This window comes from Phyllobates terribilis, unplaced genomic scaffold (assembly GCF_046119375.1).
Source record: "Phyllobates terribilis strain yellow unplaced genomic scaffold, ASM4611937v1 Scaffold_259__1_contigs__length_2703414, whole genome shotgun sequence".
Taxonomy (NCBI): Eukaryota; Metazoa; Chordata; class Amphibia; order Anura; family Dendrobatidae; genus Phyllobates; species Phyllobates terribilis.
Genome location: NW_027363019.1, coordinates 2,040,035 through 2,112,123, shown reverse-complemented (window position 1 = coordinate 2,112,123; position 72,089 = coordinate 2,040,035). Strand labels below are relative to the sequence as shown.

The following is a 72,089-nucleotide window of genomic DNA, read 5'->3' as shown; positions in this document are numbered from 1 at the left end:
TCCTCTTCTCTCTATACACTGCCCCTATTGGACAAACAATCAGCAGATTTGGGTTTCAGTATCATCTCTATGTTGACGACAAATTATACACTTCTTCCCCTGACATCTCCCCTACCCTAATAGAAAATACCAAGGATTGTCTGTCTGCTGTCTCTAACATCATGTCCTCCCTCTATCTTAAACTGAATCTCTCTAAAATTGAACTTCTTATGTTTCTCCCCTCTACTAACCCAACTCTACCTGACATTGAAATTACTTTGGATGGTTCAACCATAACTCCCAGCAGCACGGCCGCTGCCTTGGGGTCATATTTGACACTAACCTTTCCTTTATTCCCTATATCCGATCACTCACTCGCTCTTGTCTCCTGCATCTTAAAAACATCTCCAGAATCCGACCTTTTCTCACCTTTGAAACTGCTAAAACTCTTACTGTCGCTCTTATTCACTCCCGTCTGGACTACTGCAACTCTCTTCTGATCGGTCTCCCTCTTACCAAACTTTCTCCTCTCCAATCCGTAGTGAATGCGGCAGCCAGGGTCATATTTCTGTCCAGCCGCTTCACCGATGCCTCCATCTTGTGCCAGTCATTACACTGGTTGCCCGTCCGCTACAGGGTCCAATATAAACTCATCACTCCCACCCACAAAGCTCTCCACAGTTCTGCGCCGCCTTATATCTCCTCTCTCATCTCTGTAAATTGCCCTACAAGTGCCCTCCGTTTTACAAATTACCCAAGACTAACATCCCCCATAATCCGAACCTCGCACCTCCGTCTCCAAGACTTCTCTCGTGCTGCACCAGTTCTCTGGAATGCTCTACCCCAGACGATCCGACTGATGCCTAGCCCCCATGTCTTCAAGCGCGCTTTAAAAACCCATCTCTTTAAACAAGCCGACCACCTCAACTACTCAGTAAACCAACTTTCCCCTGTTCCCTCCTTCTAAATATTATTCAGAATCTGTTCCCTACTATTCATCTGTCTCCACACCCTCCATGCACAAGATCACTGCACTCGATACTTGATTATTGCACTTATACATACGGGCTGATGACCGGATCATGCAGCTTTATATGAAAATCCCTATTTATTATAATTGTCAGACCTGAAATAACAAGCACTTTTCACCTACTGTGTCCCCCCATTCCCTTGTAGAATGTAAGCGTGCGAGCGGCCGAACCCTCCCTCCTAATGTAACTGTTTAAACTGTCTTACCTTGTATTGAATTTATTGTCTGTACATGTCCCCGCTTAATTGTAAAGTGCTGCGGAATATGTTGGCGCTATATAAATAAAACTTATTATGTTTTTTTTGCATTTCCTATATACGCCTATATATATATTTGTGGCAATGTGTATTGGTGTAAAATTACATATTTTATTTGATAGTTAATATACTTTGTTATGGACGTTTTTTCATTTTTGTGTATATACACTGCTCAAAAAAATAAAGGGAACACTGAAATAACCCATCCTAGATCTGAATGAATGAAATCTTCTCATTGAATACTTTGTTCTGTACAAAGTGGAAAACACACTACAGGCTGATCCAACTTTGATGTAATGTCCTTAAAACAAGTCAAAATGAGGTTCAGGATTGTGTGTGGCCTCCACGTGCCTGTATGACCTCCCTACAACGCCTGGGCATGCTCCTGATGAGGGTCAGTATTGTGTGTGGCCTCCACGTGCCTGTATGACCTCCCTACAATGCCTGGGCATGCTCCTGATGAGGCTGAGTATTGTGTGTGGCCTCCACGTGCCTGTATGACCTCCCTACAATGCCTGGGCATGCTCCTGATGAGGCTGAGTATTGTGTGTGGCCTCCACGTGCCTGTATGACCTCCCTACAACGCCTGGGCATGCTCCTGATGAGGCTGAGTATTGTGTGTGGCCTCCACGTGCCTGTATGACTTCCCTACAATGCCTGGGCATGCTCCTGATGAGGCTGAGTATTGTGTGTGGCCTCCACGTGCCTGTATGACCTCCCTACAATGCCTGGGCATGCTCCTGATGAGGTTACGGATGGTCTCCTGTGGGATCTCCTCCCAGACCTGGACTAAAGCATCCACCAACTCCTGGACAGTCTGTGGTGCAACGTGACGTTGGTGGATGGAGCGAGACATGATGTCCCAGATGTGCTCAATCGGATTCAGGTCTGGGGAACGGGCGGCCAGTCCATAGCTTCAATGCCTTCATCTTGCAGGAACTGCTGACACACTCCAGCCACATGAGGTCTGGCATTGTCCTGCATTAGGAGGAACCCAAGACCAACCGCACCAGCATATGGTCTCACAAGGGGTCTGAGGATCTCATCTCGGTACCTAATGGCAGTCAGGCTACCTCTGGCGAGCACATGGAGGGCTGTGAGGCCCTCCAAAGAAATGCCACCCCACACCATTACTGACCCACTGCCAAACCGGTCATGCTGAAGGATGTTGCTGGCAGCAGATCGCTCTCCACGGCGTCTCCAGACTGTCACATGTGCTCAGTGTGAACCTGCTTTCATCTGTGAAGAGCACAGGGCGCCAGTGGCGACTTTGCCAATCCTGGTGTTCTGTGGCAAATGCCAAGCGTCCTGCACGGTGTTGGGCTGTGAGCACAACCCCCATCTGTGGACATCAGGCCCCCATATCATCCTCATGGAGTCGATTTATAACCGTTTGTGCAGACACATGCATATTTGTGGCCTGCTGGAGGTCATTTTGCAGGGCTCTGGCAGTGCTCCTCTTGTTCCTCCTTTCACAAAGGCGGAGGTAGCGGTCCTGCTGCTGGGTTGTTGCCCTCCTATAGCCCCCTCCACGTCTGCTGGTGTACTGGCCTGTCTCCTGGTAGCACCTCCAGTCTCTGGACACTACGCTGACAGACACAGCAAACCTTCTTGCCACAGCTCACATTGATGTGCCATCCTGGATGAGCTGCACTACCTGAGCAACTTCTGTGGGTTGTAGAGTCTGTCTCATGCTACCACGAGTGTGAAAGCACAACCAATATTCAAGAGTGACCAAATCATCAGCCAGAAAGCATTGGTACTGAGATGTGGTCTGTGGTCCCCACCTGCAGAACCACTCCTTTATTGAGGGTGTCTGGATAATTGCCAATAATATCCATCTATTGTCTATTCCATTTGCACAACAGCATGTGAAATTGATTGTCAATCAGTGTTGCTTCCTAAGTGGACAGTTTGATTTCACAGAAGTTTGATTCACTTGGAGTTATATTCTGTTGTGTAAGTGTTCCCTTTATTTTTTTGAGCAGTGTATATTTTATATAATGAGACTAATATGATTATATGAATGTTTGTGGTTTTCTTCATTTTTTATTTCATTGTGATGTCATTTCCTTGTTTTTTTTCTATATAAATGTTGTATTTCTATGTGATTGCCCACAATTGACAAAAGCTCTGGAGGAGCTGAAACGTTTTGCAGATCTGTGGATGTGGAATAAATGATTGACTACAGGTGAGTGCCGGGATCTCTTTTCTTTATCTCTCCATTACTAACCTGAGGGCTTGAAGACAGCTGTGTTTTATGACAAATCACAGCTGTCATCAACCCTAACCACCATTACACCGATTGCCACCGCACCAGGGCAATCGTGAAGAGCCATGGGTGTTGTCCACATAGAAAGCCTCTCCTAAATCCCATGTACACAAAAGCCGCCCTACAATCTGCCAGGACACATGTGGAAACATATGAAGATTCCTGGGACTTTATACTCTGGAGTGATGAGACCAAGATAAAGGTTTTTTTTTTGAACTGATGGCTTCAAAACTGTATGACATTGAAGAGATGAGGAATACAATGAGAACGCATGGGGTCTACAGTGAGACCTGGTGGTGGCAGAGTCCTTATGTGCGGCTGCATGAGGGGCTACATTTCATTGATGGTATCTTGAATTCACAGATGTTCTGCTCTATAGTGACAGAAAAGATGCTGCCATCACTCTGTTCCCTTGGTAGGCCACCATTGCATTTCTAAAGAACAGGATGAAAGTGATTCTGTGGCCAAGTGTCTCCTGATCTGAACCCAACCAAACACCTATGGGGAATTCTGAAGAGACAAGTTGTCATGGCTCCATCCAGCATCCAGGCTCCAAGTGAGCTCGTTATTGAAAAAGAGAAAAAAGATAGTTGTAGTGGTTGTAGCCAAAAAAAAAAGGATGGAAGAAGGAAGAAAATACAGACAATAAGGGAAAGATGCCATGCTATGTGTATTACAAAGATACTGCTCTCCAGCCACCGCCCGATAATGGCAGACGGGAGGGAGATGGACCTGTACAAATTCCAGTCAGCAGATTATTGTGTTGCATGTCACGCGCCCCGTCCAGGAGGCCCACCCCTTGCTACTACCCAAACCACTCCTAGTGCCCCATCCTCATCTGTTATACCTATGTCCGCCCAAAGTTCCAACCCTTCCTGCAGCAGCCATGTTGCTACACCCATTGCATCACCTCCAGCCTCTGACCACATGTCCCTTTGGTGGCGGCCATCTTGGCACACCGGGAATACAGGCAGCACTACACCCGGAATGTGTATGATGAAGATCATCATGTCAGTATGTTATACATGCGGTGGGACCAAAATATGATCCCCTGGATGTACCCAGGTCACAACACCTGCTCACAGAAACAATTCAAAACACCATAGCATACGCATCACAGCTTCATGCGGTCCCAACCCTAGCCCTGCCATTTATTTCCACCGGTATCTTTGCCTAATCAGTTTGCAAAGAACATGTCTAGCTGTCTGCTGCCATGGCAGCTGGACAACTCTGAGGTAGTACTGTTACAATACGTGCATGATCTTCTTTTGTGTGCCCCCACGGAGCAAGTGTCCATCAGGGCCAGTGTTAGCCTCCTCAAGCATCTGGCAAAACTGAATTGTCGAGTCTCAGCCTCGAAACTTCAGTTTTGCCTCGGTCAAGTGGTCTTCTTAGGCCACTGCCTTACTCAGGGTGCCAGCCATCTCGCAGAAGAAAGAAAGACAGCCATCTACCTGCTACCATTCCCAAAAGATCCCATAGAGCTGCAACAGTTCCTTGGACTATGTACATATTGCAGACAATGGATCCCAGACGCCTCACGTCTGATGCAGCCCCTATATGACGATTAAAAGAAGACACTCTGGCAGGTTTCATACTGGATATGCTGTCACAACTGAAGATACATTGGTAGAAGCTGTAGCCTTACCTCCCAGTATGTCAGCACAGGAAGCAGAGCTCAAAGCTCTGACTGCAGGTTCTCCTGTGAAAAATGCTGAAAGCGTCAGACAATTGATGGAAGCGGTGCAACTACCAAGACAGTTGGCTGTCGTAAAGGTAAAAGCTCATACCCGACCAGATGCCCCTAAAGCCAGAGGTAATGCACTTGCTGATCTCCATGCTAAGCGAGCAGCTCTTCTTCCGACATCCATGTCCATGGCTGTTACGCGGCAACAGGCCAAACAGCTAAATTCCGTGCCAACCCAGGATCAACCTGCAGAAGAGCATCAACCGGTCCCTCCAATCACAAAGCTACACTCCACACAGCAGAAAGTCTCTAAAGAAGAACGCCAGTCATGGAAGGAGGCGGGTGCTAAATTGATAGATGGGCTATGGAAGAAGGAACAACTGTATTGATTGCCTCGACTCCTATATCCAGCCACTGCAGCCTGGGCCCATGGACCGGTACATCGAGGGAAGAATCAAGCTTTGCTACTGGTACAGAAACTCTATTGGGCTCCAGGAATTTTCACCGTGTTGAGTGCACAGAACAAAGGTTGCACAATATGCCAAACCTGCAACCCAGGCTGATTACAGAAGGTACCGACAAAACACCTTGCCAAACCAGAGTATCCGTTCCAACGATTGCAAGTTGATCACATCACTCTCCCTAAAGCTGGACAATATGAATACTGCTTAGTAGTAGTGGATATGTTTTCCAGTTGGCCAGAAGCATTCGCCGTTCCAAACATAACTGCCAAGACTACCGCCAAGAAGCTGGTCTCTGAAGTTGTTTGCCGGTATGGAGTCCCAGAAGTTATTGAAAGTGATCAAGGACCAGCCTTTTCCTCATGCATGTATCAAGAAATACTTGCCATGATCGGATCAACAGTGGCGCTGCATACTCCTTATCATCCACAGTCAAGCAGCAAGGTGGAGAGATTAAATGGCACACTGAAAAGGCAGTTGACCAAAATGATGCAGGAGACTACGGCCCAGTGGCCTGAGCTCCTTCCCATTGCACTATATCACATACGCACCACCCCCATAGGGAAACAGAAACTGTCACCATATGAGATACTATTTGGGTCACAACCAGCTATAGCTCTATTTACCCCACAACAATTATCAGAAGAAACAGATCATGTTATGCAATATGTAATTCAGCTTGCCAAAGCACTAACACCCATGCGTTAGTATCATCTTCTATTACAGATCCAGCTGATGCAGAAGGTTGTCATACCCCCAAGCCTGGAGATTACGTGTATGTGAAGAAGCATGTTCGGAAACACGGACTAGAACCATTATATGATGGACCATACCAAGTGCTCCTGACAACCCCAACAGCAGTAAAACTTGAAGGGAAGTCAACATGGATCCATGCTTCACACTGCAAACGTCAACCATCCTGAGATGTTTTATGATAATATGTATGGTTATGACGCGCCCCCTGAGCCGTGGGGTACCCGGAGCCGAGCCGGTAGATGCTGGGGGTTGTAGTCACTGTGGCGGTGACCCGGTCCGTAACCCAGGGCGGTCAATCCAAGGGTAATTAAGATATATAGGTTGTATAATGTCCGACTACGCCACCTGTGGAGTGCAGCTAATGGAGGCCGCCGCTGCGGAACAATCCTCTGAAGCTGGTGGTTTGGCAGCAAAGGTGATATAACTCCCCACAGGAAGAGTTAGCTTCAGGGCAGCGTGTGGATGATGGTGGTTGTGCAGGGTGTCGCGGTGCATAAATAACCACAAAGTCCGTATAGTGCAGTCCCAGGGTCATTACTGGTGGCAATTAGACAGGCCTGGACTGGAGTACTGGCTAGAGATAAGAGTCTGGTCAGCCTGGGAGCAAGCATAGAGCTCTCCTGGCCAGGTGGAGTTGTAGGCCTGCCGTTCTAATATACTCCGTGGCTTTACTGGTTGTAGCTGTGTTGTAGCCCACGTCCCTGAGTGTAACGTGCTGTGCTCACCCATATGGCTAGCAGCTTGGGCCTTGCGGATGCTTCGCTCCTCCGTGGCGGTACTGGTCCTTCGGTGCTGCTGAGCCTCCGAGCGTCTGATGGGGCCAGGAGACCTGCAATCTCCTGCCCTGCGGTATCTGCTGCTGCGCCTGAAGTGCCCTACAGCCTCGGACTCCGGTGTCCGGTTCTCTGTGTATTCCAGCTAGGACGAGCTATCTCCAGCTCCAGTCCCTAGCTCCTCTCTCCTCAATGTCCTAAACTCAACTCCTCACACTAGACTCAATTAACCCCACCTCCAGATCCAGTTATCAAGGGGAGTCTCCTCCCCTTGCTGGTCTGGAGCCAGGAAGTGTTGCATATGTAGTGTTCCTGACCAGGAAACCCCTGTTTGCTTCCAGACATGGTATTACCTCTTTTGAGGGAGGCAATACCACTGTGGCAACCAGACCCTTGGGGTGCCACAGTTGGACTAGGCAATACCTGGAATAGCCTACAACAGAGTACTGACCCTTTTAATAACAAGTTCATTACTCACCACCAGATTTTGGTACAAGAATTGAGACAATTAGAGAACAACCAGATCAGTGACTGTTGGATATGTACTCACTTACCAGTTTCAGCCGCTAGTATGCCCTTTCTGGCGGTCCCAGTCACTCTGGAAGAAATACTAAACTGGCCCAATTGTAGCGACGCCCTTGCTAATAACGCTACTATGTTTAGTAGATTATGGAGCACCACTGTAGGTATACCAGTAGTTGGGTGGGTGGATCTCCCCTGGTGGCAAGGAAATCTTACTGCCGCCAGCAAATACCTACAATTCCTTGCCCTTAATGGAAACAAATGGGTGCCCAGAAACAAGTCTTCCTTGACTAATTTAGGCTTCATACCAACTGAAGGTCTGCAAATCAGTTTTAATGCTACCTCTAGTACGGCAGATGCTTTTAAACCGTCATTGTTGGAAAGATACATTCATAATCACTCATGGGTACATGCAAATCTGTTTATAAAAGGTACCAATGACACATGTTATAAAATATCTGGTAATATCCCTTGTAATGAATCCTCTGAATATAAGCCTAGTGATCCAACAGGTGGCAATCCGGATGTTGGATATTGTAGCCCCCTGGGACAAATGCCTTCATGGTGTATGTTATCAAATAACACAGTTTTTAACGATTTGGTACATAAATTAGTATTACAGCACTCTGCTTTATGGGATCTACCGTCAGCCACATATTGGGTCTGTGGGAATAATGCATATAAATGGCTCCCAGTCGAGTAGTGGGGACTTGTACGTTGGCCCGGCTAACTCCAGCCACTTATCTTTTTCCCCATAGTAAAGTAGATATGAGAGCCATCCCTCTTCATACCATCTATAAACGTGCCAAAGACAACACCCCACGCCCATCAGGAAGACCTCATTTAATTCAAATGAGTATACCCAATAAGATAGCCAGTACCGTCTTCCTCTACCCTATGGTAACACAAATGTGGGACAAGTTAGTGGAAGTCACTGATTACTTAGATGACCAGATTTGGAATATTTTGGAAGTAATTAATACTACTGTTGCGGTGCAGAATCAGCTTATCATAGTGGCCAATCAACATACTTTAGTGCTGGACTATTTGACAGCAGCTCAAGGAGGGATGTGTCAGGTTATAGGCCCAGCCTGTTGTCACTGTATTGATCCCGACTCTACCATACGGTTAAAGACTAAAATGGAAGACATTAGGAAACTCAGGGAAGAGTATAACAAACATAAAGAATTGACCAAAGACAATTGGTGGTCTGATACATTTTCCTTTTTGAATCCTGCTAATTGGTTTAAAGGGATTGGTGGATGGATTGCTGGAATATTACAAGGAGTGTTGCATATTGCTGCTTGCATCTCGTTAATATATGTCTTACTAAAACTAGTCTTTTATTGCATCCCATTTTTCATGAGGAAAACCTGCCAGCCATCAGAGAGCAAGGAGGACGCTGTTAACCGACATCCAGTGCTACTGTACACGGACCTCCCAGATGTAACCAGCATTGAGGACCTGGATGACAAGGGAATGATGACCTTTACCCGCATGCCCCGACCAACCTCACGTCTGAAGATCAGAGCTTTATGATTATATCAACCAACAAGGGGGGATGGACATGCCGCGACAACCTCGATTGGTAACAAGGGCACTAATTGAGTGAAGACCAATGTCCCTCAGGCTCAAAGCATGACCCTGGGATAGCACCTCTATTGTTGATAATAACATCATTTTTAGGGGGGAAATGTAAAGGACATATTGATATTCATGCTATAATTCCCCTATGGGGAATTCTGTAGAGACAAGTTGTCACCACTCCATCCAGCATCCAGGCTCTGAGAGATCTCATTTTTGAAAAAGAGAAAAAAGATAGTTGTAGTATTGTGGTTGTCAGGCAAAATGTATTTTTGTCCTAGTTTTAAAAATGAGAGATGTCTTAAATCTTCACCCCCTGCTCATTTGGAAGAGGCTACATAGAAGTCTCTTACTTTCCCCCTAACAAGGAATTTTTATTACCGCCATGAAACGTCAGCAAGAATACTGGTATACCCTGGATTTTCCCTCCAATCCTATTGTTTAACTGTGCAAACTTTTAATGTCGATTTTAATAATGCACATGACTGTCACAAACACAGGGACCACATTTTTGAGATGTTCACCTTTTCCCAATTGTGATGGTGTGGTTTTCGTGGCTGGGAGACCACTAGGAACCGGGGAAATAGGTTCTGAGCTTCTGAGCGTCATAGAGATATCATATTTGATATCCATCTTCATGAATAGTGGTGACGGCAAACATGATGTCTCCATCTTGGATGTGGGACCCCCCATACCAAGATATGAAATCTAAAGGATTTTTATGTCTTATGCAGCTGGGTGGGTTCACAAAACCGAGCCCCCGTGTGAGGTAAACAACATGGGTGTCTCCTAATGTTTTGGCCCCTTACTAAAAACCAGAACGGCCATTTTAATTCATTCTTGCCCGGGACGTCAGACGCATGCAATCCTCGCTGCGTGGAAGAATCACATCTAATTTCCGGGGAGCCGTCCCCCCCACAGCATCTGAGACCATCACCCCGTGGCGCAGGTTTTGCTATTCTTTATCCTTTTTATTTTAATAACTGTTTATGCATATATGTACATTGTCTCTTTTATAATATCTTGTATATCTTTTGTAAACACTGCCCACTTTCGGGAGTAAATCATTATTATTTACCAGCTTCGTTCTTCTTGTCCTATGTCGAGTAAACACGTTCCTCACCCGCTAATTCACGTTACCTAACGGGTACCCGATCCACCTGTTAAGCGATCGGTGGTGGCAGTATACCAGTATTTATGTGATATTGTGGTTTGAGGGTGGCTGGTCGGAGGTATATATACGTTCCTGGAAGGAACTGGTGGTATATATACATCCTGTCACATCAAGTGCCACAATAGTCTACATAAATTAGAGCAGCTGCGCCCGTGCTTATCCTCGGTCAACACCGTGTTTGACCAGCAGGATAAGGGGGCGCCAGAGGGCTGCAAGGTCTGACTAAGTGTTTTTTATGACAGTGGTAAAGGACATATTGATATTCATGCTATAGCAACTACATTTTGTCTGTTTGTTTCAAAATCATGTTATTATCACTCCTTGCATAACATACTTCTTTCCTTCTTTTCTCATGCTTTACATGGAACTTTCTCACACTAACTTTTTCTCACAAGAACATTTTGTCAGACACCCCGCTCCTGTTATCTAACTAGTCTAGGCCAGGATTGACCTTGTAAATTTCCATCGTGCTTCGAACTAACGATGATAATATGACCATATATGTGTTTCCGGAATAATTGCACTAACATTGGCTCAAGCCTGTAGTACTGTAGTATGGCTGTAGGTGATTGGCTATTGATATACTCAAAACAATATAAAATGCTAAGCAAAATAAACGGGATCAGAGATTCGTTGAATCCTCCCATACAGAGCACTGTCTCCGTCTGGTTCCCTGTTGGATTGCGCAATCAACATAATAATTTGACACTCACTTGGTCAACCGTGAAGGGCCATTGCCCTCCCTCAACATTGTCACTAACTTGTTCATTCCAGGCCTAGAAAACTTGGTGCCGTCCTTTAAAATTATGGAGGCCATACAAAATAATAGATGTAGTAGCTTTTGATGTGGGGTGTACTCATTTTTGCATCAACTAATTTGAGTAAAACTGAAGATTTTGTAATGAGAGTTATATTAATAACCTTACTTTCATGTTTTGATTACAAAAGAAATGTTCTATGAAACTTAGTGTTGGCAAACTTTTATGAATTGATCTTGTGTTCAGTGAGCTATTAAATAAAATCTTACTCATCAAAGGGGGTGTACTCATTTATTCTGAACAATGTTTATTAAACTTTATAAAACACAGTGAACATAATTACACTTTCTTTCCCGTAAGACTTCTCTCATGTTTTACAAGGTGTGATTTATATATAAAAGATTTCCCACATTCTCAACATGAATACGGCTTCTCTCCTGTGTGAATTCTTTGATGTTTGACAAGATCCAATTTATATATAAAACATTTCCCACATTCTGAACAAGAAAATGTTTTTTCTCCTGTATGAATTCTCTCATGTGCAGCAAGTTGATATTTATGTATAAAAGATTTCCCACATTCTGAACATGAATACGGCTTTTCTCCTGTATGAATTCTCTTATGAGCAGAAAGATTTGATTTACGCATAAAAAATTTCCCACATTCTGAACATGAATACGGCTGCTCTCCTGTGTGAATTTTCTCGTGTGTCACAAGTTTTGATTTCTCTGTAAAGCATTTCCCACATTCTGAACATGAATATGGCTGCTCTCCTGTGTGAATTTTCTGATGTCTAATAAGACTTCCTTTACCTGTGAAGGACTTTCCACATTCTGAACATGAATACGGCTTTTCTCCTGTGTGATTTCTCTGATGTATAACAAGATGTGATTTATCTAGAAAGCACTTTCTACATTGTAAACATGAAAAAGGTTTTTCTCCTGTGTGAATTCTTTGATGTGCAACAAGGTCTGATTTACTTCTACAACATTTCCCACATTCTGAACATGAAAATGGTTTCTCTCCTGTATGAATTCTCTGATGGTAAATAAGACTAAAGTTATTGGTGAACGACTTTCCACATTCTGAACATGAATACGGCTTTTCTCCTGTGTGAATTCTCTGATGTCTAACAAGTTGTGATTTATCTGGAAAGCACCTTCTACATAGTAAACATGAAAACGTTTTTTCCCCGGTGTGAATTCTTTGATGTTTAATCAGCTCTGATTTACTTCCAAAACATTTCCCACATTCCGAACATGAATATGGCTTCTCTCCTGTATGAATTCTCTGATGTGTAATAAGATCCCTTTTATGTTTGAAGGACTTCCCACATTCCGAACATGAAAATGGTTTTTCTCCCGTGTGAATTCTCTCATGTATAACAAATTGTGATTTATAGGTAAAGAATTTCCCACATTCTGAACAGGAGTATGGCTTTTTTCCTTTGTGCTTTCTTTGTGTTACAAAATCTGAGCTTTTTGTAAATTTCTTGTCACACTGAAATCTTGAATCCACTTTGTCCCCTGGACTTTTGGTAATAATGAGAGATTGCTCAGGAGATGATTCCTCATGATTAGGAGGATTATAAGAAAGTGAAGTGCTGTGAAGTCCAGGAGGTGCAGGAAGGGTGATGAGGTTTCCTCCATTAGAGTGCTTCATGAGATCTTTTTTACAATTTAGTGATGAACCGTTATTCTCACAAGGATTTCCTATCAGGATGAAAGATAAATTAGATGAGATTTTTTTTCTTCAACACAAAAGAGATTTCTGAATGTAGTTTCTGGATCTCACAATGAAGACCCTCGTCAGTGAAAGTACCGGGAATAAGGAGGACAACTACATGCCATAACATTAACACAATGACGGGTAAAGTAAATGACACTTATAATCTGGTGACATTGGCACAAGTCAGGGGTGGCAGAGATTAGACAGCAAATAGTTCTTTAAGTGGTAATTACTGATGACAGGTTCCCTTAATGTACCACCAGTGCCATTTCACTCTCTCAAGCTTCGTATCTTGGCCTTAGTATAGAAAAGTGTCCACGCAATTAAAGAAGTTGTCCACTACTATTAAAAATGCCGCCAATGTAATTAACCCGTTGAGAGAAGATTTTTTCTAATTACCTAGCTTTGTCTTTAATGGCTGTGAGCGGCGCTATCGCTGGCCACTCACCGGCATCACGCGACCCCCGGCTGCAGCCGGCTCTTGCTTCCCCTGATGTCACGTCAAGTGAAGCGTGACTCGTTGATGCGATCCCCGCGGTGGACGCCGGGCTGTGGGTGGGGTTACCCCGCCCGTCACACCCAGCGTCCACCGCGCACTTTCCCAATGAATGCAAGGTAATTGTGATTCACAAAATGTTATACAATTGAACGGTGAAGAAAAAAAAATTACATTTTTACCACTATAATGTTATTTTATCCCCAGATTTTACATTTTCACAAAGGAAAATGGGTAAAAATGACCACATAATTTGTTATATAATTTCAGCTGAACGGGGCAATACCCCATATGTGGCTGTACAGTACTGCTTAGCCACATGGTGAGACTCGGGGGGAGGAGCAATATTTGACTCTTGGAGAACAAACTTTAGTAGAACAGTTTGCAGACTCCATATACAGAGCCCCAAAGTGGCAGAAGAGCAGAATCCCCCCTCAAGTGACACCAGTTTGGAAATTACACCCCTATGGAAATGTATCTACAGGTGTAGTGATGAATTTGACTCCATGGGTGATTTCCAGAAACGAGCAGTAATGGATGTTGCGAAGTGAAAATGCAAATATTTCATTATAGTGGTCAGTACATTGTAGTGTCCGGTACATTGCAGTGCCCTTACGTTGCAGCACTCAGTACATGATTCCCAGCTAGTGCTTTCTGGAGAAATAAATTGTCTCTCCGCGCTACAGTAATGCCAAACATGTGGATGCTAACTGCACACTGTGGGGCTCAGGAGGAGGGAGCATTTGGATTTGGGAGCGCAGATGTCACTGGATTTCTTTAAGTGGGAGCCAAGTCACTTTTCCAGAGCCTTTGTGCTACCAGTGATATGGACACCCCCTATATTACTGTTTACAGATGATGAACCTGAGTGGGGTCTTGTTTTTTGTGGGTTGAGTAGAAGCTCTTAATGGTGGCATTTTGGGGTACAGAACATTTTGGATCATATTTATCCTGTGCTGTACGCTGAACACTTACAGTGGGTACGGGAAGTATTCAGACCCCTTTAAAACTTTTCACTCTTTGTTTCATTGCAGCCATTTGTTAAATTCTAAAAAGTTCATTTATTTTTCTCATTAAAGTACACTCTGCACCCCATCTTGACTGGAAAAAAGCAAAAATGCAGACAATTTTGCAAATGTATTAAAAAAGAAAAACCTAAATATCACATGGGCATAAGTATTCAGACCCTTCACTCAGACACTCATATTTAAGTCACATGCTGTCCATTTCCTTGTGATCCTCCTTGAGATGGTTCTACTCCTTCATTGGAGTCCAGCTGTGTTTAATTAAACTGACAGGACTTGATTTGGAAAGGCACACACCTGTCTATATAAGACCTCACAGCTCACAGTGCATGTCAGACCAAATGAGAATCATGAGCTCAAAGGAACTGCCCAAGGAGCTCAGAGACAGAATTGTGGCAAGGCACAGATCTGGCCAAGGTTACAAAAGAATTTCTGCACTATTGAATTGGAAGGTTCCTAAGAGCACAGTGGCCTCCATAATCTTTAAATGGAAGAAGTTTGGGACCACCAAAAGTCTTCCTAGACCTGGCCATCCAGCAAACTGAGCAATCGTGGGAGAAGAGCCTTGGTGAGAGAGGTAAAGAAGAACCCCAAGATCACTGTGGCTGAGCTCCAGCGATGCAGTAGGGAGATGGGAGAAAATTCCACAAAGTCAACTATCACTGCAGCCCTCCACCAGTCGGGCCTTTATGGCAGAGTGGCCCGACGGAAGCCTCTCCTCAGTGCAAGACATATGAAAGCCCGCATAGAGTTTGCTCACAACACATGAAGAACTCACAGACTATAAGAAATAAGATTCTCTGGTCTGATGAGACGAAGATAGAACTTTTTGGTGATAATTCTAAGCGGTATGTGTGGAGAAAACCAGGCACTGTTTATCACCTGCCTAATACAATCCCTACAGTGAAACATGATGGTGGCAGCATCATGCTATGGGGGTGTTTTTCAGCTGCAGGGACAGGATGACTGGTTGCAATTGAAGTAAACATGAATGCAGCCAAGTACAGAGATATCCTGGATGAAAACCTCTTCCAGAGTGCTCTGGACCTCAGACTTGGCCGAAGGTTCACCTTCCAACAAGACAATGACCCTAAGCACACAGCTAAAATGACAAAGGAGTGGCTTCAGAACAACTCTGTGACCATTCTTGACTGGCCCAGCCAGAGCCCTGACTTAAACCCAATTGAGCATCTCTGGAGAGTCTTGAAAATGTCTGTCCACCAACGTTCACCATCCAACCTGACGGAACTGGAGAGGATCTGCAAGGAAGAATGGCAGAGGATCCCTAAATCCAGGTGTGAACAACTTGTTGCATCATTCCCAAGAAGACTCATGGCTGTACTAGCTCAAAAGGTGATTCTACTCAATACTAAGCAAAGGGTCTGAATACTTATGACCATGTGATATTTCAGTTTTTCTTTTTTAATAGGTTTGCAAAAATGTCTACATTTCTGTTTTTTTCAGTCAAGATGGGGTGCAGAGTGGACTTTAATGAGAAAAAAAATGAACTTTTTAGAACTTACCGAATAGCTGCAATAAAACAAAGAGTGAAAAAATTAACGGGGTCTGAATACTTTCCGTACCCACTGTACATCGGGGTTTCCATCTAAATCTACAAAATACATGATTCAGATGACACCCCCGAGGGATCCATTCAGAATAATGAGGCAGCAGAGTTACACCGGACTCCGTCTACCCTCTGGTCGACTGCGCTTTTATGCACGCTGAAAAAGATGGACATCACTGGATCATAGGCCAGACGGCGTCCACAGCGCCTCATTATACGGAATCTTCCCCCGGGGTTCTGTCCGAATCGCAAGCTCAGTCATTTATATGGCAGCATGAGACTTGTGTAAGAATAATATGAAAATAAAAGATGGAAGTGATATTAAAAAACACAATTAGGAAAATTAAAAATGTGCTTATTAAATCATTAAGAAGAGGTGTGAAGGCGGCCCAGTTATTCATCGGTGCACAACCGGACTCTGTACAAGAGCAGCCGCGCCATCACCGGACGCTTCTGCTGTGATGTGGACGGCGGATAAAGCTTCACTGCACCGGGGACTTCATACAATATCACACACCGGTCATCGTCAGGCGCCGCTAATCATAGTCACATGCCAATCATCATCATCATACGCCAGTCATCATCATCACACACCGCTAATCATAGTCACATGCCAATCATCATCGTCATACGCCAGTCATCATCATCACACGCCGCTAATCATAGTCACATGCCAATCATCATCGTCATACGCCGCTAATCATAGTCACATGCCAATCATCATCATCATACGCCAGTCATCATCATCACACATCACTAATCATAGTCACATGCCAATCATCATCGTCATACGCCGCTAATCATAGTCACATGCCAATCATCATCGTCATACGCCAGTCATCATCATCACACACCGCTAATCATAGTCACATGCCAATCATCATCATCATACGCCAGTCATCATCATCACACGTCACTAATCATAGTCACATGCCAATCATCATCGTCATACGCCAGTCATCATCGTCACACGCCGCTAATCATAGTCACATGCCAATCATCATCATCATAAGCCAGTCATCATCATCACACGCCGCTAATCATAGTCACATGCCAATCATCATCATCATAAGCCAGTCATCATCATCACACGCCGCTAATCATAGTCACATGCCAATCATCATCGTCATACGCCAGTCATCATCGTCACACGCCACTAATCATAGTCACATGCCAATCATCATCGTCATACGCCAGTCATCATCATCACACGCCGCTAATCATAGTCACATGCCAATCATCATCGTCATACGCCAGTCATCATCATCACACGCCGCTAATCATAGTCACATGCCAATCATCATCATCATAAGCCAGTCATCATCATCACACGCCGCTAATCATAGTCACATGCCAATCATCATCGTCATACGCCAGTCATCATCGTCACACGCCACTAATCATAGTCACATGCCAATCATCATCGTCATACGCCAGTCATCATCATCACACGCCGCTAATCATAGTCACATGCCAATCATCATCGTCATACGCCAGTCATCATCATCATCACACGCCGGTCATCATCATCATCACACGCCGCTCATTATTACACACCTGTGGAAACATCTACAGGAATCTCCTCCTTCCCGTCACTCACACACGGCTGATCCCCCCTCGTCATCGCTTCTTCTTCTGTCTCGTCCTTCACTTTATTCTTAGTCGGATCTTCCTCCTGATATATCAGATGTAACAATCAGCACAATACAAGAAACCATCAAAATCTGTGACATCTATGACCTCGATCAGAAATGTCCCCCCATATACAGATCCGGTACAGGGCTCAGCACCGTCTACCTGATGATCCTCCGGGATGTTGTGATTCTCCTCTGGACAGTCCTGGGGATACAGAGGACGGAGACATCTCTCTGGTGGATTTCTTTCCATGAGTCCATCTGTAGGAAACACACAGTGACAGAATACAGTGACATGTAAAAGTTTGGGCACCAATGGTCAAAATTACTGTTATTGTGAACAGTTAAGTTGAAGATGAAATAATCTCTAAACGGCCTAAAGTTAAAGATGACATTTCCTTTGTATTTTAGGCAAAACAATAAATTATATATATTTTCATCTTTTACATTTAAAAAAAAATTCAATAAGGGAAAATGGGCAAATGCAAAAGTTTTGGCACCCGGCAAGGTTAGTAGCTAGTAGCGCCCCCTTTTGAAAGTATCACAGCTTGTAAATGCTTTTTGTCAATAGTCTTTAAATTTTTGTTTGAGGGATTTTCATTCATTCTTCTTTGGAGAATTCTTCCCGTTCTGTGAGATTCTTGGGTCGTCTTGCATCCTCTGCTATTTTGAGGTCTAGCCACAGATTTTCAATGATGTTCAAATCAGAGGACTATGAGGGTCATTGTAAAACCTTCAGCTTGCGCCTTTTGACGTGTGTTTAGTATCATTTATCATTTGCCATCCTCTTTTCACCTCCAGCTTTTTTGCAGATGGTGTTATGTTTGCATCAAGAATTTGCTGAAATTTCATGGAATCCATTCTTCCCTCTACCCGTTCCCTGTGCCATTGGCTGCAACACAACCCCAAAGCATGATTGATCCACCACCATGCTTAATGGTTGGCGAGATGTTCTTTTCCTAAAATTCTGTGTCCTTTTTTCTCCACTCAACTTTGATCATTGCTCTATTTTAACCTCATCGGTCCCCAAGACTTGTTTCCAAAACGCATCAGACCTTCTTAGATGTACAGTTATATGAAAAAGTTTGGGCACCCCTATTAATCTTAAGCTTAATGTTTTATAAAAATTGGTGTTTTTGCAACAGCTATTTCAGTTTGATATATGTAATAACTGTTGGACACAGTAATGTTTCTGCCTTGAAATGAGGTTTATTGTACTAACAGAAAATGTGCAATCTGCATTCAAACAAAATTTGACAGGTGCATAAGTATGGGCACCCTTATCATTTTCTTGTTTTAAATACTCCTACCTACTTTTTACTGACTTACTAAAGCACTTTTTTTGGTTTTGTAACCTCATTGAGCTTTGAACTTCATAGCCAGGTGTAGTGGCGACTTGCAAGTTGTTCTCCTGTTTGAATCTCCTCTGAAGAGTGGCATCATGGGCTCCTCAAAACAACTGTCAAATGATCTGAAAACAAAGATTATTCAACATAGTTGTTCAGGGGAAGGATACAAAAAGCTGTCTCAGAGATTTAACCTGTCAGTTTCCACTGTGAGGAACATAGTAAGGAAATGGAAGAACACAGGGACAGTTCTTGTTAAGGCCAGAAGTGGCAGGCCAAGAAAAACATCAGAAAGGCAGAGAAGAAGAATGGTGAGATCAGTCAAGGACAATCCTCAGACCACCTCCAGAGAGCTGCAGCATCAACTTGCTGCAGATGGTGTCACTGTGCATCGGTCAACTATACAACGCACTTTGCACAAGGAGAAGCTGTATGGGAGAGTGATGCGAAAGAAGCCGTTTCTGCAAGCACGCCACAAACAGAGTCGGCTGAGGTATGCAAAAGCACATTTGGAGAAGCCAATTTCTTTTTGGAAGAAGGTCCTGTGGACTGATGAAACCAAGATTGAGTTGTTTGGTCATACAAAAAGGCGTTATGCATGGCGGCAAAAAAACACAGCATTCCAAGAAAAACACTTGCTACCCACAGTAAAATTTGGTGGAGGTTCCATCATGCTTTGGGGCTGTGTGGCCAATGCCGGCACCGGGAATCTTGTTAAAGTTGAGGGACGCATGGATTCCACTCAGTATCAGCAGATTCTTGACAATAATGTTCAAGAATCAGTGACAAAGTTGAAGTTCCGCAGGGGATGGATCTTTCAGCAAGACAATGATCCAAAACACCGCTCCAAATCTACTCAGGCATTCATGCAGAGGAACAATTACAATGTTCTGGAATGGCCATCCCAGTCCCCAGACCTGAATATCATTGAACATCTGTGGGATCATTTGAAGAGGGCTGTCCATGCTCGGCGACCATCAAACTTAACTGAACTGGAATTGTTTTGTAAAGAGGAAAGGTCAAAAATACCTTCATCCAGGATCCAGGAACTCATTAAAAGCTACAGGAAGCGACTAGAGGCTGTTATTTTTGCAAAAGGAGGATCTACTAAATATTAATGTCACTTTTCTGGTGAGGTGCCCATACTTATGCACCTGTCAAATTTTGTTTGAATGCAGATTGCACATTTTCTGTTAGTACAATAAACCTCATTTCAAGGCAGAAACATTACTGTGTCCAACAGTTATTACATATATCAAACTGAAATAGCTGTTGCAAAAACACCAATTTTTATAAAACATTAAGCTTAAGATTAATAGGGGTACCCAAACTTTTTCATATAACTGTACTTTTGCATACTTCTGACGCTGAATTTCATGTTGAGGTCGCAGGAGAGGTTTTCTTCTGATGACTCTTCCATGAAGGCCATATTTTTGCAGGTGTCTCTGAAGAGTACAACAATGTACCACAACTCCAGAGTCTGCTAAATCTTTCTGAAGGTCTTTTGCAGTCAGGCGGGGGTTCTGATTTGCCTCTCTAGCAATCCTACTGAAAATTTGCTTGGTCTTCCAGACCTTATCTTGACCTGTTTCTGTTAACTGCCATTTCTTTATTACATTTTGAACCGAGGAAAGGGCAACTTGAAAACGCTTTGCTCATAGCCTTCTCCTGCTTTGTGGGCCTCCACCATTTTCAGAGTGCTAGACAGGGGATTAGAAGAAGCCATGGCTGCTGTTTATTTGGCACATTGTTAGAGTAGGCTGGGTTTTTATAACACTGGCCTTTCCTAACGATGATAGTGAACGAGCCCTTACCCTAACAAGCTAAGTAAGGTCTGAATCATTGGTCAAAGTTATCTGAGCACACAAATGTTCAAGCGTAATACAAAGGAAATGTGTCATCTTTAACTTTAGGTCTTTTAGAGATCATTTCATCTTCAACTTGCTTAACTGGTCACAATAACAGTAATTTTGACCAGGGGTGCCCAAACTTTTACATGCCACTGTAGATTGTATCATGTGATCATGAGATGATGGGAGTAGTAGTAGATGGCCACAGAACCGACATGACAGTCTCCCCTCCTCACCCTGCTGATCGGCCCATATAGCGGTCGCCTCTTGTGCTCCATGTATAACCTCAACCTTAATATCAATCAGATCTGCATCCTAAAAAGAAAAAATGTAAGATGAGCTCAGGTCCAATCACTTCATGGTCAGATGTTGTGGGGAGTTCAGTGTCATCTACCTGATGACTCTCCGGGATGTTGTGATTCTCCTCTGGACAGTCCTGGGGATACAGAGGACGGGGACATCTCTCTGGTGGATTTCTCCTCCTGGATCCATCTGTGGAGACACAGAGACTGAATACATGACCTGCCGTGTATCTGTCTATATATGAGACTCGTCTCTCAGAACCGGTAATTCTATGTTTATGTATCAGGGAATAAATTACATTGTTGTGCTCCTCACCCCCGATACCAAGGACCCAGCACATTGTGGGCCTCAAGTATGAAGTGATAATCAGCAAGGCCAAAGCCTAATGCTCTCTGCTCTGCACTCGGAGGATGAGGACCCTGAGGAGAGGGACAGAGAAGACCCTCGTCAGTCAATGAAGGAGCAGTACTAAGAAACACAACTTCTCCAAGTTTTGTCTCCACCAGGGATGGAACCACAGAAGAGCTGGAGAAAGCTCCACATTTCCATCCATCGGTTTATTCTCTCCTAATTCACTGTATGGAGATTGGGGGAAGGATGGTGACCATTTACCAGTGATTGTTTTTTGAGAGCTCATGATGTCACCATGAGGACACGGCCTCCCTCCTGGACAGGATCCTCTGGGATCACTAAGAGGAGAGAACCTGATCTATTAAAAGACGGGTTACCGTGTTTTTCTTCTTCTTTAAATAGAGATAACTCTCAACATCCGCCTCGGTATAAACACTAAAATAGGCAGCAAGTTCTGCGTTTGTCTCTAAAGGAGGAAAAAAGGGCACATGTACGACTAACGTACGAAGTCACAGAACCCGGAAGAACGGTGTTGTGGGGAGCACCCGGTACGCAGCGGTTAGTACCCATCAATGTGTAGAAAGGACAACTAGAGAGCAGGCACCGGGGTCATGGGCGCTTACTGATGCACACGGGGAGCCAAGGAGAGATTGTCTGGTCAAACTCCACAGAAAAGCTCCATAATACATATTCTTCTGAACAAACATTCCTTTAAGGGAGACTTACAATTATTACCACCAGACCAGGATCTTAGATTGAAGTCCCCATCATTTTTGCTTTGTCTCCCAAAATTAGAACAAATGTTTTTGTGTGTGTGTATATAGATAGATAGATAGATAGAGATATATACGGTTAGGTCCATATGTATTTGGACAGAGACAACATTTTTCTAATTTTGGTTCTAGACATTACCACAATGAATTTTAAACAAAACAATTCAGATGCAGTTGAAGTTCAGACTTTCAGCTTTCATTTGAGGGTATCCACATTAAAATTGAATGAAGGGTTTAGGAGTTTCAGCTCCTTAACATGTGCCACCCTGTTTTTAAAGGGACCAAAAGTAATTGGACAATTGACTCCAAGGCTATTTCATGGACAGGTGTGGGCAATCCCTTCGTTATGTCATTCTCAATTAAGCAGATAAAAGGCCTGGAGTTGATTTGAGGTGTGGTGCTTGCATTTGGAAGGTTTTGCTGTGAAGTAAACATGCGGTCAAAGGAGCTCTCCATGCAGGTGAAACAAGCCATCCTTAAGCTGCAAAAACAGAAAAAAAACAGCCGAGAAATTGCTACAATATTAGGAGTGACAAAATCTACAGTTTGGTAGATCCTGAGAAAGAAAGAAAGCACTGGTGAACTCATCAATGCAAAAAGACCTGGGCGCCCACGGAAGACAACAGTGGTGGATGATCGCAGAATAATCTCCATGGTGAAGAGAAACCCCTTCACAACAGCCAACCAAGTGACCAACACTCTCCAGGAGGTAGGCGTATCAATATCCAAATCTACCAGAAAGAGAAGACTGCATGAAAGTAAATACAGAGGGTTCACTGCACGGTGCAAGCCACTCATAAGCATCAAGAATAAAAAGGCTAGACTGGACTTTGCTAAAAAAACATCTAAAAAAGCCAGCACAGTTCAGGAAGAACATTCTTTGGACAGATGAAACCAAGATCAACCTCTACCAGAATGATGGAAAGAGAAAAGTATGGCGAAGGCGTGGTACAGCTCATGATCCCAAGCATACCACATCATCTGTAAAACACGGCGGAGGCAGTGTGATGGCTTGGGCATGCATGGCTGCCAGCGGCACTGGGTCACTAGTGTTTATTGATGATGTGACACAGGACATAAGCAGCCGAATGAATACTGATGTATTCAGAGCCATACTGTGTGCTCAGATCCAGCCAAAAGCAGCCAAACTGATTGGCCGTCGTTTGATACTACAGATGGACAATGACCCAAAACATAAAGCCAAAGCAACCCAGAAGTTTATTAAAGCAAAGAAGTGGAATATTCTTGAATGGCCAAGTCAGTCACCTGATCTCAACCCAATTGAGCATGCATTTTCCTTGTTAAAGACTAAACTTCAGACAGAAAGGCCCACAAACAAACAGCAACTGAAAACCACCGCAGTGAAGGGCTGGCAGAGCATCAAAAAGGAGGAAACACAGCGTCTGGTGATGTCCATGAGTTCAAGACTTCAGGCAGTCATTGCCAACAAAGGGTTTTCAACCAATTACTAGAAATGAACATTTCAATTTACAATTATTTCATCTGTCCAATTACTTTTGGTCCCTTTAAAAACAGGGTGGCACATGTTAAGGAGCTGAAACTCCTGAACCCTTCATCCAATTTTAATGTGGATACCCTCAAATGAAAGCTGAAAGTCTGAACTTCAACTGCATCTGAATTGTTTTGTTTAAAATTCATTGTGGTAATGTCTAGAACCAAAATTAGAAAAACGTTGTCTCTGTCCAAATACATATGGACCTAACTGTGTGTGTGTGTGTGTGTGTGTGTGTGTATGTGTGTGTATGTGTGTGTGTATGTGTATATGTATATATATATACACACATATACATACAGTAGAGACCAAAAATTTGGACACACCTTCTCATTTAAAGATTTTTCTGTATTTTCATGACTATGAAAATTGTACATTCACACTGAAGGCATCAAAACTATGAATTACCACATGTGGAATTATATACTTAACAAAAAAGTGTGAAACAACTGAAAATATGTCTTATATTCTAGGTTCTTGAAAGTAGCCACCTTTTGCTTTGATGACTGCTTTGCACACTCTTGGCATTCTCTTGATGAGCTTCAAGAGGTAGTCACCGGAAATGGTTTTCACTTCACAGGTGTGCCCTGTCAGGTTTAATAAGTGGGATTTCTCGCCTTATGAATGGGGTTAGGACCATCAGTTGTGTTGTGCAGAAGTCTGGTGGATACACAGCTGATAGTCCTACTGAATAGACTGTTAGAATTTGTATTATAGCAAGAAAAAAGCAGCTGAGTAAAGAAAAACGAGTAGCCATCATTACTTTAAGAAATGAAGGTCAGTCAGTGCGAAAAATTGGGCAAACTTTGAAAGTGTCCCCAAGTACAGTTGCAAAAACCATCAAGCGCTACAAAGAAACTGGCTCACATGAGGACCGCCCCAGGAAAGGAAGACCAAGAGTCACCTCTGCTTCTGAGGAGAAGTTTATCCGAGTCACCAGCCTCAGAAATCGCAGGTTAACAGCAGCTCAGATTAGAGACCAGGTCAATGCCACACAGAGTTCAGAGGTATGGACAAGCGACAGCAGATTAGATGGAAAATCATCAGTAAATTAACCCCAACTCTGCTGAGTAACGATCAGACTCCAGTACCGAAAGAAATCATAGGAGAGAACGGACAGAAGAGTTGGGACATCTGCAGACAAAATGTGACCGATGCTCTAAGGAAGGTGAAAGTTTCAGAAAGAAGCCGCTGAAGACGAAGACTCAAGACTGATGAAGACGACAGCGGAGAAACCGCGACTCACAGATCAGAAGAGAATAATCAGGGAATGAAAGCTGTGAGAAAATGTAGAGAAAACCAGAGCAAGTCTGGAGAAAAATCATCTATTATAGGACGAGGCCGAGAGACGTCATCACATCCACCGGAGCCAACAAGAGTCTCCTCTCACCTGGTGATGTCAGAGGCCGGAGCTCCTCCATCATCACCTCCTGGTACCGATCCTGGTGTCCTTCTAGATACGCCCACTCCTCCATGGAGAGATAGACAGCGACGTCCTGACACCTTATAGGAACCTGACAACAACGACACCGTCATCACCCAGAATCCTCCAGTGCTGTCCTGTATAATGTCCCGGCAGTCACCTCTCCGCTCATCCATCACCCAGAATCCTCCAGTGCTATCCTGTATAATGTCCCAGCAGTCAACTCTCCGGTCATCACCCAGAATCCTCCAGTGCTGTCCTGTATAATGTCCCAGCAGTCACCTCTCCGGTCATCACCCAGAATCCTCCAGTGCAGTCTTGTATAATGTCCCAGCAGTCATCACCCAGAATCCTCCAGTGCTGTCCTGTATAATGTCCCAGCAGTCACCTCTCCGGTCATCACCCAGAATCCTCCAGTGCAGTCTTGTATAATGTCCCGGCAGTCACCTCTCCGGTCATCACCCAGAATCCTCCAGTGCTGTCCTGTATAATGTCCCAGCAGTCACCTCTCCGCTCATCACCCAGAATCCTCCAGTGCTGTCCTGTATAATGTCCCAACAGTCACCTCTCCGCTCATCACCCAGAATCCTCCAGTGCCGTCCTGTATAATGTCCCAGCAGTCACCTCTCCAGTCATCACCCAGAATCTTCCAGTGCCGTCCTGTATAATGTCCCAGCAATCACCTCTCTGGTCATCACCCAGAATCCTCCAGTGCTGTCCTGCATAATGTACCAGCAGTCACCTCCAGTCATCACCCAGAATCCTCCAGCGCTGTCCTGTATAATGTCCCAGCGTCAGCTCTCCTGTCATCACCCAGAATCCTTCAGTGCTGTCCTGTATAATGTCCCAGCAGTCACCTCTCCACTCATCACCCAGAATCCTCCAATGCTGTCCTGTATAATGTCCCAGCAGTCACCACTCTGCTCATCATCCAAAATCCTCCAGTGCTGTCCTGTATAATATCCCAGCAGTCACCTCTCCGGTCATCACCCATAATCCTCCAGTGCTGTCCTCTATAATGTCCCAGCAGTCACCTCTCCGGTCATCACCCAGAATCCTCCAGAGCTGTCCTGTATAATGTCCCAGCAGTCATCACCCAGAATCCTCCAGTGCTGTCCTGTATAATGTCCCAGCAGTCACCTCTCCGGTCATCACCCAGAATCCTCCAGTGCAGTCTTGTATAATGTCCCGGCAGTCACCTCTCCGGTCATCACCCAGAATCCTCCAGTGCTGTCCTGTATAATGTCCCAGCAGTCACCTCTCCGCTCATCACCCAGAATCCTCCAGTGCTGTCCTGTATAATGTCCCAGCAGTCACCTCTACGGTCATCACCCAGAATCCTCCAGTGTTGTCATGTATAATGTCCCAGCAGTCACCTCTCCGCTCATCACCCAGAATCCTCCAGTGCTGTCCTGTATAATGTCCCAGCAGTCACCACTCCGCTCATCACCCAGAATCCTCCAGTGCTGTCCTGTATAATGTCCCAGCAGTCACCTCTCCGGTCATCACCCATAATCCTCCAGTGCTGTCCTGTATAATGTCCCAGCAGTCACCTCTCCGCTCATCACCCAGAATCCTCCAGAGCTGTCCTGTATAATGTCCCAGCAGTCACCTCTCCGGTCATCACCCAGAATCCTCCAGTGCTGTCCTGTATAATGTCCCAGCAGTCACCTCTCCGCTCATCACCCAGAATCCTCCAGTGCTGTCTTGTATAATGTCCCGGCAGTCACCTCTCCGGTCATCACCCAGAATCCTCCAGTGCTGTCCTGTATAATGTCCCAGCAGTCACCTCTCCGGTCATCACCCAGAATCCTTCAGTGCTGTCCTGTATAATGTCCCAGCAGTCACCTCTCCGGTCATCACCCAGAATCCTCCAGTGCTGTCCTGTATAATGTCCCAGCAGTCACCTCTCCGGTCATCACCCAGAATCCTCCAGTGCCGTCCTGTATAATGTCCCAGCAGTCACCTCTCCGGTCATCACCCAGAATCCTCCAGAGCTGTCCTGTATAATGTCCCAGCAGTCACCTCTCCGGTCATCACCCAGAATCCTCCAGTGCTGTCCTGTATAATGTCCCAGCAGTCACCTCTCCGCTCATCACCCAGAATCCTCCAGTGCTGTCCTGTATAATGTCCCAGCAGTCACCTCTCTGCTCAGCAGCTCAATCATCTTGTTGCTGAGCTCTAGGATCTTCTTCTTCCTCTTATGTATCGGGGGGTGCGGGGGAGGCTCTGTGATGGGGTCTGGGCTCCGCCCTCCTGACTCCTGGAGATGGATGATGGGAGTCACACCCTCCCCCGGTGTCTTCCTCACTATTGTGTAATCCTGTGTATGGAGAGAGACACTTAGTGAGAAGAATTCCTTCCCGACTCCAGATCTGACAATCAGTAGAAATCCCGGGATCAATAACCGTCTCCAGTAATCTGGGGCCATAACCTGGAATATTATTACACTCAGGACAGACATCCAGGCCCCTCTACAGCTCTTATAGGGAATCCCCATGACAACTCCTCCTGGCAGAGAGCTGCACAAAATCACTGCTCTTACAGTAAAGAATCCTTCTCTTCCTCTTCTGGATTTCCTCTTCCCGATGTCAGACTTGTTACATAGCACAATAAAGCTGATAGAAATGTAGAGGAGTTACCTCTCCGCTCAGCAGGGAGATGATCTCCAGGGTGAAGTGTAATAATCTTCTAGTGGTCTCGTCCTCGTCCATCCTCAGAAGGTCATTCAGGAGAAGGAGGGATGAACACTGGATCAGCTGGAGGGCGTCTTTACAATAAAAGGAGAAGATGAAAACAGAGGACAACATCAGAATCCATTAAAAAACATTCAGCAAAGGTTTGGGTGTGTCAGTGGTTTGTTTGCTAAGCTGCAGAGCAGGAGGCGCTGTACAATGCAAGTCTGGGTGAAGGTACAACAAAGGCTGGTGAAGGCAACGTAACTGGCGCACCGAGTGAAACGGCGGCAGGTTTACATGGACTGTTTGGATCACCCGGCTGCGATCCGGAGGACATTGTGCAAATAAAGATATTTAAAGTTGAACTTTCCTTGGGTCACTGCCCCATTACAATATGGTGGAGAATGCGGGCAGTGTGAACTGAGGCATACCCCAAAAGCTGCATGTCTGTGATCAAGTCTGCAAAGCTACAGCTCAAGCCTGCTGATATGGAGGGGCTACTAAAGCAGTTAGTACTTACCCAGCAGCACCAACATCTCCAGTGGCAACAGCAGGAGCAGCACCAGCAGAGCACTAATGACTTGATCGTGCAGCAGATTGCGGCTCTGCGAGAGAAGCCACCAGCACCGACCCCGGAAACTCGTGAGGCCCGGGACAAGGTCCGTTCAGTCTTGAGGAAGCTTAGTCTGGAGGATGATGTAGAAGCCTTCCTCACCATCTACATGCACACCACGGATTGGGAGAACCTGCCAACTTCCCAGTGGGCTGACGTGGTGGCTCAGTTTCTGATAGGCGACGCGCAGAAGGCCTACTTTGGCCTCAGTTGCGATGATGACCAGGACTATGGGAAGCTGAAAGGTGAGATCCTTGCCCTACTGGGAATTAATACATATTTGAGAACCCAACGGGTGTTTTCATGGACATTTGTGGAGGCCGGGACCGCCAGGTCTCAGGCATATGACTTGCTGCAGCTAGTTAAAAGGTGGCTCCAGCCTGAGACTTTGACTCTGGCCCAGATGGTGGAGAGGGTGGTGGTCGATCGGCTAGAGAGAACTCTGCCAGCAGCTATACAGAGTTGGGTGCGGCAAGGGGACCCAGGCACTTTAGACCAGGTGGTTAGCCTGATCGTGCGGTACACGGCCACTCAGGACTTCATACGGGGCTCTGCCCCACTGCGACTATCACGAAGGACCCTGCAAGCCCAGGAGCCGGTGAAAGGGTCACGTCCCTCTGCTGGGGACAGTCAGTGCCGAGCCCATAATGAGGGGGTACCCTGGAGTGAGGGAGGCAGACCAGTGTCCCCTAAAAAGGTCTCAAAGACTAATGGTGCCTCCACTATCAGGTGCTGGCAGCGCCAAGGGCCAGGACATGTGGCTGACAACTGCCCTCTGACTGTTGAATCCATGGACTGTGGGTTCACACGCAGAGTCTCGATGTATGCCCAGACAGTCTGCACGGTGACTGCAGACGCTGCGGGCAGCGAACCCAAATTGTGCCAGGTACTCATCAAAGGGTACCAGAAGGAGGCTCTCTTGGACTCAGGGAGCCTAGTGACTCTGGTCCATGGGTCACTGGTTGCCAAGGAGAACCCCAGTGGATGGAAAGTCAGGGTTGTTTGCATACATGGGGACCTCCGAGAGTACCCGACAGCAGAGGTTACTTTTTCCATCCCGTGTGGGTAGATGAAACATGTGGTGGGAGTGGTGAAGACCCTTCCTGATGGGACTGTTTTGGGAAGATACTTGCCCCTATACTGGTCCCTGTGGGAGAACAAAATTAACCCTCCCAGGGTAAATGTCCCGGCATGGAACCCAAAGATTCCGAGTCATGGATACCTGCCGTAGGGGGTCGCCGACCTAGTGTAACCCAGATAGGTTAACCTAGAGGTATTGGCAGGAGAGGTTGAGGAGACCCCATCGATCTCAGAGCTGGAAGTGTCCCCTGGTACTTTTGGGACAACTCAGCTGCAGGATCCCACTCTAGCCTGCGAATGAGAAAGGGTGGTAGAAATAAATGGGGTGCCTCAGCAACCGGGTGCAGAGGCGGTTTTCCCGCGCATGGCTGTCAACCATCATCTATTATATAGAGTTGATAAAATCCGGGATGAAGTGGTGGAACAGCTGGCAGTCGTACCGCCGGGCGCTGCTAGAGATGGCTCACGCTCTCTCACACACACACACACACACACACACACGCTGGGTGGACACCTAGGGATGAAAAAAAAAACACGAGAACATATTTTGCAGTGATGCTTTTGGCCCGGGATTTATGCCGAGGTACAGAGGTATTGTGAGTCGTGTCCCAAGTGTCAACTTACCACACCCACTGCAAATTTCCAGACTCCATTGGTACCTCTACCCATTATGGAGGTACCTTTTCAGCGGATTGCGATGAATCTGGTGGGGCCTATAGTAAAATCTGCCCGTGGCCACCAACATATTTGGGTGGTAGTAGATTATGCCACCCGTTACCCGGAGGCAATACGTATCCCCTGCGAGCTGTTTGCCATGTTCTGCCGCCTTGGGCTACCCAAGGAGATCAAGTGGCAAGGGCCAAATGAAGTCCGGGAAAAGGTGGGGGAGGTGAATTACCAAGTGTACCAGCTCGGAAAGAGAAAACCGGAACAACTGTATCATGTGAACCTGCTAAAAGCCTGGAAAGTCCGGGAATGTTTGATTATGGATGAGACGCCTGTCGTACCGTCTGGGAACCCTCTGACACTAGCCAGGGACGAGGTCGGGTGTGAGGATAAGATAAGTGATGCTCTCACTAAACAGCAGCGATGGGAGGCTCGGAATTTGATGCAGCAGAATACAGACGTATTCTCAATACTGCCTGGCCATGCATCTGTGATCCGACATGACACTGTCACCGAGCCTCAGGTAAGGGTACGAGTGAAACAGTACTGTGTATCGCCCTCCAGGCTCCTCCCGCCAGTTCCTGGATCACTACGACACCTGGCTTCCTCACTTTCTATCCTGTGACATCCCCACCCTCATCATGGGAGACTTTAATATCCCCATCAATGATCCCCTCTCCCAATCTGCCTCTCATCTACTTTCTCTAACCCCCTCATTCGGCCTCTCACAGGTTACTAATTCTCCTACACATGAAGATGGGAATTCTCTGGACCTGGTTTTCTCCCATCTATGCTCGCTGCATGACTTTACTAACTCCCCTCTCCCGATCTCGGACCAAACCTTGTTTCCTTCTCTGTTAAGAACTGTCTCCTCACCCAGGACACCCCCACTTACCACACTTATAGGAATACACGTACCATTATTACTCAGCAGCTTATGGACAATCTCCACACGTCTTCAGCCCCCATCTCCTCCCTCTCCTGTCCAGACTTCGCATTGTCACACTACAATAATACACTGAAGAGCGCCCTAGATGAAGCAGCACCTTCTACATGCAGAAAGACCCGACACAGACAACGGCAGTCCTGGCACTCAATGGAAATACGTTTTTTTCAGCGTTGCTCAAGGTGTGCGGAGAGTCAGTGGAGAAAATCTCTTTTAGCAGAGGACTTCATCCACTATAAATTCATGCTCAAAACCTATAACTCTGCCCTTCATCTTGCCAAACAATCCTACTTCACCACCCTCATCACTTCACTGTCCAACAATTCAAAATGACTGGTTGAAACCTTAAACTCTCTCCTGAAACCTAATGCATAGGCCCCCATCACCAACCTCAGCGGTGAGGATCTGGCCACATATTTCCTAGAAAAAATCAACCACATCCATCAGGACATCTCAGCCCAATTTCCTCAGTGCCTGGATCCCCTTTCCTGCCGCACTTCAAGCTCACTAGTCATCTTTGAGCCTGTTACAGAAGAAGAGGTTACCCAGCTTCTCATTTCTTCTCGACCTACAACCTGCAACAGTGACCCCATTCCTTCACATCTGCAGTCTCTCTCACCGGTGGTCACCACTCACCTGACTAAAATATTTAACCTCTCTCTTTCTTCAGGTATCTTTCCCTCATTTAAACATGCCATCATAACCCCTTTACTTAAAAAGCCATCCCTGGTCCAGAACTGCACTGCTAACTACAGACCTGTCTCTAACCTTCCTTACATCTCTAAACTCCTGGAACGCTTTGTCCACTCCCGTCTATTCTGCTATCTCTCAGATAACTCTCTCCTCGACCCCCTACAATATGGTTTCCGCTCTTTACACTCCACTGAAACTAAACTCACTAAAGTCTCTAATGATCTACTAACAGCTAAATCCAAAGGTCACTGCTCCCTGCTGATTCTCCTGGATCTCTCTGCAGCATTTGACACTGTGGATCACCAGCAAATCCTTACTATGCTCCGCTCTATAGGCCTCAAGGAAACCGTTCTCTCCTGGTTCTCCTACATCTCTGACTGCTCCTTCACTGTATCTTTTGCCGGCTCCTCTTCCTCTCCTCGTTCCCTTACTATCGGGGTCCCGCAGGGCTCAGTCCTAGGCCCCCTCCTCTTCTCTCTATACACTGCCCCTATTGGACAAACAATCAGCAGATTTGGGTTTCAGTATCATCTCTATGTTGACGACAAATTATACACTTCTTCCCCTGACATCACCCCTACCCTAATAGAAAATACCAAGGATTGTCTGTCTGCTGTCTCTAACATCATGTCCTCCCTCTATCTTAAACTGAATCTCTCCAAAACTGAACTTCTTTTGTTTCTCCCCTCTACTAACCCAACTCTACCTAACATCGAAATTACCTTGGAGGGTTCAACCATAACTCCCAAGCAAGACGGTCGCTGCCTTGGGGTCATATTCGATACTAACCTTTCCTTTACTGCCTATATCCGATCACTCACCCGCTCTTGTCACCTGCATCTTAAAAACATCTCCAGAATCCGACCTTTTCTCACCTTTGAAACTGCTAAAACTCTGACTGTCGCTCTTATTCACTCTCGTCTGGACTACTGCAACTCTCTTCTGATCAGTTTCCCTCTTACCAAACCTTCTCCTCTCCAATCCATCCTGAATACGGCAGCCAGGGATGTATTTCTGTCCAGCCGCTTCACCGATGCCTCCATCTTGTGCCAGTCATTACACTGGTTACCCATTCGCTACAGGGTCCAATATAAACTCATTGCTCTTACCCACAAAGCTCTCCACAGTTCTGCACCGCCTTATATCTCCTCTCTCATCTCTGTCTATCGCCCTACACGTGCCCTCCGTTCTACAAATGACCTAAGCCTAACATCCCTCATAATCCGAACCTCGCACCTCCGTCTCCAAGACTTCTCTCGTGCTGCGCCAGTTCTCTGGAATGCTCTAACCCAGGCGATCCGACTGATGCCTAGCCCCCATGTCTTCAAGCGTGCTTTAAAAACCCATCTCTTTAAACAAGCCGACCACCTCAACTACTCAGTAAACCAACTTTCCCCTGTCCCTCCTTCTAAATATTATTCAGAATCTGTTCCCTACTCTTCATCTGTCTCCACACCCTCCATGCACAAGATAACTGCACTCGATACTTGATTATTGCACTTATACATACGGGCTGATGACCGAATCATGCAGCTTTTTGTGAAAATCCCTATTTATTATAATTGTCAGACCTAAAATAACAAGCACTATTCACCTACTGTGTCCCCCCATTCCCTTGTAGATTGTAAGCGTGCGAGCGGCCGGACCCTCGCTCCTAATGTAACTGTTTAAACTGTCTTACCTTGTATTGAATTTATTGTCTGTACATGTCCCCGCTTAATTGTAAAGTGCTGCGGAATATGTTGGCGCTATATAAATAAAAATTATTATTATTAGGAATTGGGTACAGTGTAGTGGTGAACGTAATAGTTTAGGATAGAAACAGTTAATGTGTTTAGCAATAGCTGCAGAGCAGGAGGAGCCGGGGTAGTTACCAGGAGGTTTAGTGACTGCAGCAGGGGAGTAAAGGGGAAGTCTGCCCAGCAACCGAAGGAGGATTGGTGATTGGCCCAGTCAAAAGGGGAGGAGATTAGGCCAGGGCAGAGCAACGGTTTTTCCTGTCAGTTAGTTCTGAGGGAGGGATGTGACAGAGCAGTAGCTGGAGGTCCAGGGGGCACAGAAACCCGGTCCGACCAGCAGCAGAGGAAAGTTAGTCAGGAACTCTAAAACGACTTTCCCTTAATGTTCGGGGCCTACGGTCCACAGGAGTCAGCAGAGTAGCTTGTCTCAAAATCTTCCCAGAAGGGGAAGTCGGACGGGGAATAGTACAGAGGAAAGCCTTAGTTACTTACTGGTACCGCGAATTTTCAGAGCCCACGACAGCACCACGAGAGAGAGGATCCGCCCATCAAGGACAGGAAACCTACAGGTTAAAAAGGGCAGCACCTCTCTCCCGCTTCAGTTTAACTAACAGAGCATGAGAGGACCGCCAAGGTTAATTACAACAAAACAAATTCATTTTAAGCCAATTACTTTAACTAACTTCCCCCGAAGGTGCAAAAAAGGAAAATAACTCTATGGGAGTGCAAAAAAAACATCAGTGTAGGGAGGGAATATAAGGGTGCTGTCATGGGCTCCGAAAAATCCCGTTACCGGTACGTAACTAAGGCTTTATTCGTACTTCCATGACAGCACCACGAGAGAATTACAGAGACGAAAGGAGATTAGGGAGGGACCACAGCTTGAAGCACCCTTCTCCCGAAGGTGAGATCAGAAGAGTCACCTAAATCCAATCTATAATGCCTATAGAAGGTGGAGGGAGAAGACCAGGTGGCAGCCTTATATATGTCTTCGATGGAAACCCCCGTCTTCTCGGCCCAGGAAGTTGCTACTGCTCTGGTGGAATGTGCCCTCAACCCTTCCGGTACTTCCTTATCCCCCGAGGAGTAGGCGAGGGTGATGGCTTCTCTAATCCACCTCGCAATTGTAGATTTTGAAGCTTTACAACCCTTCCTAGCCCCCTGATGGCATATAAATAGGGAACTATCTTTCCTAAAACTCTGTGAAACCTCCAGATATTTAAGCACGCACCTTCTAACATCTAATGTATGTAGTTTCTCCTCTTTCTGATTTTTAGGGGGAAAACAAAAAGTTGGAAGATTTACCTCTTGAGTTCTATGAAAACGTGAGACTACTTTTGGAAGAAAAGCTGGGCCAGGCTTTAGAACAATTCTATCATCCATAATTTGAGTAAATGGTGGGGATATAGAAAAGGCCTGTATGTCACTTACTCTTCTGGCTGAAGTTAGGGCCACTAACAGGGCTGTTTTAAGAAGAATAATCTTATGGGTGGCTGAATCTAGAGGTTTGAAGGGGGGGGTTAGTCAAGGCATTTAAGACCAGGTTTAAATCCCAGGGAGAGGGTCTGGATTTAATAATAGGTCTACATCTGAAAGAGGCTTTTATAAACCGTGCTACCCAATAATTAGCTGCTATATCAAAAGCAAATAAGGCTCCTAAAGCCGAAACTTGTACCTTCAAAGTACTAGTGGTTAGGCCCTGTTCTAAACCCCGCTGTAGAAACTCTATTATCTTCCCAATAGGGATCCCATCCTCTAGTTTGAATTCTGCAAAGGACAGGAACTTTCTCCAAGTTCTAGCATAGATCGGGTGATAACGGGCTTTCTGCTAGATAGGAGAGTGTTTACTAAATTCGTGGAAAACACTTTGCTGGTTAACAGTGCCCTTTCAAATTCCATGCCGTTAAATGGAGATTTGAGGCTGGAGGATGGGAAACCGGACCCTGAGTAAGAAGGTCCGGAATTTCCAGAAGGACCCAGGGGTCTGATACTGACATTCTGCGGAGACAAGGGAACCATGGCCTCTTGTGCCAAAAGGGGCATATGAGGATCATTCTGGCTCTGTCTGCCCTGATCTTCCTTAGGACTGACGGAAGCAGGACCATAGGACGGAATATATACGTCAAAGGAAACGCCCATGGAATCATGAAGGCGTCCACTGCCAGGGGCTTTTCTCTGGGGTTTAGAGAACAAAACGTTGCCACTTTCCGATTGGATTTCGTCGCGAACAAGTCCACTGCTGGAAGACCCCACATTGCCACAATCTTGGAGAATATTTGAGGGTTCAAGGACCATTCTCCTTCTTTTAGGGAATTGCGGCTGAGAAAATCTGCTCTGACGTTTTCTTTTCCTTTTAGATGAACCACAGAAAGGGAGAGAAAATGATCTTCTGCCTTCTGAAGAAGTCTGTCTGCTACTCTCATTAAGTCTTTTGAACGGGTTCCCCCTTGATGATTTATATACACTACTGAGACTTGATTGTCCGAGAGTATACAGACATCCTGGCCCTGTAATTATACAAGGAACCCATTGAGCGCATAATCAACTGCCAAAAGCTCCTTAACATTCAAGGAAAACTGTACCTCATTTTCTGACCATGTTCCCTGAATTAAGTTATTTCCAAAATGAGCTCCCCAACCTGTAGCACTTGCATCTGTAGTCAAAACTGCAGTAGGTTTACTTTCCCAAGGGACTCCCTTAGAAAGAGTAGTGTATACCAACCACCAACGAAGGGATTGTAAGCAACGAGGGGTCAAAGTAAACTCCTGGTCTAGATATCCATCTAGAATTGAGTCATTATATAATACATCCCATTGAAGAGCCCTTGAGTGAAATTGGGACCAACGCACCGCAGTAAAACTTGAGGCCAGGGTACCTAATAATGACATGGCTTTACGGAGTGTCATAGAGGGTCTATCCATACAATGTTTCACTAGTCCCTGGGTTTTTGCAATCTTCTCATCTGATAAATGGCATAACTGTCTTTCTGAATCTAAAATGACCCCCAGGAACTGTTGTGCTTTTTGAGGGGTCAACCTAGATTTTTCCAGATTTAGAAACCAACCTAGACCTTGTAGGACAGAAATTGTTACCTGAAGGTGGGCCTCGCATTGTACAAAGGAATTCCCCACTATCAGGAAATCATCGAGGTAAGGGATTATTAAGATATCCTTCTCTCTTATATGGGCCATAACTTCTGCCACCAGTTTGGTAAAAACTCTCAGGGCTATAGCCAACCCAAAGGGAAGAGCGGTATACTGGAAGTGTTTTACTACCCCTTTTATTTTGATGGCCAATCTTAAATACTTTTGATAATCCTTATGAATGGGAACATAGTAATAAGCTTCTTTAAGGTCTAGGAGTACCATATAGCAGTGGGGAAAAAGTAATTTTATTCTTGTTTTTAATGATTCCATCATAAACGTGTCTATTTTAAGAAACTTATTTAAGCATTTTAAATTTATAATTGTCCTGAAACACCCATCTGGGGACCAGGAAGAGCGTGGAGTAGAATCCGTGTCCCTCTTCTGTTTTCGGAACCTCAATCAGGACGTTTTTCTTGGTTAGATCTTGAATTTCCGATATGAGGGCAGTTTGCCGCTCTGGGGAGGAACTAGAGGGAATAATTATGAATCTTCTGTAAGGAATGGCTTGAAATTGGAATTTAAGACCGAATCTAATCAGGCTCAAAATCCAATTGCTATGTGAAATACGTTCCCAAGCCGGAAAAAACAACGACAATCTCACTCCCACCTGGGCCGATTGTGATTCCCCTGGTTTCTGCTCATCTCTGGAGGAAGAACCAAAGAGTAGGCCTCTACCTTTGCGACTTCTTTCCTCTAATTTCTCTTGTTCTCTAAAGAATCTTCTTCGGACAAACTTCTTTTTCCGAAAAGATTTATTAAAAGAGGGTAGAGGTACAGACGGAAAGCCCCTCTTAGGATCTCCAGCTTTCTCCAACAGATCATCCATGGTTTGGCCGAAAAGATATTCACCCTCACAAGGAATTGTACAAAGTCTAGATTTTGTTTGTACATCTCCAGGCCAGCACTTAAGCCAAAGGGCTCGCCGAGCAGCATTTGAAAGAGCTGATGATTTTGCTGCTAGTCTAACTGAGTCCGCAGTTGCGTCAGCAAGAAAGGCCGCTGCACCCTGGACTAGGGGGAGAGAAGAAATAATCTCCTTCCTGGAGACACCCTCCTTTAGTTGGTTGTCTAGCTGTTCCAGCCAGACCATCAGGGCTCTGGAAGTGCAGGTGGCAGCCACTGCTGGTTTCAGGGCTCCTGTAGCTGTCTCCCAAGTACCTTTAAAAAAGGTATCTGCTTGTCTGTCCAGGTGGTCTCTTAAAGCTCCCATGTCGTCGAAGGGGAGGGAAGGCTTTTTTTATGCCTTAGCAATGGCAACATCAAGCCTTGGTGCCTTTTACCAGGAGGTGTTATGTTCTGCTACCAGAGCTAAGGAAAGAGAGGAGATCTGTCCCTACGATAGAACTCAGCTGAATCCCTACGATGTAACAGGGGACCTGATCCTGCGATCAGACCTGCTAAAGTCCTAAGCTAGTCTGTACGGAGACCTATAGATGTGGGGAAGGAATCCCTACAAGTACTAAGGACTGGGAGGAAAATGGGACACCTCCTAACAGAAATAGTAGCAGAAAAACGAACAAACAAAATATATAGAACAAAGAGGTCCGTAGACCAAGCAAACTAACAGAGTTAGATACAGAGCACAGGCTAGCTAGAAAGTAGAAATACAATGAAGTCCAGCAAAGCCAGAAGGGCGGAGCAGGATTAAATAGGCCAACAAGGTCATGTGACCAGCAAAGGAAAAAAAACCTAAGAGCAAGGTTCTAACAGTACCCCCCCTTCTAAGAGGATCCTATCAAAGTAGTCTTTAGATTTTCTGTTGGCCTCCTGAAGATTACCACGCACATCCGTCCAAACTCTCTCCAAATCACCGGAAAAATTCTCCTCCTCAGGCACGGCAGATCCCAACTTGGAGAACGACCCAAACGACGGATGTCTCCCAGAACAACAAAAAAAAGGCGAACAACCAGCAGAAGAAGATGTATGATTGTTCAGAGCAAATTCAGCAAGTGGCAGAAACTCAGACCACCCCTCTTGATTGTCTGCCACAAAACAACGCAAGAACTGCTCAACATCCTGGTTTTTCCTTTCTGTCTGGCCATTAGATTCAGGATGATATCCGGACGAGAACGACAAATGAACTCCCAACCTGTCACAAAAGGCACGCCAAAAACGAGCCACGAACTGAGGTCCACTATCAGAAACAATGTCAGTAGGGACAACATGAAGTCTGACAATTTCCTTGACAAAGGCCTTAGCGAGAGTTTTAGCGCAGGGCAGTTTGACGAAAGGAACCAAGTGACACATCTTGCTAAAACGGTCCACGACCACCCAGATGACAGTAAAACCCTCAGAGGGGGGAAGGTCAGTTATAAAGTCCATAGCCAAATGTGTCCAAGGAGCACTGGGAACCTCCAAAGGACAAAGCAACCCCGCAGCAGGAGTATGTGAGGACTTAGATCTAGCACATATAGTACATTGACGCACCCACTTAATGACTTCCTTCTGCCATCCAGGCCACCAAAAACTGCGACCCACCAGTCTCTTGGTCTCAGAGATTCCGGGATGACCTGCCAACCGAGATTCGTGACACTCAACAAACAAATCTCTCCTAAAGGTCCCAGGCACAAACAACCTCCCATGAGGAGTGTTAGAAGGGGCATTCTCCTGTGCTTTAAGAATCTCATTTTCCAAAACGGAGTCCAAAGCAGCTATCACAACACCTTCTTGTAAAATGTTCTCCTCTTTCTCAGCACCGACTATGGGAGAAAAACTGCGAGACAAGGCATCCGCCTTAACATTCTTAGTACCAGGGATGTAAGTAACGGAGAAATTAAACCGCGAGAAAAACAGTGCCCACCTAGCCTGACGGGCATTCAGGCGCTTGGCAGCATCAAGATATATCAGATTTTTATGATCCGTAAGAACCTGAACGGGAAATTCCGCACCTTCCAAGAAGTGGCGCCAGTGTTCAAATGCGAGTTTAATAGCCAATAATTCCCGATTACCAATATCGTAATTCAGTTCAGTCTCCGAAAATTTTTTTGAAAAAAAGGCACAGGGATGTAATCCATCCCCGTTATCCTGAGACAATACTGCGCCAACCCCCACAGAGGAAGCATCAACCTCAACCAAAAACGGCTTAGTCACATCAGGCTGCATAAGGATGGGAGCAGAGGTGAACCTCTCCTTGAGATACACAAAAGCTTCAATGGCCTCAGAAGACCACTGAACTGCATCAGCACCTTTCCTGGTGAGATCGGTCAGAGGTTTGAAAATACTAGAAAAATTTTTTATGAATTTTCTGTAGTAATTGGCGAAACCCAAAAACCTCTGTATCGATTTCAAACCAATAGGCCTAGGCCATTCCTGCACAGCCTGAACCTTAACCGGGTCCATCTCAAAACCTTTGCTGGAGATAATGTAGCCCAAAAAACTAATTCTCTGTACAGCGAACTCACATTTCTCCAGCTTAGCAAAAAGCGAATTGTCCATTAATAACTGTAATACCTCACGTACGCTCCGCCAATGAGACTCCAGATCCGGCGAATAAATCAAAATGTCATCCAAATACACAACCACATTTTTGCCGATCAAAGGTCTAAGGATGTCATTAATCAGATTCTGAAAAAATGCAGGAGCATTAGTAAGACCAAAAGGCATAACCAGATTCTCAAAATGACCCACAGGAGTGTTAAAAGCAGTCTTCCATTCGTCACCCTCCTTCATGCGCAACAGATTGTATGCCCCCTTAAGGTCAATTTTAGAGAACCACTTGGCCCCCATTAACTGGTTAAACAGATCAGGAATCAATGGCAGTGGGTAAGGATTGCGTACAGTAATTTTGTTAATCTCACGAAAATCCAGACAAGGACGTAAACCGCCGTCCTTTTTTTTTACAAAAAAAAATCCAACCGCCACAGGAGACTTAGAGGGCCTAATGTGACCGGCGGCCAAACTTGTCTGTATGTATTCCTCCAAAGCCTTCCTCTCAGGAATAGTAAGGTTAAATAAACGACTTTTAGGAAGAGTCGCTCCAGGGACAAATTCAATAGAACAATCATAGTCTCTATGGGGAGGCAAAACCTGCGATTCCTTCTCAGAAAAAACTCTCCAAAAATCCTGAATAGGAACAGGCAATTCTCCCCTATCCAAAGCTGCAATACGCCCGTTACAACACTTGTCATAACATTTATGGCTCCAGGATTTAATTTCACTGGTAGACCAATCCAGTACAGGATTGTGAAATTTTAACCAGGGCAATCCCAATATTACTGGAGAAGGCAAGTTATTCAACACTACCAAATCCAATTTCTCATGGTGAACACCATTAATAGTGAGAGGAAATTCACAGACCTTGAGTGTAATATTCTTCAAAGGGGAACCATCCACAGAAACCACAGCAATGGGGGATGATAAAGGTTTGGGTTTTAAATTGAGTCTTTCCAAGAATCCCCCATCAATTACATTCAGAGTAGACCCACAATCCACAAACACCCGAAATTCCATTAATTTTTCCTGAGCAATCGTGGAAGCAGCTAAAAATACACCCTTGGAATTTAAACAGGCAATACGGGCATGACTGATCATTTTTTTTTCTTTCTTCATACGAAGCTCACAGTCTTTAATTAAATGACCAGATTTTCCGCAATAGAAACACAAGCCTTCAGAAAATCGACGGTCTTTTTCTTGAGAGCGAGGTGCCACCGATCCAATCTCCATCGGTTCACCACTGTTAGTACACACATTCTCATAACCAGAAACTGACATAGCAGAGGATTTGCTCTCATTAACCCTTGCACGCAGTCTCCTATCCACCCGTATAGCTAATTGCATAGCCTGTTGCAAATCTTCAGGTGTAGGATAAGCAATTAGCAGGTCTTTAACCCTTTCATTGAGCCCAGCAAGAAATAGACTTTTCAGAGCAGAATCATTCCACCCTGTTAGAGTAGACCAACGACGGAAATGAGTACAATATTTTTCCACATTACCTGATCCCTGTTTCAAACGTCTCAACTCAGTCTCAGCTGATGCGACACGGTCAGGATCATCATATAATAGTCCCAAAGCAGAAAAAAAACTATCCACTGATCTGAAGCATGTATCACTAGGTTGCAAAGAAAAAGCCCACTCCTGAGGCTCTTTGCGCAAAAGTGACATTATGAACCCTATGCGCTGGGATTCATCCCCAGAGGACTTGGGTCTCAAACGAAAATACAATAAGCAAGCATTTTTAAATGAAAAAAATTCTCGGTGTTCACCAAAAAATAAATCCGGCAAACATACCTTAGGCTCCAAGAAATGTGCTCCAGGACAGTTACTCACGTGCTGACGGAGCTCGGCCACCTCCAGAGAGAGTCCCTGCAGGCGATGAGCCAAATCCTGAACCGACACCATGATGGAACAGAAAAATCTTTCCTTAGAGAATTTGCAGGCTGGACTTACTGTTATGTTCTGCTACCAGAGCTAAGGAAAGAGAGGAGATCTGTCCCTACGATAGAACTCAGCTGAATCCCTACGATGTAACAGGGGACCTGATCCTGCGATCAGACCTGCTAAAGTCCTAAGCTAGTCTGTACGGAGACCTATAGATGTGGGGAAGGAATCCCTACAATTACTAAGGACTGGGAGGAAAATGGGACACCTCCTAACAGAAATAGTAGCAGAAAAACGAACAAACAAAATATATAGAACAAAGAGGTCCGTAGACCAAGCAAACTAACAGAGTTAGATACAGAGCACAGGCTAGCTAGAAAGTAGAAATACAATGAAGTCCAGCAAAGCCAGAAGGGCGGAGCAGGATTAAATAGGCCAACAAGGTCATGTGACCAGCAAAGGAAAAAACCTAAGAGCAAGGTTCTAACAGGAGGAGCATGCGGTATCATCAAATGGATACCTCCTTTTGAAAGAGGGAGGGATGCTGCCCTTCCTGTCTGGCTTTTGCCACTCTCTATCAATGAGATCCTTAATTTTTGTATTGATGGGGAAGCATCTTTTCTTTTTTTAACCTAATCCTCCAAACATTACATCCTCTAAAGACTTCTCTGGTCTAGTGTCCACAATGCCCATGGTAGAACGGACAGCTTTCACCAAGGCATCCACCTCATTTAGAGGAAAACATTGTCTATCAGATTCGTTATCAGAGGAAGAGAGGGAAGAGGAAGAAATATCTGAGATATCGGAGTTTGAGCCTGGTCGAGGGTCCTGAGGAGAATGTCTGGCCTCAAAATTCCCTCGCAAAGCCTTGCCTACTTCTTCTTTAATTAGAGTTTTTAGACCCAAAGAAAACCCTAGGGTTTCTTCCGTCATCACCTTGTCAATACAAGGCTGGCACAACTTCTTAATATATACATCAGGGAGCGGGCTGCTGCATAGGGCACATTCCTTATGCTTTGATTTAAATGGACATTTCTGGCTCTGAAAACATTTTATAGACAGAGAAGTAGAAGAAAAAATTTGTAGAACTTTCACGAAGATTCCACTTACACCCTTGCATATGCGGTACCGTAGAAGCAGAGGAATCCTTCTTAACCGGCCGAGGATCCCGCCGAACGACAGGACCTTCCTTCCTGCTTTTTGCGGTGAATTTCCTAGTTGAACGACTGGACCCGGTTCGGGAACGACGTTGCACCGCCTGTTGTGAGGGCTCCCCAAAGGGCTGCTCCTGCAGCAGTTGTTCTTGCTGAGGTGCTAGCTCCTGTGTATCTCCCATTGCCAATGAAAAAACAAGGGGGTGGGAAGCACCTCCGTATGTAACCAGGTCTTTTCTATACTGGCCATACAGATACCTGTGTGGAAAGAGGGGGCCTCCCCCTCCCCCCCCCCACCCGGGGTGGGCAGAACACTGCTCACCGGAACAGGATGGGCGTCCCACCGGTACTGCTGGGAGTAATGTTCCGGCGTCCCCACTCTGCTCGCATGCGGCCCTGTACTTCCTGGCCGCCGTCACAGAGTAGATCTCTTGAATAGTGTAGCGGAGGGGGGGCGGCTGCCTGCATGCGGTCCCACACGTCGCGGGCCATCCGGCTCCACCGAGGGGATGTCACGCTGACCGCAACGCACACGGAGATGCTCCAATGAGCCCTGCCGTGGCTTCTCCAGAAAGAACAGGACCGACTAGGGCAGGAACTTCACCGCTCCGGGCACCCTGTCTATCCATGTGGGCAAGAGACCGATCTTCATCCTGCATGTACCTGATAGGTCTCCCATCAAGGACAGGAAACTTAAACTGAAGCGGGAGAGAGGTGCCGCCCTTTTTAACCTTTAGGTTTCCTGTCCTTGATGGGCAGATCCTCTCTCTCGTGGTGATGTCATGGGAGTACGAATAAATGGAACGGGACTCTTAAAACTGCGAGCGTCTCAGAGGCCAAAGAGGTCGACTATGGAAGGGACATCTCAGGACAAACAAACGTTGAATATTAACATATGCTGTGCAATGAACTGTGAACCTGGAAAAGGATGTGTCCAATACTGCATGTTCCCTCATGTTGAAGTTGGACTGTTAAGTAAAGTTCTTTTTTATAAAACGGAGTGGAAGTCCCCTATCGTGTGTGCGGCGGTTACTGAAGAGGAAAAACCGAAGGCGGCAGAGATCTGCGACCAAAATGTGAGTGTTCTGCACCACACGCACAGCACAGGAGAATTGGGACATTTGTCTTTGTCAGGGTGTAGAAACACAACAGTCCCTCGCCACTACTACCACCCTCACAAAAAATGCATAGGCCAGACTGTAATCCCAAGGAATCAAGGTGTAGCTACAGTCACCAATGGCAGCACTGTGGGCGACAGCTGTAACTGCGCCCCGACACTGAGTGACGGTCGCTCTGTACTGATGCACTGCTGAGCCGGCTGTCAGTCTCAGTCCCGGACGCAGTTACAGCCGCCGCTCAGTGCTGCATACGGTGACTGTAGCTGTGTTGGCACCTGCATGACAGAAAGCCGGCGGCTTCCGGGTGCCGCACACTCAGTACAGCGGCCGGGCACCTCCCTAATGCTATTAACCAGCAGATTAACCCCATCTGTGCATGTTACTGGCGATATCCAACCAGACAGGTTCCCTGTAAGGAACAATGCACAATAAATGTAAATCACTACAAATCTGAGACCTCAGAGACGTGTAACATTCTGGTCGTGTCCGATACGAAACTCCTTATGTTCCCCCCTAACATGTAGACTGTGAGCAGGGCCCTCTCTTATATTGTACCATACTGATACCGGGGGGGGGATGTCAACAGAGTAACTGCACCGCCCAGTGTGGGACGTCGGATCAGGGGACAGAGGACCCCATCAGTCACCAGAACAGGAGTCCTGAGACCCCAAACAAGCTCAGGAGGAACTACCCTTCATAACCCTCATTACTGATCGGCCATTATGTCATGAAGCGATGAACCTTCCTAATATTTCTTCTGCTGTCGCCTTATGAGGCTTCATTGTCCTCCAAACACAATCAGAAATCTGCTGATTTATCCACAGAATGTAAAATCAACCGCTGCTGACAATCACTCTCCTGTGTGAGCGATGGGGGAGGGGAGCGGAGAAGACGAGACAGGGAGGGAGCGAGAACAGCAGCACAAGAGTCACATGTATAAGGCAAAAAAAGAGGAGAAAAGCCGAAAATGGAAGATTCATCATTACACGTCATCTACAGCGAACCTGGTGTAAGAGGCCAGAGCTCCTCCATCATCACTTCCTGGTACCGATCCTGGTGTCCTTCTAGATACTCCCACTCCTCCATGGAGAGATAGACAGCGACGCCCTGACACCTTATAGGAACCTGACAACAACGACACCGTCATCACCCAGAATCCTCCAGTGCTGTCCAGTATAATGTCCCAGCAGTCACCTCTCCGGTCATCACCCAGAATCCTCCAGTATAATGTCCCAGCAATCACATCTCCGGTCATCACCCAGAATCCTCCAATGCCGTCCTGTATAATGTCCCAGCAGTCACCTCTCGGGTCATCACCCAGACTCCTCCAGTGCTATCCTGCATAATGTCCCAGCAGTCACCTTTCGGGTCATCACCCAGAATCCTCCAGTGCTGTCCTGTATAATGTCCCAGCAGTCACCTCTCGGGTCATCACCCAAAATCCTCCAGTGCTGTCCTACATAATGTCCCAGCAGTCACCTCTCGGGTCATCACCCAGAATCCTCCAGTGCTATCCTGTATAATGTCCCAGCAGTCATCTCTCGGGTCATCACCCAGAATCCTCCAGTGCTGTCCTGTATAATGTCCCAGCAGTCACCTCTCCGGTCATCACCCAGAATCCTCCAGTGCCGTACTGTATAATGTCCCAGCAGTCACCTCTCAGGTCATCACCCAGAATCCTCCAGTGCGGTCCTGTATAATGTCCAAGCAGTCACCTCTTCGCTCATCACCCAGAATCCTCCAGTGCTGTCCTGTATAATGTCCCAGCAGTCCTCTCTCCGGTCATCACCCAGAATCCTCAGTGCCGTCCTGTATAATGTCCCAGCAGTCACCTCTCCGGTCATCACTCAGAATCCTACAGTGCTGTCCTGTATAATGTGCCAGCAGTCACCTCTCCGGTCATCACCCAGAATCCTCCAGTGCTGTCCTGTATAATGTCCCAGCAGTCACCTCTTCGGTCATCAACCAGAATCCTCCAGTGCTGTACTGTATAATGTCCCAGCAGTCACCTCTCCGGTCATCACCCAGAATCCTCCAGTGCTGTCCTGTATAATATCCCAGCAGTCACCTCTCCGCTCAGCAGCTCAATCATCTTTTTGCTGAGCTCTAGGATCTTCTTCTTCTTCCTCTCATGTATCGGGGGGTGCGGAGGAGGCTCTGTGATGGGGCACGGGCTCCGCCCTCCTGACTCCTGGAGATGGATGATGGGAGTCACACCCTCCCCCGGTGTCTTCCTCACTATTGTGCAATCCTGTGTATGGAGAGAGACACTTAGGGAGAAGAATTCCTTCCCGACTCCAGATCTGACAATCAGTAGAAATCCCGGGATCAATAACCGTCTCCAGTAATCTGGGGCCATAACCTGGAATATTATTACACTCAGGACAGACATCCAGGCCCCTCTACAGCTCTTATAGGGAATCCCCATGACAACTCCTCCTGGCAGAGAGCTGCACACAATCACTGCTCTTACAGTAAAGAATCCTTCTCTTCCTCTTCTGGATTTCCTCTTCCTGATGTCGGACTTGTTACATAACACAATAAAGCTGATAGAAATGTAGAGGAGTTACCTCTCCGCTCAGCAGGGAGATGATCTCCAGGGTGAAGTGTAATAATCTTCTGGTGGTCTCGTCCTCGTCCATCCTCGGGGTCATTCAGGAGAAGGAGGGATGAGCACTGGATCAGCTGGAGGGATCTCGTCCTGCCGGCGTCTTCATGATAAAGGAGAAGATGGAGATCACAGGGGACGATATAACGACAATCACTGAATTCTGCCCCAAATATCCGACATTTATCAGGAAGAATCTGGAGGAAAAGCCACAAACTCCACCGCGGCCTCCTCCGCCGACCTGACCGCTCATTATCAGCCTCGTAGGAGGACGGTCACCGTGGTAACTACAGTGCCAGCAGGGGACGGTCACCGTACTAACTACACCGCCAGCGGAGGACGATCACCGTGGTAACTCCACCTCCAGCGAGGGACGGTCACCGTGGTAACTACACCTCCAGCAGGGGACGGTCACCGTGGTAACTACACCTCCAGCAGGGGACGGTCACCGTGATAACTACAGCGCCAGCGGAGGACGGACACAGTGGTAACTACACCGCCAGCGGGGGACGGTCACCGTGGTAACTACAGCGCCAGCGGAGGACGGTCACCGTGGTAACTACAGCTCCAGCGGAGGACGGCCACCGTGGTAACTACAGCTCCAGCGGGGGACGGTCACCGTGGTAACTCCACCTCCAGCGGGGGACGGTCACCGTGGTAACTACAGCTCCAGCGGGGGACGGTCACTGTGGTAACTACACCTCCAGCGGGGGACGGTCACAGGGGAGACTCCACGCAAGTAACAGGACCCCCTCCTCACCCATGCAGTCCCACACTTTCAGAATCCCCCCTGCTCCCTGTGCAGCCCCCACATCACCTCAGCTACTTAGAGTAATCACCACAGCATCAGCAGCAGCGAGCTATGGAGAGCGAGGCACCGCCCCTTTCCAATGACATCATCAAGTCACATGGGTATGATGTCAGGTCCTTTAGCCCACATGGATTTAGTCTCTACCTTTACTGAGCTCCGCCCCCTAATCACATGACGATGACGTCACCAAAGGTCCTCCGCTCTCAGTAGAGGAAGCTCTTTCTGTGTTGTTGTGATGCTCTGTTGTCTCGGTTGAGCCTAGAATGTATGGGCTCCTGTCAGGTATATATTATTGGAGGCAGGAGAATGTATGGGCTCCTGTCAGGTATATATTATTGGAGGCAGGAGAATGTATGGGCTCCTGTCAGGTATATATTATTGGAGGCAGGAGAATGTATGGGCTCCTGTCAGGTATATATTATTGGAGGCAGCAGAATGTATGGGCTCCTGTCAGGTATATATTATTGGAGGCAGGAGAATGTATGGGCTCCTGTCAGGTATATATTATTGGAGGCAGGAGAATGTATGGGCTCCTGTCAGGTATATATTATTGGAGGCAGGAGAATGTATGGGCTCCTGTCAGGTATATATTATTGGAGGCAGCAGAATGTATGGGCTCCTGTCAGGTATATATTATTGGAGGCTGCAGAATGTATGGGCTCCTGTCAGGTATATATTATTGGAGGCAGGAGAATGTATGGGCTCCTGTCAGGTATATATTATTGGAGGCAGGAGAATGTATGGGCTCCTGTCAGGTATATATTATTGGAGGCAGCAGAATGTATGGGCTCCTGTCAGGTATATATTATTGGAGGCAGCAGAATGTATGGACTCCTGTCAAGTATATATTATTGGAGGCAGGAGAATGTATGGGCTCCTGTCAGGTATATATTATTGGAGGCAGGAGAATCTATGGGCTCCTGTCAGGTATATATTATTGGAGGCAGCAGAATGTATGGGCTCCTGTCAGGTATATATTATTGGAGGCAGGAGAATCTATGGGCTCCTGTCAGGTATATATTATTGGAGGCAGGAGAATGTATGGGCTCCTGTCAGGTATATATTATTGGAGGCAGGAGAATGTATGGGCTCCTGTCAGGTATATATTATTGGAGGCAGGAGAATGTATGGGCTCCTGTCAGGTATATATTATTGGAGGTAGGAGAATGTATGGGCTCCTGTCAGGTATATATTATTGGAGGCAGGAGAATCTATGGGCTCTTGTCAGGTATATATTATTGGAGGCAGGAGAGTGTATGGACTCCTGTCAGGTATATATTATTGGAGGCAGGAGAATGTATGGGCTCCTGTCAGGTATATATTATTGGAGGCAGCAGAATGTATGGGCTCCTGTCAGGTATATATTATTGGAGGCAGGAGAATGTATGGGCTCCTGTCAGGTATATATTATTGGAGGCAGGAGAATGTATGGGCTCCTGTCAGGTATATATTATTGGAGGCAGCAGAATGTATGGGCTCCTGTCAGGTATATATTATTGGAGGCAGCAGAATGTATGGGCTCCTGTCAGGTATATATTATTGGAGGCAGGAGAATCTATGGGCTCCTGTCAGGTATATATTATTGGAGGCAGGAGAATGTATGGGCTCCTGTCAGGTATATATTATTGGAGGCAGCAGAATGTATGGGCTCCTGTCAGGTATATATTATTAGAGGCAGCAGAATGTATGGGCTCCTGTCAGGTATATATTATTGGAGGCAGGAGAATGTATGGGCTCCTGTCAGGTATATATTATTGGAGGCAGGAGAATGTATGGGCTCCTGTCAGGTATATATTATTGGAGGCAGCAGAATGTATGGGCTCCTGTCAGGTATATATTATTGGAGGCAGGAGAATGTATGGGCTCCTGTCAGGTATATATTATTGGAGGCAGGAGAATGTATGGGCTCCTGTCAGGTATATATTATTGGAGGCAGGAGAATGTATGGGCTCCTGTCAGGTATATATTATTGGAGGCAGGAGAATGTATGGGCTCCAGTCAGGTATATATTATTGGAGGCAGGAGAATGTATGGGCTCCTGTCAGGTATATATTATTGGAGGCAGGAGAATGTATGGGCTCCTGTCAGGTATATATTATTGGAGGCAGGAGAGTGTATGGACTCCTGTCAGGTATATATTATTGGAGGCAGGAGAATGTATGGGCTCCTGTCAGGTATATATTATTGGAGGCAGGAGAATGTATGGGCTCCTGTCAGGTATATATTATTGGAGGCAGCAGAATGTATGGGCTCCTGTCAGGTATATATTATTGGAGGCAGGAGAATGTATGGGCTCCTGTCAGGTATATATTATTGGAGGCAGGAGAATGTATGGGCTCCTGTCAGGTATATATTATTGGAGGCAGCAGAATGTATGGGCTCCTGTCAGGTATATATTATTGGAGGCAGCAGAATGTATGGGCTCCTGTCAGGTATATATTATTGGAGGCAGGAGAATCTATGGGCTCCTGTCAGGTATATATTATTGGAGGCAGGAGAATCTATGGGCTCCTGTCAGGTATATATTATTGGAGGCAGCAGAATGTATGGGCTCCTGTCAGGTATATATTATTAGAGGCAGCAGAATCTATGGGCTCCTGTCAGGTATATATTATTGTAGGCAGGAGAATGTATGGGCTCCTGTCAGGTATATATTATTAGAGGCAGCAGAATCTATGGGCTCCTGTCAGGTATATATTATTGTAGGCAGGAGAATGTATGGGCTCCTGTCAGGTATATATTATTGGAGGCAGGAGAATGTATGGGCTCCTGTCAGGTATATATTATTGGAGGCAGCAGAATGTATGGGCTCCTGTCAGGTATATATTATTGGAGGCAGGAGAATGTATGGGCTCCTGTCAGGTATATATTATTGGAGGCAGCAGAATGTATGGGCTCCAGTCAGGTATATATTATTGGAGGCAGGAGAATGTATGGGCTCCTGTCAGGTATATATTATTGGAGGCAGGAGAATGTATGGGCTCCTGTCAGGTATATATTATTGGAGGCAGCAGAATGTATGGGCTCCTGTCAGGTATATATTATTGGAGGCAGGAGAATGTATGGGCTTCTGTCAGGTATATATTATTAGAGGCAGGAGAATCTATGGGCTCCTGTCAGGTATATATTATTGGAGGCAGCAGAATGTATGGGCTCCAGTCAGGTATATATTATTGGAGGCAGCAGAATGTATGGGCTCCTGTCAGGTATATATTATTGGAGGCAGCAGAATGTATGGGCTCCAGTCAGGTATATATTATTGGAGGCAGGAGAATGTATGGGCTCCTGTCAGGTATATATTATTGGAGGCAGGAGAATGTATGGGCTTCTGTCAGGTATATATTATTGGAGGCAGCAGAATGTATGGGCTCCTGTCAGGTATATATTATTGGAGGCAGGAGAATGTATGGGCTCCTGTCAGGTATATATTATTGGAGGCAGCAGAATGTATGGGCTCCTGTCAGGTATATATTATTGGAGGCAGCAGAATGTATGGGCTCCTGTCAGGTATATATTATTGGAGGCAGGAGAATGTATGGGCTCCTGTCAGGTATATATTATTGGAGGCTGCAGAATGTATGGGCTCCTGTCAGGTATATATTATTGGAGGCAGGAGAATGTATGGGTCCAGTCAGGTATATATTATTGGAGGCAGGAGAATCTATGGGCTCCTGTCAGGTATATATTATTGGAGGCAGGAGAATGTATGGGCTCCTGTCAGGTATATATTATTGGAGGCAGGAGAATGTATGGGCAACTGTCAGGTATATATTATTGGAGGCAGCAGAATGTATGGGCTCCTGTCAGGTATATATTATTGGAGGCAGGAGAATGTATGGGCTCCTGTCAGGTATATATTATTGGAGGCAGGAGAATGTATGGGCTCCTGTCAGGTATATATTATTGGAGGCAGGAGAATGTATGGGCTCCTGTCAGGTATATATTATTGGAGGCAGCAGAATGTATGGGCTCCTGTCAGGTATATATTATTGGAGGCAGGAGAATGTATGGGCTCCTGTCAGGTATATATTATTGGAGGCAGGAGAATGTATGGGCTCCTGTCAGGTATATATTATTGTAGGCAGGAGAATGTATGGGCTCCTGTCAGGTATATATTATTGGAGGTAGCAGAATGTATGGGCTCCTGTCAGGTATATATTATTGGAGGCAGGAGAATCTATGGGCTCCTGTCAGGTATATATTATTGGAGGCAGCAGAATGTATGGGCTCCTGTCAGGTATATATTATTGGAGGCAGGAGAATGTATGGGCTCCTGTCAGGTATATATTATTGGAGGCAGCAGAATGTATGGACTCCTGTCAGGTATATATTATTGGAAGCAGGAGAATGTATGGGCTCCTGTCAGGTATATATTATTGGAGGCAGGAGAATGTATAGACTCCTGTCAGGTATATGTAACGGGTCTGGGAGGCGGAACCTCTGAGCAACTATACAAGGGGGCGGTCCTTGTAAGGAAGCGTTTGGCTCCCAGGGAAGACGGGCAGGTAGTCACGGCAAGTGACAGGGACAGTCTCTGGGTAGAAGGGCAGGTAGTCGCGGCAAGTGACAGGGACAGTCTCTGGGTTGAAGGGCAGGTAGTCACGGCAAGTGACAGGGACAGTCTCTGGGTCGAAGGACGGGTACTCACGGCAAGTGACAGGGACAGTCTCTGGGTAGAAGGACAGCAGGCAGGTGGCTGGTGAGCGCTCCCAGGCGAGCGGGCGAGAGTCTTTGGACAGGCAGGTGGTCACGGCAAGTGACGGCAGAGCCTCCAGGTAGGCTAGCAGGCAGGTAGCAGGTGAGTGCTCCCAGGTGAGCTGGCAAGAGTCTCTGGACAGGCAGGTGGTCACGGCAAGTGACGGCAGAGCCTCCAGGTAGGCTAGCAGGCAGGTAGCAGGTGAGTGCTCCCAGGTGAGCAGGCAAGAGTCTCTGGACAGGCAGGTGGTCACGGCAAGTGACGGCGGAGCCTCCAGGTAGGCTAGCAGGCAGGTAGCAGGTCAGCGCTCCCAGGTGAGCAGGCAAGAGTCTCTGGACAGGCAGGTGGTCACGGCAAGTGACGGTGGAGCCTCCAGGTAGGCTAGCAGGCAGGTAGAAGGTGAGCGCTCCCAGGTGAGCGGGCAGGCTGGTCCATAGACAGACTGACAGGTGTCGGAAGGCAGACCGTCGGACCGCAGGCTTGCAAGCAGGTAAACGGATATCAGGCAGAAATCAAGCAGGAATCTGACAGGTGACTGGCAGGTAACTGGTAACGGGACCTGAGGGCTGAAGCAGAGTGCAGGCTTTGCAACAACATTGCTCGGGCACCTCCATTTTGGAGGAGGTGCCTTATATATGGTGAAGTCCTCCGGCCATTGGCCGGGGACTCCTTAGGACGGCGCGCGCGGCCCCTTTAAGAGAGGGGGAGAGCGCGCGCGCCCTAAGCACCGTGGCCGGGAAGCAGCGCGCGCTGCCAGCAGAGCGGGAGGAAGACGCCGGGCTCAGAGCGGAGAGGTGAGGGGAACAGCGTCCCTGCCTAGCAGGAGGCAGGGAAGCCGACGCTACAGTACCCCCCCCCTTTAGGCCCCCCCTTTTTTAGGCCAGAGAGAAATTTATCAAGGATGAGAGGGGCATGGATGTTCTCCCGGGGCTCCCACGTTCCCTCCTCAGGACCAAACCCCTTCCAATCTACCAGAAAAAAGGTTTTTCCTCTTACCCTTTTGGTGGCCAGAATGTTCTCTACCTCAAACTCGTTCTCAGCGGAAACCGGAGCAGGAGGCGTACCTGTAGACTTGGAAAAAGAGTTAAGTACCACGGGTTTGAGGAGAGATACATGGAAGGAGTTAGGGATCCGCAAGTTGGCCAGGAGTTTTAATTTATAGGCCACCGGGTTGATCTGTTTGATAACTTCCAGTGGGCCGATGAACCGAGGCCCAAGTTAGGAGGGAATCTTGAGCCGGACATATTTGGACGAGAGCCAGACTTTATCTCCAGGACGGAATTGTGGAGGATCCAGGCGTCTCTTGTCAGCGTGTTTTTTCATCCGTTCGGACGACTGAAGGAGTGCGGATCGGGTACTCTCCCAAATGGAGGAGAATTCGCGAACGAGAGATTCCGCAGCCGGATTGTCCACCGAGGTGGAGACGGGAAATGGGATCCGAGGATGCTGACCGAAGACTACAAAAAACGGGGATTTGGAGGAAGATTCGCTCTCGTGATTATTGTAAGAGAACTCGGCCCATGGTAGGAGATCCACCCAGTCCGAATGGTGGGCATTAACGAAGTGCCGGAGGTAACTGGTCAGGTTCTGATTGATCCGCTCCACTTGACCATTGGACTGTGGATGGTAAGCGGAGGAGAAGTCCAGAGTGACGTCAAGCAACTTACATGTGGCTCTCCAGAAGCGTGAGGTGAACTGAACCCCACGATCTGACACGATGTGGAGGGGCAGGCCATGGAGACGGAAGATGTGGCGGATAAAGTCTTTAGCCAGTTCGGGTGCAGACGGGAGACCCGGCAGGAGAATGAAGTGCGCCATCTTGGAGAAGCGATCAGCGATCACCCAAATGACCGTACAACCAGCAGAGACAGGAAGATCCGTTATAAAGTCCATAGCAATATGCTGCCACGGGGCAGCAGGTACTGGAAGAGGAAGAAGGCGACCGGCTGGCAGGTGTCTCGGAACTTTGTTGCGGGCGCAGGACACACAGGCAGAAACAAAGTCTATTACATCCTTGTGCAGGGTAGGCCACCAGTAATGCCGGGTAATGAGCTGGAGGGTCTTTTTCTGACCGGCGTGGCCAGCTAGCTTAGACGAATGACCCCAGTGTAGGACCTTCTTTCGATCAGGTACAGTTACAAACGTCTTACAGGGAGGGAGACGATTTAGATTCACAGGAGCCACTTGCATTACTCTGGCGGGATCAATGATGTGCTTAGGTTCCTCCTCTAGATCAGACACCAGGAAGGATCGGGACAAGGCGTCAGCTTTGATGTTTTTGTCTGCCGGGCGAAAATGAAGAACAAAATCAAAGCGGGCAAAAAGCAAGGACCACCGGGCTTTGCGCGGGTTAAGTCTCTGGGCGCTCTGAAGGTAAGCCAAGTTCTTGTGGTCCGTGTAAATTATTACCGGGTGAAGAGCCCCCTCGAGCAGGTAACGCCACTCCTCCAGTGCCAGCTTAATGGCTAACAATTCACGGTCTCCAATAGAATAGTTGCGCTCAGAAGAGGAGAAGAGTTTGGAGAAAAAAACGCAGGTTACCATTCTTCCGGAAGATGACTTTTGGGTAAGTACCGCCCCGGCTCCGGAGGAGGAAGCGTCAACTTCTAGGAAGAATTGTTTGTTGCCGTCCGGACGATGCAGCACCGGGGCGGAGGAGAAGGCCTGTTTTAAGGAAAGAAAGGCCTCCTCAGCTTCGGGCGGCCATCTTCTGGGATTAGTACCCTTACGGGTGAACGCAGAGATAGGGGCAGTCCGGGAAGAGAAGTGCGGTATGAAGAGGCGGTAATAGTTGGCGAAGCCCAGGAACCGCTGAATAGCCTTCAACCCCTCTGGTCGGGGCCACTTCTGGATGGCAGACAGTTTCTCAGGATCCATTTGTAGGCCGGTCTGAGAGATTATGTAGCCCAGAAATGGAAGAGAGGTCTGCTCAAAGATGCACTTCTCATATTTAGCGTAGAGGTGGTTCTGCCTGAGCCTGAGCAGGACCTGACGAACATCCCTCCGGTGAGTAGGAAGGTCCGGAGAGAAGACCAAGATGTCGTCCAGGTACACCACCACGCAGGAGTAGAGAAGGTCACGGAAGATGTCATTGACCAACTCTTGAAAGACGGCAGGAGCGTTACAGAGACCGAAGGGCATTACAAGGTACTCATAGTGGCCGTCCCGGGTGTTGAATGCCGTCTTCCACTCATCCCCTTGACGGATACGGACCAGGTTATACGCCCCACGGAGATCCAGTTTGGTGAAGATTCTAGCCCCCCTCAGGCGGTCAAATCAGGAATGAGCGGGAGGGGGTATTTATTCTTCACTGTAATCTGGTTAAGGCCTCTATAATCTATACATGGACGGAGTGAGCCGTCCTTCTTTTTGACGAAGAAGAAGCCTGCTCCCGCCGGGGAGGTAGATTTCCGGATAAATCCCCGGGTCAGATTCTCCTCAATATATTCTGACATGGACCGGGTCTCCGCTGCGGACAAAGGGTAGATACGCCCACGGGGAGGAGTAGAGCCGGGTATCAGGTCGATTGGACAATCGTATGGTCTATGAGGGGGTAATGTCTCTGCTTCTTTTTTATTGAAGACATCCGCATAAGACCAATAGGGAACCGGTAGACCGGGTAGACTGACTGGGGTAGGAGAAGGACGAGCAGGATGAACGGTAACTAGACAAGTCCTATGGCAGTCCTGTCCCCAGCGAAGGACTTCTCCGGTCTGCCAGTCAAGCACGGGTGCATGTTTCTGGAGCCAAGGTAGGCCTAACAAGAGTGCGTGAGAGAGTCCAGGCAGAACATGAAAGGAGATGCTCTCAGAATGCAGCATTCCCACCTGCAGAGTTATGGATTCCGTGATGAGTTGGATGGGATGTGGTAAGAGGCCCCCATCCACGGCGGCGACAGATAAAGGTACGGCCAGAGGTTTGGTGGGAATGCGGTATTTCTCTACCAGAGACTGAGAAATGAGATTTCCAGCAGCTCCTGAGTCAAGTTGAGCCAGTTCGAAATAGCGGTTCTCTCCGCAGGTGATAGAGACTGACAGCATCAGAGATGGAGAGGGTTTACTTTTGTCTAGGGCGACCTCTCTGAGCGATCCTAGACACAGGCGTTTCCCGACCTCTCTGGGCAGGAACGGATCCGGTGTTCCTTACTGCCACAGTAGAAGCAGCTCCCCTCGGCACGGTGTAAGTCTTGACAGGTTTTGACCATCTTGGTCTGGTCGACCTGCATAGGCTCAGGTGAGTGTGCCTGGGGAGTAACGGAGGGAGTGACGGATTTCTGGAAGGTGGGGGCTAGACGTGGAAACCTCCTCTCACGGGTGACCTCTTTGGCGCGCTCCTGGAATCGGATGTCAATCCGGGTGGCAAGTGTTATTAAGTCGTCGAGAGTGGTAGGAATGTCCCGACCGGCGAGTTCATCTTTAATACGGCCGGACAGACCCTCCCAGAAGACAGACACCAGAGCGTCGTTATCCCAGGCCAGCTCCGAAGCAAGGGTACGGAACCGTATGGCATATTGGCCCACGGTGAGATCTCCTTGACGGAGGCGTAGCAGAGACGATGCGGATGAGGTCTTCCGTCCGGGTTCGTCGAAGACTTTCCGGAAAGCCGTGAGAAAGGCTGGTAGGTCGGACACCAGGGGATCTCCTCTCTCCCATAGAGGATTTAGCCAAGCCAGTGCCTCCCCCGTGAGATGGGACATGATGAAGGCTACTTTGGCCCGGTCGGAGATAAACTGGTGGGACAGGAGTTCAAAGTGCAGGGTGCACTGGTTTATGAAGCCCCGAGCTTGAGCGGGGTCGCCTCCGAAGCGAGGAGGTGCAGAAAGCCGGGGTCCGGGGCAGGATGCCATGGTATTGGTGGGCAGCGGCGCTGCCAGGCTGCGAGTCATGACACTAGCGGTGGTTGCTGGTGGAGCAGTCAGAGTGTCCAGGCGAGAGTTGACATTCCGTAGATGACTCAGGATGGACTCCTGTTGGGACCTCTGACGGGACAGTTCATGACATAGGTCCGAGAGCGAGGGAGCTTGGGTGCCACCGGGTTCCATGGCCCGAGCAAACTGTGACGGGTCTGGGAGGCGGAACCTCTGAGCAACTATACAAGGGGGCGGTCCTTGTAAGGAAGCGGGTGGCTCCCAGGGAAGATGGGCAGGTAGTCACGGCAAGTGACAGGGACAGTCTCTGGGTAGAAGGGCAGGTAGTCGCGGCAAGTGACAGGGACAGTCTCTGGGTAGAAGGGCAGGTAGTCACGGCAAGTGACAGGGACAGTCTCTGGGTAGAAGGACGGGTACTCACGGCAAGTGACAGGGACAGTCTCTGGGTAGAAGGACAGCAGGCAGGTGGCTGGTGAGCGCTCCCAGGTGAGCGGGCGAGAGTCTTTGGACAGGCAGGTGGTCACGGCAAGTGACGGTAGAGCCTCCAGGTAGGCTAGCAGGCAGGTAGCAGGTGAGTGCTCCCAGGTGAGCTGGCAAGAGTCTCTGGACAGGCACGTGGTCACGGCAAGTGACGGTGGAGCCTCCAGGTAGGCTAGCAGGCAGGTAGCAGGTGAGTGCTCCCAGGTGAGCAGGCAAGAGTCTCTGGACAGGCAGGTTGTCACGGCAAGTGACGGCGGAGCCTCCAGGTAGGCTAGCAGGCAGGTAGCAGGTGAGCGCTCCCAGGTGAGCGGGCAGGCTGGTCCATAGACAGACTGACAGGTGTCGGAAGGCAGACCGTCGGACCGCAGGCTTGCAAGCAGGTAAACGGATATCAGGCAGGAATCAAGCAGGAATCTGACAGGTGACTGGCAGGTAACTGGTAACGGGACCTGAGGGCTGAAGCAGAGTGAAGGCTTTGCAACAACATTGCTCGGGCACCTCCATTTTGGAGGAGGTGCCTTATATATGGTGAAGTCCTCCCAGCAGAGCGGGAGGAAGACGCCGGGCTCAGAGCGGAGAGGTGAGGGGAACAGCGTCCCTGCCTAACAGGAGGCAGGGACGCCGACGCTACAGTACCCCCCCCTTTAGGCCCCCCCTTTTTTAGGCCAGAGAGAAATTTGTCAAGGATGAGAGGGGCATGGATGTTCTCCCGGGGCTCCCACGTTCTCTCCTCAGGACCAAACCCCTTCCAATCTACCAGAAAAAAGGTTTTTCCTCTTTCCCTTTTGGTGGCCAGAATGTTCTCTACCTCAAACTCGTTCTCAGCGGAAACCGGAGCAGGAGGCATACCTGTAGACTTGGAAAAAGAGTTAAGTACCACGGGTATGAGGAGAGATACATGGAAGGAGTTAGGGATCCGCAAGTTGGCCGGGAGTTTTAATTTATAGGCCACCGGGTTGATCTGTTTGATAACTTCCAGTGGGCCGATGAACCGAGGCCCTAACTTGTAGGAGGGAATCTTGAGCCGGACATATTTGGACGAGAGCCAGACTTTATCTCCAGGACGGAATTGTGGAGGATCCAGGCGTTTCTTGTCAGCGTGTTTTTTCATCCGTTCGGACGACTGAAGGAGTGCGGATCGGGTACTCTCCCAAATGGAGGAGAATTCGCGAACGAGAGATTCCGCAGCCGGATTGTCCACCGAGGTGGAGACGGGAAATGGGATCCGAGGATGCTGACCGAAGACTACAAAAAACGGGGATTTGGAGGAAGATTCGCTCTCGTGATTATTGTAAGAGAACTCGGCCCATGGTAGGAGATCCACCCAGTCCGAATGGTGGGCATTAACGAAGTGCCGGAGGTAACTGGTCAGGTTCTGATTGATCCGCTCCACTTGACCATTGGACTGTGGATGGTAAGCGGAGGAGAAGTCCAGAGTGACGTCAAGCAACTTACATGTGGCTCTCCAGAAGCGTGAGGTGAACTGAACCCCACGATCTGACACGATGTGGAGGGGCAGGCCATGGAGACGGAAGATGTGGCGGATAAAGTCTTTAGCCAGTTTGGGTGCAGACGGGAGACCCGGCAGGGGAATGAAGTGCGCCATCTTGGAGAAGCGATCAGCGACCACCCAAATGACCGTACAACCGGCAGAGACAGGAAGATCCGTTATAAAGTCCATAGCAATATGCTGCCACGGGGCAGCAGGTACTGGAAGAGGAAGAAGGCGACCGGCTGGCAGGTGTCTCGGAACTTTGTTGCGGGCGCAGGACACACAGGCAGAAACAAAGTCTATTACATCCTTGTGCAGGGTAGGCCACCAGTAATGCCGGGTAATGAGCTGGAGGGTCTTTTTCTGACCGGCGTGGCCAGCTAGCTTAGACGAATGACCCCAGTGTAGGACCTTCTTTCGATCAGGTACAGTTACAAACGTCTTACCGGGAGGGAGACAATTTAGATTCACAGGAGCCACTTGCATTAGTCTGGCGGGATCAATGATGTGCTTAGGTTCCTCCTCTAGATCAGACACCAGGAAGGATCGGGACAAGGCGTCAGCTTTGATGTTTTTGTCTGCCGGGCGAAAATGAAGAACAAAATCAAAGCGGGCAAAAAGCAAGGACCACCGGGCTTTGCGCGGGTTAAGTCTCTGGGCGCTCTGAAGGTAAGCCAAGTTCTTGTGGTCCGTGTAAATTATTACCGGGTGAAGAGCCCCCTCGAGCAGGTAACACCACTCATCCAATGCCAGCTTAATGGCTAACAATTCACGGTCTCCAATAGAATAGTTGCGCTCAGAAGAGGAGAAGAGTTTGGAGAAAAAACGCAGGTTACCATTCTTCCGGAAGATGACTTTTGGGTAAGTACCGCCCCGGCTCCGGAGGAGGAAGCGTCAACTTCTAGGAAGAATTGTTTGTTGCCGTCCGGACGATGCAGCACCGGGGCAGAGGAGAAGGCCTGTTTTAAGGAAAGAAAGGCCTCCTCAGCTTCGGGCGGCCATCTTCTGGGATTAGTACCCTTACGGGTGAGCGCAGAGATAGGGGCAGTCCGGGAAGAGAAGTGCGGTATGAAGAGGCGGTAATAGTTGGCGAAGCCCAGGAACCGCTGAATAGCCTTCAACCCCTCTGGTCGGGGCCACTTCTGGATGGCAGACAGTTTCTCAGGATCCATTTGTAGGCCGGTCTGAGAGATTATGTAGCCCAGAAATGGAAGAGAGGTCTGCTCAAAGATGCACTTCTCATATTTAGCGTAGAGGCGGTTCTGCCTGAGCCTGAGCAGGACCTGACGAACATCCCTCCGGTGAGTAGGAAGGTCCGGAGAGAAGACCAAGATGTCGTCCAGGTACACCACCACGCAGGAGTAGAGAAGGTCACGGAAGATGTCATTGACCAACTCTTGAAAGACGGCAGGAGCGTTACAGAGACCGAAGGGCATTACAAGGTACTCATAGTGGCCTTCCCGGGTGTTGAATGCCGTCTTCCACTCATCCCCCTGACGGATACGGACCAGGTTATACGCCCCACGGAGATCCAGTTTGGTGAAGATTCTAGCCCCCCTCAGGCGGTCAAATAATTCAGGAATGAGCGGGAGGGGGTATTTATTCTTCACTGTAATCTGGTTAAGGCCTCTATAATCTATAAATGGACGGAGTGAGCCGTCCTTCTTTTTGACAAAGAAGAAGCCTGCTCCCGCCGGGGAGGTAGATTTCCGGATAAATCCCCGGGCCAGATTCTCCTCAATATATTCTGACATGGACCGGGTCTCCGCTGCGGACAAAGGGTAGATACGCCCACGGGGAGGAGTAGAGCCGGGTGTCAGGTCGATTGGACAATCATATGGTCTATGAGGGGGTAATGTCTCTGCTTCTTTTTTATTGAAGACATCTGCATAAGACCAATAGGGAACCGGTAGACCGGGTAGACTGACTGGGGTAGGAGAAGGACGAGCAGGATGAACGGGAACTAGACAAGTCCTATGGCAGTCCTGTCGCCAGCGAAGGACTTCTCCGGTCTGCCAGTCAAGCACGGGTGCATGTTTCTGGAGCCAAGGTAGGCCTAACAAGAGTGCGTGAGAGAGTCCAGGCAGAACATGAAAGGAGATGCTCTCAGAATGCAGCATTCCCACCTGCAGAGTTATGGATTCGGTGATGAGTTGGATGGGATGTGGTAAGAGGCCCCCATCCACGGCGGCGACAGATAAAGGTACGGCCAGAGGTTTGGTGGGAATGCGGTATTTCTCTACCAGAGACTGAGAAATGAGATTTCCAGCAGCTCCTGAGTCAAGTTGAGCCAGTTCGAAATAGCGGTTCTCTCCGCAGGTGATAGAGACTGACAGCATCAGAGATGGAGAGGGTTTACTTTTGTCTAGGGCGACCTCTCTGAGCGATCCTAGACACAGGCGTTTCCCGACCTCTCTGGGCAGGAACGGATCCGGTGCTCCTTACTGCCACAGTAGAAGCAGCTCCCCTCGGCACGGCGTAAGTCTTGACGGGTTTTGACCATCTTGGTCTGGTCGACCTGCATAGGCTCAGGTGAGTGTGCCTGGGGAGTAACGGAGGGAGTGACGGATTTCTGGAAGGTGGGGGCTAGACGTGGAAACCTCCTCTCACGGGTGACCTCTTTGGCGCGCTCCTGGAATCGGATGTCAATCCGGGTGGCAAGTGTTATTAAGTCGTCGAGAGTGGTAGGAATGTCATCTTTAATACGGCCGGACAGACCCTCCCAGAAGACAGACACCAGAGCGTCGTTATCCCAGGCCAGCTCCGAAGCAAGGGTACGGAACCGTATGGCATATTGGCCCACGGTGAGATCTCCTTGACGGAGGCGTAGCAGAGACGATGCGGATGAGGTCTTCCGTCCGGGTTCGTCGAAGACTTTCCGGAAAGCCGTGAGAAAGGCTGGCAGGTCGGACACCAGGGGGTCTCCTCTCTCCCATAGAGGATTTAGCCAAGCCAGTGCCTTCCCCGTGAGATGGGACATGATGAAGGCTACTTTGGCCCGGTCGGAGATAAACTGGTGGGACAGGAGTTCAAAGTGCAGGGTGCACTGGTTTATGAAGCCCCGAGCTTGAGCGGGGTCGCCTCCCAAGCGAGGAGGTGCAGAAAGCCGGGGTCCGGGGCAGGATGCCATGGTATTGGTGGGCAGCGGCGCTGCCAGGCTGCGAGTCATGACACTAGCGGTGGTTGCTGGTGGAGCAGTCAGAGTATCCAGGCGAGAGTTGACATTCTGTAGATGACTCAGGATGGACTCCTGTTGGGACCTCTGACGGGACAGTTCATGACATAGGTCCGAGAGCGAGGGAGCTTGGGTGCCACCGGGTTCCATGGCCCGAGCAAACTGTAACGGGTCTGGGAGGCGGAACCTCTGAGCAACTATACAAGGGGGCGGTCCTTGTAAGGAAGCGGGTGGCTCCCAGGGAAGACGGGCAGGTAGTCACGGCAAGTGACCGGGACAGTCTCTGGGTAGAAGGGCAGGTAGTCGCGGCAAGTGACAGGGACAGTCTCTGGGTAGAAGGGCAGGTAGTCACGGCAAGTGACAGGGACAGTCTCTGGGTAGAAGGACGGGTACTCACGGCAAGTGACAGGGACAGTCTCTGGGTAGAAGGACAGCAGGCAGGTGGCTGGTGAGCGCTCCCAGGTGAGCGGGCGAGAGTCTTTGGACAGGCAGGTGGTCACGGCAAGTGACGGCAGAGCCTCCAGGTAGGCTAGCAGGCAGGTAGCAGGTGAGTGCTCCCAGGTGAGCTGGCAAGAGTCTCTGGACAGGCAGGTGGTCACGGCAAGTGACGGCGGAGCCTCCAGGTAGGCTAGCAGGCAGGTAGCAGGTGAGTGCTCCCAGGTGAGCAGGCAAGAGTCTCTGGACAGGCAGGTGGTCACGGCAAGTGACGGCGGAGCCTCCAGGTAGGCTAGCAGGCAGGTAGCAGGTGAGCGCTCCCAGGTGAGCAGGCAAGAGTCTCTGGACAGGCAGGTGGTCACGGCAAGTGACGGCGGAGCCTCCAGGTAGGCTAGCAGGCAGGTAGCAGGTGAGTGCTCCCAGGTGAGCAGGCAAGAGTCTCTGGACAGGCAGGTGGTCACGGCAAGTGACGGCGGAGCCTCCAGGTAGGCTAGCAGGCAGGTAGCAGGTGAGCGCTCCCAGGTGAGCAGGCAAGAGTCTCTGGACAGGCAGGTGGTCACGGCAAGTGACGGTGGAGCCTCCAGGTAGGCTAGCAGGCAGGTAGCAGGTGAGCGCTCCCAGGTGAGCGGGCAGGCTGGTCCATAGACAGACTGACAGGTGTCGGAAGGCAGACCGTCGGACCGCAGGCTTGCAAGCAGGTAAACGGATATCAGGCAGGAACCAAGCAGGAATCTGACAGGTGACTGGCAGGTAACTGGTAACGGGACCTGAGGGCTGAAGCAGAGTGAAGGCTTTGCAACAACATTGCTCGGGCACCTCCATTTTGGAGGAGGTGCCTTATATATGGTGAAGTCCTCCGGCCATTGGCCGGGGATTCCTTAGGACGGCGCGCGCGGCCCCTTTAAGAGAGGGGGAGCGCGCGCGCGCCCTAAGCACCGTGGCCGGGAAGGAGCGCGCGCTGCCAGCAGATCGGGAGGAAGACGCCAGGCTCAGAGCGGAGAGGTGAGGGGAACAGCGTCCCTGCCTAGCAGGAGGCAGGGACGCCGACGCTACAGTATATATTATTGGAGGCAGGAGAATGTATGGGCTCCTGTCAGGTATATATTATTGGAGGCAGGAGAATGTATGGGCTTCTGTCAGGTATATATTATTGGAGGCAGCAGAATGTATGGGCTCCTGTCAGGTATATATTATTGGAGGCAGGAGAATGTATGGGCTCCTGGCAGGTATATATTATTGGAGGCAGCAGAATGTATGGGCTCCTGTCAGGTATATATTATTGGAGGCAGGAGAATGTATGGGCTCCTGTCGTGTATATATTATTGGAGGTAGCAGAATGTATGGGCTCCTGTCAGGTATATATTATTGGAGGCAGCAGAGTCTATGGGCTCCTGTCAGGTATATATTATTGGAGGCAGGAGAATGTATGGGCTCCTGTCAGGTATATATTATTGGAGGTAGCAGAATGTATGGGCTCCTGTCAGGTATATATAGCAGAATGTATGGGCTCCTGTCAGGTATATATTATTGGAGGCTGGAGAATCTATGGGCTCCTGTCAGGTATATATTATTGGAGGCAGGAGAATGTATGGGCTCCTGTGGGGTATATATTATTGGAGGCAGGAGAATGTATGGGCTCCTGTCAGGTATATATTATTGGAGGCAGGAGAATGTATGGGCTCCTGTCAGGTATATATTATTGGAGGCAGGAGAATGTATGGGCTCCTGTCACGTATATATTATTGGAGGCAGCAGAATGTATGGGCTCCTGTCAGGTATATATTATTGTAGGCAGGAGAATGTATGGGCTCCTGTCAGGTATATATTATTGGAGGCAGGAGAATGTATGGGCCCCTGTCAGGTATATATTATTGGACGCAGGAGAATGCATGGGCTCCTGTCAGGTATATATTATTGGAGGCAGCAGAATCTATGGGCTCCTGTCAGGTATATATTATTGGAGGCAGGAGAATGTATGGGCTCCTGTCAGGTATTTATTATTGGAGGCAGCAGAATGTATGGGCTCCTGTCAGGTATATATTATTGGAGGCAGGAGAATGTATGAGCTCCTGTCAAGTATATATTATTGGAGGCAGCAGTATGTATGGGCTTCTGTCAGGTATATATTATTGGAGGCAGCAGAATGTATCGGCTCCTGTCAGGTATATATTATTGGAGGCAGCAGAATGTATGGGCTCCTGTCAGGTATATATTATTGGAGGTAGGAGAATGTATGGGCTCCTGTCAGGTATATATTATTGGAGGCAGCAGAATGTATGGGCTCCTGTCAGGTATATATTATTGGAGGCAGGAGAATGTATTGGCTCCTGTCAGGTATATATTATTGGAGGCTGCAGAATGTATGGGCTCCTATCAGGTATATATTATTGGAGGCAGCAGAATGTATGGGCTCCTGTCAGGTATATATTATTGGAGGCAGCAGAATGTGGGCTCCTGTCAGGTATATATTATTGGAGGCAGCAGAATGTATGGGCTCCTGTCAGGTATATATTATTGGAGGCAGCAGAATGTATGGGCTCCTGTCAGGTATATATTATTGGAGGCAGGAGAATGTATGGGCTCCTGTCAGGTATATATTATTGGAGGCAGGAGAATGTATGGGCTCCTGTCAGGTATATATTATTGGAGGCAGGAGAATGTATGGGCTCCTGTCAGGTATATATTATTGGAGGCAGGAGAATGTATGGGCTCCTGTCAGGTATATATTATTGGAGGCAGGAGAATCTATGGGCTTCTGTCAGGTATATATTATTGGAGGCAGCAGAATGTACAGTGCTGGCCAAAAGTATTGGCACCCCTGCAATTCTGTCAGATAATACTCAGTTTCTTCCTGAAAATGATTGCAATCACAAATTCTTTGGTCATATTATCTTAATTTAATTTGCTTGCAAGGAAAAAACACAAAAGAGAATGAAGCAAAAATCAAATCATTGATCATTTTACACATAACTCCAAAAAAGGGCCGGACAAAAGTATTGGCACCCTCAGCCTAATACTTGGTTGCACAACCTTTAGCCAAAATAACTGTGAACAACCGCTTCCGGTAACCATCAATGAGTTTCTTACAATGCTCTGCTGGAATTGTAGACCTTTCTTCTTTGGCAAACTGCTCCAGGTCCCTGATATTTGAAGGGTGCCTTCTCAAAACTGCCATTTTGAGATCTCTCCACAGGTGTTCTATGGGAATCAGGTCTGGACTCATTGCTGGCCACCTTAGAAGTCTCCAGTGCTTTCTCTAAAACCATTTTATAGTGCTTTTGGAAGTGTGTTTTGGGTCATTGTCCTGCTGGAAGACCCATGACCTCTGAGGGAGACCCAGCTTTCTCACACTGGGCCCTACATTATGCTGCAAAATTTGTTGGTAGTCTTCAGACTTCATAATGCCATGCACACGGTCAAGCAGTCCAGTGCCAGAGGCAGCAAAGCAACCCCAAAACATCAGGGAACTTCCGCCATGTTTGACTGTAGGGACCATGTTCTTTTCTTTGAATGTCTCTTTTTTTTTCCTGTACACTCTATGTTGATGCTTTTTTGCCAAAAAGCTCTACTTTTGTCTCATCTGACCAGAGAACATTCTTCCAAAACATTTTAGGCTTTCTCAGGAAAATTTTGGCAAACTCCAGCCTGGCTTTTTTATGGCTCGGGGTAAGAAGTGGGGTCTTCCTGGGTATCCTACCATACAGTCCCTTTTCATTCAGACGCCGACGGATAGTACGGGTTGACACTGTTGTACCCTCGGACTGCAGGGCAGCTTGAACTTGTTTGGATGTTAGTCGAGGTTCTTTATCCACCATCCGCACAATCTTGCGTTGAAATCTCTCGTCAATTTTTCTTTTCCGTCCACATCTAGGGAGGTTAGCCACAGTGCCATGGGCTTTAAACTTCTTGATGACACTGCGCACGGAAGACACAGGAACATTCAGGTCTTTAGAGATGGACTTGTAGCCTTGAGATTGCTCATGCTTCCTCACAATTTGGTTTCTCAAGTCCTCAGACAGTTCTTTGGTCTTCTTTCTTTTCTCCATGCTCAATGTGGTACACACAAGGACACAGGACAGAGATTGAGTCAACTTTAATCCATGTTAACTGGCTGCAAGTGTGATTTAGTTATTGCCAACACCTGTTAGGTGCCACAGGTAAGTTACAGGTGCTGTTAATTACATGAATTAGAGAAGCATCACATGATTTTTCAAAGGGTGCCAATACTTTTGTCCACCCCCTTTTTTAGGTTTGGTGTGGAATTATATCCAATTTGGCTTTAGGACAATTCTTTTTGTGTTTTTTTCATTGAAGACAAATTAAATGAAGAGAATAAAACCAAAGAATTTGTGATTGCAATCATTTTCAGGAAGAAACTGAGTATTATCTGACAGAATTGCAGGGGTGCCAATACTTTTGGACAGCACTGTATGGGCTCCTGTCAGGTATATATTATTGGAGGTAGCAGAATGTATGGGCTCCTGTCTAGTATATATTATTGGAGGTAGCAGAATGTATGGGCTCCTGTCAGGTATATATTATTGGAGGCAGGAGAATGTATGGGCTCCTGTCAGGTATATATTATTGGAGGCTGCAGAATGTATGGGCTCCTGTCAGGTATATATTATTGGAGGCAGCAGAATGTATCGGCTCCTGTCAGGTATATATTATTGGAGGCAGCAGAATGTATGGGCTCCTGTCAGGTATATATTATTGGAGGTAGGAGAATGTATGGGCTCCTGTCAGGTATATATTATTGGAGGCAGCAGAATGTATGGGCTCCTGTCAGGTATATATTATTGGAGGCAGGAGAATGTATGGGCTCCTGTCAGGTATATATTATTGGAGGCTGCAGAATGTATGGGCTCCTGTCAGGTATATATTATTGGAGGCAGCAGAATGTATGGGCTCCTGTCAGGTATATATTATTGGAGGCAGCAGAATGTGGGCTCCTGTCAGGTATATATTATTGGAGGCAGCAGAATGTATGGGCTCCTGTCAGGTATATATTATTGGAGGCAGCAGAATGTATGGGCTCCTGTCAGGTATATATTATTGGAGGCAGGAGAATGTATGGGCTCCTGTCAGGTATATATTATTTGAGGCATCTGAATGTATGGTCTCCTGTCAGGAATATATTATTGGAGGCAGGAGAATATATGGGCTCCTGTCAGGTATATATTATTGGAGGCTGCAGAATGTATGGGCTCCTGTCAGGTACATATTATTGGAGGCAGCAGAATGTATGGGCTCCTCTCAGGTATATATTATTGGAGGCAGGAGAATGTATGGGCTCCTGTCAGGTATATATTATTGGAGGCAGGAGAATGTATGGGCTCCTGTCAGGTATATATTATTGGAGGCAGCAGAATGTATGGGCTCCTGTCAGGTATATATTATTGGAGGCAGGAGAATGTATGGGCTCCTGTCAGGTATATATTATTGTAGGCAGGAGAATGTATGGGCTCCTGTCAGGTATATATTATTGGAGGCAGGAGAATGTATGGGCTCCTGTCAGGTATATATTATTGGAGGCAGCAGAATGTATGGGCTCCTGTCAGGTATATATTATTGGAGGCAGCTGAATGTATGGGCTCCTGTCAGGTATATATTATTGGAGGCAGCAGAATGTATGGGCTCCTGTCAGGTATATATTATTGGAGGCAGGAGAATCTATGGACTCCTGTCAGGTATATATTATTGGAGGCAGCAGAATGAATGGACTCCTGTCAGGTATATATTATTGGAGGCAGGAGAATGTATGGGCTCCTGTCAGGTATATATTATTGGAGGCAGCAGAATGTATGGGCTCCTGTCAGGTATATATTATTGGAGGCAGGAGAATGTATGGGCTCCTGTCAGGTATATATTATTGGAGGTAGGAGAATGTATGGGCTCCTGTCAGGTATATATTATTGGAGGCAGGAGAATGTATGGGCTCCTGTCAGGTATATATTATTGTAGGCAGGAGAATGTATGGGCTCCTGTCAGGTATATATTATTGGAGGCAGGAGAATGTATGGGCTCCTGTCAGGTATATATTATTGGAGGCAGCAGAATGTATGGACTCCTGTCAGGTATATATTATTGGAGGCAGCAGAATCTATGGGCTCCTGTCAGGTATATATTATTGGAGGCAGGAGAATGTATGGACTCCTGTCAGGTATATATTATTGGAGGCAGGAGAATGTATGGGCTCCTGTCAGGTATATATTATTGGAGGCAGCTGAATGTATGGGCTCCTGTCAGGTATATATTATTGGAGGCAGCAGAATGTATGGACTCCTGTCAGGTATATATTATTGGAGGCAGCAGAATGTATGGGCTCCTGTCAGGTATATATTATTGGAGGCTGCAGAATGTATGGGCTCCTGTCAGGTATATATTATTGGAGGCAGGAGAATGTATGGGCTCCTGTCAGGTATATATTATTGGAGGCAGGAGAATCTATGGACTCCTGTCAGGTATATATTATTGGAGGCAGCAGAATGTATGGACTCCTGTCAGGTATATATTATTGGAGGCAGGAGAATGTATGGGCTCCTGTCAGGTATATATTATTGGAGGCAGGAGAATGTATGGACTCCTATCAGGTATATATTATTGGAGGCAGGAGAATGTATGGGCTCCTGTCAGGTATATATTATTGGAGGCAGGAGAATGTATGGTCTCCTGTCAGGTATATATTATTGGAGGCAGCAGAATGTATGGGCTCCTGTCAAGTATATATTATTGGAGGCAGGAGAATGTATGGGCTCCTGTCAGGTATATATTATTGGAGGCAGGAGAATGTATGGGCTCCTGTCAGGTATATATTATTGGAGGCAGGAGAATCTATGGACTCCTGTCAGGTATATATTATTGGAGGCAGCAGAATGTATGGGCTCCTGTCAGGTATATATTATTGGAGGCAGGAGAATGTATGGGCTCCTGTCAGGTATATATTATTGGAGGCAGCAGAATGTATGGGCTCCTGTCAAGTATATATTATTGGAGGCAGGAGAATGTATGGGCTCCTGTCAGGTATATATTATTGGAGGCAGGAGAATCTATGGACTCCTGTCAGGTATATATTATTGGAGGCAGCAGAATGTATGGGCTCCTGTCAGGTATATATTATTGGAGGCAGCAGAATGTATGGGCTCCTGTCAGGTATATATTATTGGAGGTTGCAGAATGTATGGGCTCCTGTCAGGTATATATTATTGGAGGCAGGAGAATGTATGGGCTCCTGTCAGGTATATATTATTGGAGGCAGGAGAATGTATGGGCCCCTGTCAGGTATATATTATTGGAGGCAGGAGAATGCATGGGCTCCTGTCAGGTATATATTATTGGAGGCAGCAGAATCTATGGGCTCCTGTCAGGTATATATTATTGGAGGCAGGAGAATGTATGGGCTCCTGTCAGGTATTTATTATTGGAGGCAGCAGAATGTATGGGCTCCTGTCAGGTATATATTATTGGAGGCAGGAGAATGTATGAGCTCCTGTCAAGTATATATTATTGGAGGCAGCAGTATGTATGGGCTCCTGTCAGGTATATATTATTGGAGGCAGCAGAATGTATCGGCTCCTGTCAGGTATATATTATTGGAGGCAGCAGAATGTATGGGCTCCTGTCAGGTATATATTATTGGAGGTAGGAGAATGTATGGGCTCCTGTCAGGTATATATTATTGGAGGCAGCAGAATGTATGGGCTCCTGTCAGGTATATATTATTGGAGGCAGGAGAATGTATGGGCTCCTGTCAGGTATATATTATTGGAGGCTGCAGAATGTATGGGCTCCTATCAGGTATATATTATTGGAGGCAGCAGAATGTATGGGCTCCTGTCAGGTATATATTATTGGAGGCAGCAGAATGTGGGCTCCTGTCAGGTATATATTATTGGAGGCAGCAGAATGTATGGGCTCCTGTCAGGTATATATTATTGGAGGCAGCAGAATGTATGGGCTCCTGTCAGGTATATATTATTGGAGGCAGGAGAATGTATGGGCTCCTGTCAGGTATATATTATTGGAGGCAGGAGAATGTATGGGCTCCTGTCAGGTATATATTATTGGAGGCAGGAGAATGTATGGGCTCCTGTCAGGTATATATTATTGGAGGCAGGAGAATGTATGGGCTCCTGTCAGGTATATATTATTGGAGGCAGGAGAATCTATGGGCTTCTGTCAGGTATATATTATTGGAGGCAGCAGAATGTACAGTGCTGGCCAAAAGTATTGGCACCCCTGCAATTCTGTCAGATAATACTCAGTTTCTTCCTGAAAATGATTGCAATCACAAATTCTTTGGTCATATTATCTTCATTTAATTTGCTTGCAAGGAAAAAACACAAAAGAGAATGAAGCAAAAATCAAATCATTGATCATTTTACACATAACTCCAAAAAAGGGCCGGACAAAAGTATTGGCACCCTCAGCCTAATACTTGGTTGCACAACCTTTAGCCAAAATAACTGTGAACAACCGCTTCCGGTAACCATCAATGAGTTTCTTACAATGCTCTGCTGGAATTGTAGACCTTTCTTCTTTGGCAAACTGCTCCAGGTCCCTGATATTTGAAGGGTGCCTTCTCAAAACTGCCATTTTGAGATCTCTCCACAGGTGTTCTATGGGAATCAGGTCTGGACTCATTGCTGGCCACCTTAGAAGTCTCCAGTGCTTTCTCTAAAACCATTTTATAGTGCTTTTGGAAGTGTGTTTTGGGTCATTGTCCTGCTGGAAGACCCATGACCTCTGAGGGAGACCCAGCTTTCTCACACTGGGCCCTACATTATGCTGCAAAATTTGTTGGTAGTCTTCAGACTTCATAATGCCATGCACACGGTCAAGCAGTCCAGTGCCAGAGGCAGCAAAGCAACCCCAAAACATCAGGGAACTTCCGCCATGTTTGACTGTAGGGACCATGTTCTTTTCTTTGAATGTCTCTTTTTTTTTCCTGTACACTCTATGTTGATGCTTTTTGCCAAAAAGCTCTACTTTTGTCTCATCTGACCAGAGAACATTCTTCCAAAACATTTTAGGCTTTCTCAGGAAAATTTTGGCAAACTCCAGCCTGGCTTTTTTATGGCTCGGGGTAAGAAGTGGGGTCTTCCTGGGTATCCT

The 72,089-nt window shown here is 47.2% G+C and overlaps 2 protein-coding genes across 2 annotated transcripts; both read right to left on the bottom strand.

Annotated features, from left to right (window-relative positions):
- Positions 1-11,536: 11,536 nt before the first annotated feature.
- Positions 11,537-12,921, bottom strand: LOC141219274 (uncharacterized). Its single transcript, XM_073666049.1, has one exon. The coding sequence runs from the start codon at positions 12,913-12,915 to the stop codon at positions 11,668-11,670; it is 1,248 nt and encodes a 415-aa protein (XP_073522150.1). The 5' UTR covers positions 12,916-12,921; the 3' UTR covers positions 11,537-11,667.
- Positions 12,922-24,916: 11,995 nt separating this feature from the next.
- On the bottom strand, positions 24,917-47,928 carry LOC141219296 (uncharacterized). The gene is made up of 7 exons (XM_073666065.1): positions 47,837-47,928; positions 46,982-47,122; positions 46,480-46,662; positions 45,416-45,536; positions 27,905-28,032; positions 27,406-27,585; positions 24,917-25,030 (listed from the first exon to the last, which is right to left on the bottom strand). The coding sequence occupies exons 2-7, from the start codon at positions 47,063-47,065 to the stop codon at positions 24,917-24,919; spliced, it is 810 nt and encodes a 269-aa protein (XP_073522166.1). The 5' UTR covers positions 47,066-47,122; positions 47,837-47,928.
- Positions 47,929-72,089: the final 24,161 nt, after the last annotated feature.

Bases quoted from the DNA above. Each gene is read 5' to 3' on its own strand.
- LOC141219274 (XM_073666049.1), bottom strand. From the start codon at position 12,915: ATGAAGCACTCTAATGGAGGAAACCTCATCACCCTTCCTGCACCTCCT.
- LOC141219296 (XM_073666065.1), bottom strand. From the start codon at position 47,065: ATGACCCCGAGGATGGACGAGGACGAGACCACCAGAAGATTATTACAC. The intron at 45,537-46,479 runs GTGACTGCTGGG...CGTTGTTGTCAG, and splicing joins TTGAGCTGCTGAGCGGAGAG to GTTCCTATAAGGTGTCAGGG. The intron at 25,031-27,405 runs GTGACTGCTGGG...CTTCGTCTTCAG, and splicing joins TTGAGCTGCTGAGCAGAGAG to CGGCTTCTTTCTGAAACTTT.